The sequence below is a fragment of the Pleurodeles waltl genome, chromosome 12 (genome assembly GCF_031143425.1).
Source record: "Pleurodeles waltl isolate 20211129_DDA chromosome 12, aPleWal1.hap1.20221129, whole genome shotgun sequence".
Taxonomy (NCBI): domain Eukaryota; kingdom Metazoa; phylum Chordata; class Amphibia; order Caudata; family Salamandridae; genus Pleurodeles; species Pleurodeles waltl.
Genome location: NC_090451.1, coordinates 401,853,824 through 401,925,912, shown reverse-complemented (window position 1 = coordinate 401,925,912; position 72,089 = coordinate 401,853,824).

Below are 72,089 nucleotides of genomic sequence, written 5' to 3'. Positions count from 1 at the left end.
TCATTCAGGAAATAGAAGCCACAGAAAGGTTAGCACCTATAGTAATGGCCGGCAAGGCAAATGGAGAGGTCAGAAGATGTGTGTACATCATGGAACTCCACAAATTAATGTACAGGTTTGGAATCAAAATTGACCATAAACCCCTCAAAGAGGTTTTCTCAAAGAAGGGCATGAATTATGTCTCTAATCGAATCCACATGTGGGTAGTTGCACTTCAAGAATTTAAGTTTAATTTAACATATGTTCCAGAGGTGAGTAATTTACTGGCAGATTGCTTTTCAAGGATGTGTCGAACACATGAAGAGAATGGTTCAGGAAGCGAGGGCTACTTTGGGGGTGAAGATTATGAAGAAGAAATAAGCGTTTGCATGACCACTGATGGTACTGTAAAGGGCGAAGAATGTAGGAAGGAGCTTGGGGAAGATGTGGTGTTACAGAAGGTTATCAGGATGGTATTAGAAGGCTGGTGTAATAAGAGTGGGAGTGAAGAAGACATTCAAGGATATTGGCAAGTGAGAAATGAATTGGTCTTGGTAGATGGGATATTGATGAGAGGGGTTAAAGTGGTGGCCCCCATGTAGTCTGAGAAAAAAGTTGATAGACAGTGCTTACGTAAGCCACAAGGACATATCTAAATGCAAAGAAGAAGTCAGGAAAGGCTAATGGTGGCCCGCACTAGATTGGTGGTCAACATAGAGGTAAGGAATTGTATAGAATGTGGGCAGAGTGACGAAGTATTGAAGCGCAGGACACAATCCATGGCCATAAAGGAACAATCATCTGGTCCATGGGTGGACATAGCTTTGGACATCCTCAGGCTACTCAAAGTAACGTTATGTGCCACGTGTGCATGGGCAATTATTCTCAATGGCCATATATAAAAATAGTGAACTCTGTTGAGTCTCAGGTTGCAGTAAACGTTCTAGATGAGATGGTTGAGAGGGAGAGTTTTCCTTCCCCTGGACTCACATGCAATAGAGTACAACTTACCTCAGTGTTTTCTGAGAAATTTTTGAGAACAAGGGGCAGACAACATAAAATGGCTGCAATGTACAATCCTGAAACCAATGGCATATTGGAATACTTTATTAAAGTGTTGAAGGATTGTATACAACAATCTTTAGTGTGTGACATGGATTGGAAGTATGAATTGAGGAAGAAGGTGCATAAGTACCGTCTGACACCACATTCTTCCACTGGTGTCTCTCCTTTTCAACTGTTTAAAGGCAGAACACCCAACAGTGTGATGTGTCCTGCATTGGTGAATGAGAAGATCATGAGAGTAGATTGTAGAGTAGGTGATGTGAAAGGATCGAGAGAAACAGAACGTGTGAAGGTGCTGAAAAGGAAGGAGGATTACAATAAAAGGAAAGCAGTTGAGAAAGCCACAGTGCAAGTGGGATGTTATGATAAAATCAAGTCTTTAAGAAGAGAGAGAAAGATTTCTAAATTTGGTCAACCTTTCAGAGTGATAGAGGTATTCAGCAATGCAGTGAAGATGAGTGATCAGAGGATCTGGATTCTTAGCAAGGTGGGCAAGTATCACTCGGTGGAGGGTGAAGCTTTGTGTCCTCAGAATGTGAGATCATCTGAGGATCAATCTGTGAGACCACAACATACAAGGGTGAAGAAGTTGTGATTGCAAGATTATGTTTAAAGCTGGTGGATATTCTTATTCTTTTCCTGTCACTGTAACAAGTACCATATTGTAAATAAGTTTCATCTCCTTTTGATGTATACTTATTCCTTGGTGGGTTGATTTCCTTAGGGGTTAAGTTGGGTGGGGAGGTGATGTGCTGTTCTGGAATCACTAATAGGGTTCTGGAGTTGTGGGGTGTTGCTTAGAGATAAGAAGTCTCTGGTCAGTAGATGTGTAGCCGGGCTGACCACTGAAGTCAGTCGTGGATGGGATTAACCTTACTCTGTACCTAATATAGAATCTGCCTTCTACGACCCTCAAAAAGTTTGGTTTATTACTACAATTTGAGAGGAGCATACTGGAATCTGCATGGCAGCCAATAGGGAAAACAAAGTATATATAAATGTAAAGGAGCCAATATAACGCCTCCTCACTAGTTCATTTCATATCAATTGCATGAATTGTGGGAGACTGGGATGTAGCTGGCTTTTAGCAACTGCTGGCACTGCAAGAAGAATAATAGTGATTGTAAACATATGTATTTTGACTGCTCTTTTATTAAACATTTCTGTCAAAGGTCTGGCCGTCAATCATTAATTACTATAACAACAATGGACACAGCACTCTCTTGAACTAAAATTGTTGCTCCAACATTGTGATTCTTGGCGTTTCCTAGGGCAAATGATGATGTAATGTGTATAATTGCTGTGACAGCCCTCTTAGGTTTTACATTTCATTGGGAAAATTTGATGGGTTGTACGTGCCAAATGGTAGAATGCCATCTGACACTGAAATAGACCGGAGATCGCTAAAATTAATATCCAAAGAAATGCAGAGAATTCTCCATAGCAGCCAAAGACTATTATTTTGTAGGTTTGCGCCGTTTTGCGTAAAAAAGCGGCGCAAATGCGGCGCTAAAAAAAGTATAAATACGGGCCTATGTGTGTGAATATTCTGACTAACAGAGGTGTTGCACACTAGTTAAAGGCAAAAATGGAAAACTACCATCGACTGCATTGGTGATATCTTATAGTGCTTAATAAAGAGGCCAAGTGCTGTCAATCATTGAGACTCAAGTTAGGGCCTCTTTAATGCATGAAGTGTATGTGCAGTTTTATTAAATCAGATGTAATCTTTCGTAATTATTACATATTGCATTGTGCGTAATGTGCAAAACGTTTGCCATTTCGAATAACACAAAACTTTTTCGAGTGTTTGCTGACAGGACTCTGGTTGGAGTAGAAAAATGTCTCACTGAGAAGCATAATGCCCTTGAACTAGACCTTTCGTCGTTGTACAGGTTTCCTGCTGGTATGTCATGCGACTTTTCAGTGCAAGAGAAACCCATTCAGAAAAGTTACCAAAGATACCTGAATTATGTGTTGCACTACTATGCTGAAATTCACGCAATGTATTCATACTGTGTACAAACACAATCACAAATTTCACACATCCCTGTATAAAATACAGATAATGGGAAAATATGTTTTTGTTTTGGTGAATAGAATAGAATTCATTCATTCAACACAGTTTGCTAAATCACTTTGTCAAAAATACATATTTTTGAAGGCAGCATATTACGTTTTCATAAATACGATGGATATCAAGGTTTGATTTTTTAGACTACACCAGTGTTTGAGATATTTTTGGAAATCCATTTACTCTGTGTGGTGATAACAATAACTCATGTTATATGTAATATGGTTTAGAAGAAGAGGGACATCTTTTATAAGGCTCTCAAGATTCTTCATCTGGTCACATATAATCCCTCTTGAAATCATCATAAGTGGCCATTTTTTCGTGGAATTTGTTTTCTTTTATTAGTGCTGAATGTGCTAAATATATATCATGCAAAACATATGATTGAAACTGTCACCAATTTGGACTCCTTCTTCAGACATAAAGCCTTTGTTTGCGATGTTAGCTGTATATTTTATGTTAGTTTTTAGCATATTTAGGAAGTCTCCCGCAATGCCAGAATTCTGCAGTACTCAGGTTACATCGAATTTTCCCATTACCAACTTTGCAGCGACAATTATCGTGAATAAAGCACCCAAAAACGTGGTTATTTTCCATTGTTATCAGAGAATCCTTAATGGGGGGTGGGTCATTACAATGCACCATTTCTATTACTGCATTGATAAACATCGTAGGACTTTGTATGAGTCCCCAGGGGCATTGAATTGTGGCCAAGATCAACCAACATTCACGGAGGTCAGCGCTGTATGGAAATCAGCGGTGCTGCACAAATAAAATAAGCATTAGCAAACCGAATGAGTTTCGCCTATGTGAATTATTTTGACTTTGTCAATGTTCTTTTTCACATATTGCAGAGCAGTTGAGCTGCTGTGTAATATAACCTAAAGTTAAGGAAGAGCCATGACACAGACAATTGGCAAAACCTGTTGGCTTTGTCAAGCTTGATTTAAAAGTCCTTTTGAGTTTATCTTGCTTTCTGTGTAAATATATGAGTGTTTGCACTCCTCCCACTCCACTGCACCCTAGTGGTGTAACACAAAATAATGGGGCTCTACAGCAGAAAGTGACGAGGGCCCCCAGAGTTTCCCATCTATCACAGATATTCATTGCCTTGGGCTGAATGGCCTTGAAGTGTTGAGGGCCCTCTGGAAGGTTGCCACCCCGACACTGCTAGGGCTTCCTTTACACATGTAATGCACCCTTTTACATAGAGTGCAGGGAAGCTGAGAGGCCACAGGGATTTCACACAACACTTGAGCTAAACATGTTTTTTTTGCTGCTGATTGCTTCCCTTTGCCATGCAATATGTATTGTTGGAGCGTAGCTCTTATAATAAAAATTAACATAAGAATGTTTGTGAACTAATGCATAATAATGCCGCATAGAAAATATTGCTGTGGTTTACTAAACATGCGTTTGAAATGTGTCCACGGGGAGTGGCTGCCAAATATACAGGGATTAATAAAATTGACTAATAATGAATTATTGATGCACTAATGTCTGATTTTGTATTAGTATTAAGGGTTATATGTTAAGGTTTTGCTAATTAATTCACTTGGCCTTAGTTAGCATGAGTCGGGACCTAGCTGCCTGGTTGCATATTAAATGTGTTTTTCTAACGTACAATGTGCTGACTTGCTAAAGGACATGTAGTCATATTTTTCCAGAAGCTAAAAGATGAGTGTAACTGTAGTAGATCCGTTCTCATGAAACTTGACTGGCTCAAGGAAACATTCTTGCTGAATGCAACAGTGTAAACTTGCAACAGGTACAAGGTCGCCTAAACCGGTATAGACAATGGAACTACTGACTAGGGATGCGAGAGAACCATGAGAATATGAAATCATACCGGACATTCTACCCGTTGGAGACGTCAATCACAAGAACCAATGAACTATGTGAGAACTGTTATGAGGTGACAATTTTGATAGGATGAGCAGTAAACTATTGGATGGAGATAATGGTGTGCCAAACCTTCCCAATTGGAAATTAGGTAACTGTACAACAGAAAAGGGATAAAACCCTTTGTCACGAGGAGCCATTGGAGATGCCATTGCGAACTATCCTTTCTATTACCAAGACACTTTGTCACTCTGCCTAAAGACTTTGTTGTTTGACTCTTCAACCCATTCTCACCCTTATCTTGCCCGTTCTATACTTCTCCTCCTTATGAGGCAAGTGTCCCTTCTTACCTTGTCTTGCTGAACTTTGCTGTGTTTACTGGCTGGTGGCGAATCAACTGATGTCCTGAGGACCAAGCCTGACTCTGTATGCTGACCCATTACGGAGGGTAACTATATGATGATGAAATTGTAATTGTCCGTTTGCCTTTCCTTTCTAGGTACCAACTGCTTCTTTTGACAGAGACCTTAGTTAGATGTTTTCAAAATTTGTGTTATCAAAATTGTTTTGCATGAAGCCCAACATGCCAATGCTAATTTGAGATTAGTTAAGGGGTTCATTAAATGGACGCAAATAAACAAATGACTGAATCTTTGCATTGTTGAACAACGCGCTAATAATACTCTGCTAAAGTTAATCCATGTTGACATCATGCTATGTTCTAATATTCATAATCTTTGCTTTGATGAAATTTAATTTGAGTTGCCATATTATGACAATGTTGTTGTGCTTCTTGGTTTTGAGACTAATAAACTTGCTAGTAGCGTGTGATCAATAGGGAATAAACATCACAAACTTGCTAAAACCTGGTGTGGTTATTCATGGCTGAAAGGTCATGGTGGTGTCCGAGTATTATTAATGTCATTAATTAATTTGATTGAATTACTAATGTGATTATTGACAGGATTATTGATTATTAATTGACATGTTGACTAGTTATCTCGTCTTAAGGAGACTTTAATCAGGGTCAAAAGATTAATCAGCCTAAAACGAGTCCCAGAGTGAATAAATTATCTAGATTGGGACACGTTAGCAATTCTGGTAGCAGAGGACGGTCCAGGCCCTTTGGGGCCCTAGGACGAGGGACCATTGTTTAAAAGTGTTTTCGAAATAATGCAGTTTGGAGGTATGATGTGCCCCTAAGTCCAAAATAACTTTCCCGGAATCTCTGAGCTTGCCTAAGTGAGTTGGGTATGTTCTCAGCGTTCTAGTGATAGTATGTGTGGTGTAGAATTTGCGCTTGCTCAGCTTCTGGATATCGCAGGTGATTTGTGAGGTTTGTGTGAATTTAGTTCAGGTAACGTTGTAGTAGGAGTGGGCGTACTCTGCAGTATGAGAGTAGGGAAGTCGGCGAACTTCTTGTGAGTGTGGCGCTTTGTTCTAAAAAATTGTCCACGTGGTTTTTGGTGATGTACGGACCCGTCGTGGTCTAAGACTCCGGAGTATAGTCAGAAGTGTATGAGACAATTGGTTTATGTTGTAATTTGTGCGGTTTAGTAGGTCAATCGGGCGTGATTGACAAGTCGGGTTTGAGTCGAATGTGTGAGTGAAACCTTCGATGGAGATTTGGCAAGTTCTAAAGTGCACTTGAACGAACCATTTACAAGTCGAGAGTAGGATTTGCGGATCGAATTCTGCTTGCGAGTGTGGGATCTGAGAAGGAGAGAGTAGCAGCCGAGGCTTCAAGTGAAATCTCTGTAAAGTTCTCAAGCGAATGTGTTACCCTTCCTGTAGTAAACCGGCAAATTTGAGTTTATTGTTAAGGTACTCGCAATATATTGCATTTCTTTTGTGTGGATTTAAAGTGAGGAAGACAAGCCGCAAGACTTTGTCAGCCGCAGTGTGTGTGAGTGTGACTTCATTGGAGCCGCGCTGGGATAGGTCAGTTGCTAAGAGGGGTTGCGCACGGATTGGCAGCCGTCCATGAGAGGCAAATGGTTAAGAAGGTAGGCGAAGAGTGTTCTGTGAATTTAAGTCACTTCCTGATTAGATTCTAAACAAAATAAAAGATGCGAAAATGACGTTTTTCAAGTCTCTAAAGAGTGCTTTGAGGGGAGATACATATATTACCGCAAGTGTGGGGGAGCCTACGCCGCCAGAGGATATTCCAGCTTATACCGTAATGGAGGAGAAGGGAGTTGCGCCATGTCTTTGGCTAAAGCAGTGGTGCAAAATGACAGAAAAGGAGGGATGTTTGGCGTTTCTGGAGTACGGGACGTTTAATATAAGGATTTTGGAAAATTTGCAGAGGGTGTTAATTGAGCAAAAACCACCTCCCTGACCAGCTCAATTTGAGGCATTAGCGCTTTGGGATTTAATGGCCATAAGACAGAGGCAGCAGAAATTTGTGAGGAGAATGAGAAAAGCAGAAAAGACTCTAGCGGAGGTTAGATGGGATAGCTAGACTAAGATGTGGAGAAGGGGAATAGTAGACGGAATTAGGATGTTTCCGGCAATAACTCAAGAAGCCGAAACACAGGGAAAGAAGGCCACTTGTAAAACTGACAAGGGCTCTAGTAAGCCAAAGGAGATTCCGAAGTCTTGGGCACATGCAGATGATTCAGACGATGATGAGTTTCTTAATCAGTTGTTACATGATCGACCGCCACCTTATGCCATGAATGATAATGGACCGAGTACTAGTGTGGGTCCTGAAGATCCAACACAAAATAAGGGAATCATGAATACAGTACAGACAAGCAATACAGTTACGATACAGAATGGTGTCAGTGTATCCACTGCATCAGACACGCAGATGCAGTTGCAGCCACCACCAATTTAGAGACTCTACCCTGATGTACCAGTACTAGAGACAACTACGAATTTGATGGTGCCGCCTGATCCGGTATACACGAGATCAAAGTAAGTGCAGATTGAGCCAACTCAACAATTGCTGCCCAGCCGCAGCAACATGTTGTTCTGAATTACACTTCGGTCACAGGACCGCAGTCAGCTGCTACAGCACCCATGATGAATCAAGCTATGGGAGTTAATGCTCCACAGGGTTTGGGAACCGGACAGACACCAGCTGCTATATCATTGCCAATCACTGTTGGCCCGCCAGTACAATTGTATGCGCAAGCAAAGCCTAACGTATGCGACCAAGGGGTAATGACTTAAGAGGCGATAAGAGGAGGGTTCGCAGGAAGCTCCCAAGTGATGACGTAAGGAGAGCAGATGGCTGAAAGGTCTAGATCCTTGTTGGACTTCAGTCCAATTGGGGTTCCTTTAGAGACAATGAGGCAAGCAGGGTTGGGTACACTAACCCCACAGGTAATGAATGCAAATACGTCCCAGACACCAATGATGCAGTCTGGAAATGTCTCGATGCAAAGCTTAACAGCGCAACAGTTGAATGAGTGGTTAGATAAACTCAACACTCCGCAGACTACCTCAGTGACTACAGAGCGATCAGAAAGAGAGGAATATCTGAATTTTGTGAGGCTGGGTGTGGAAGCCACAGAGTTAGTAGAAGGAACGATGGGGGTAAACAGATTAGAGTCATACACTGAAGGAGAATTAAGGTTTCTGTGCCCCAAAAATAACCAAAGAAGTGAGCAGGGTGCATCAGAGGTTGGCAAACTTAGCGGACAAGTACAGCATAGACTTAGACAATACTAAACATTTGAAGAGGAGTTATAGGTTAGACTTTGAACCTAAAGATTTGGATCACATGAGGGTCACTGGAATGAAGGCACACATCAAAGAGATATTGCAGAGTGCTCAAATTTGTGGAGTATTAGCGAAGTGGGAAGGCAGATGGGCAAAGAAGAGAGATAAAGAGAAAAGTGACTTCCCGGAACCCAAGCAAGTGAAAGCTGCACCAAACACGGGAACAATAAATATGTTACCAAATAGAGAAACAGCTGGAGGGGTTCTAGTCCATGTACCGTGGTCTAGAGATGACATTCTGTCATTCACAAATGACTATCCCTGGTTGAGGGAGAAGCCAATAGAGTGGTATCAGCAGATGGACAGGTTTGTGTAGCGTGCGAAATGTCTTTGGGAAGACTTGAATACATTGTTTGAGATTATAGTCCCAGCTGACTTACAGCTTGAGTGCAAGAGGGGTGCGGATGGGCCAACAGAGGAGCCGACAAGGGACAAGGCTACTGGAGCACCGTCTCCTGATGTGATGAGGTATTACCATAAGGTGATTGAGTTTTTGAAGCAGAAGGTGTCGCCGAAAGTTACTGATTGGCAGAAGATTGATTGGATCTCACAGGAAGGCAAAGAGTCGATACATGCTTACTATGAGAGTTTGTTGAAGTCATTCAAGCATTATACTGTAGTGGCGCTGAGGTCATAGAACCGAAAGACATGAATCACCTTGTATTCAGATTTGTTGAAGGGTTGAGGACAGAGATTAGCCAGATGATTAAGAATCATTTGATCTGTTGGCAAGCGAAGCCGATTGATGAGGTGTTGCAGTATGCGAAATACTGTAGCAATGAGATTGAATTGAAGCAGAAAAAGCTGAAAGAGAAGGTGATGGTGATGCAAATTAGAGCAGTTCAAGCAGGGATGCAGGGAAATGGAATACAGCAGATGGTACAGCAGCAATAGCAAGGGAACAGAATGTTCCAACTGCAAACAAGAGGTAGTGGTCGGGGAAGTTTTGTGAACCGTGGTCCAGATTTGAATACCGTCGTGGTTCAAAATGATATGCAAGGGATGAAAAAGATGTTACCATGCCATGTGTGTGGGGGCGTGGGACACTGGAAGTGGGAGTGCCCAATGATGGTGCAGGATGGTGTTGTTCAACAAAGTAATGATGTCGGTACATTTCAAAATGTAAGGGGTCCAAGAATGAGGGGTCCAAATCCAAACTTTCAAAATAATATGGTTCAGATGCAGGGTCTCCAGCCCATGCAGCAAATACAAATGCCACGTGTTCAACCAGCACAGATGCAGCAGGTACAGCAGCAGATTCCCATGGTACCTAGACAGCAAATGCAGTTACCATTAGCTCCAATGGGACAGCCACAGGTGATGCTTCCTCAACAGGTCACAGGCCAAACAATGAGTCAAAATACCACAGTACAACAGTTCCCATTGCGTGGTGAGGATGGAATAAACTATGAATGGTCAGATGATTGTTCAGATAGTGAGGATTGCAGGCTTGCAGCGTCCCTAGAAGTAGATCAGAGGGGACCTTACGTGCAAGGGAAGGTGATGGGTCACAAGGTTTCATTCCCGGTTGATACAGGAGCTACACGCTCAACAGTCAGAAGTGCAGAGATTCCGAAATTGCCACTTTCGGGGCATACCATAAGGGTGGTAGGAGTAGCAAATCAGCTCCTGACAAATCCGATTACAGATCCGGTCCAAGTTGAGATTGGTACCTTCCAGGGATTACATAGGTTTGTAGTCTGTGACTCGAGTCCCGTATCCCTACTGGGAAGAGACTTAGGCCCATATTTATACTTTTTTAGCGCCGCATTTGCGCCGCTTTTTGACGCAAAAGCGGCGCAAACTTACAAAATCCAATTGTATTTTGTTAGTTTGCGCTGTTTTTGCGTCAAAAAGTGGCACAAATGCAGCGCTAAAAAAGTATAAATATGGGCCTTACTGTGTAAGACGAGGTGTTTGATCACTTGTTCCTATGAAGGGATTGAAGTGCAGACAAACAGTGATGATGAATGGGAGGATGATCAAATCTCAGAACCAGAAACAGAGAATGTAGATGAGGACTACCCTCTGATAAACTTCTTCCCGATGTTCACAATGACTGATTTGCCAACCGAATTGCAGGGAACAGTGACAGAGAAAGTCTGGGACTTGACAGGAAAAGAAGTGGGATTAATAAAAGGAGTAGAACCAGTCAAGGTAGAAGTGAAGCCAAATGCAGTGTTTCCCCAAGTACTGCAGTACCACGTGGCACAAGATGTCCTTATACAGGTGACGCAGATAATCGCAGAGTTTGTAAAACAAGGGGTCCTAAAAGAAGTGATGAGCAGCCTGTGTAATTCACCAATAATGGGCCTGAAAAAGCCTTGTGGGGAAGTTCGAATTGTCCAAGACCTGAGAAAAATGAACAAAATAGTGGTAAAATGTTGCCCCATTGTGCCAAATCCAGCCGTGATTATGTTTCAGGTTCCATGTGATGCAGAGTGGTTCACAGTTGAGGAACTGTCACAGGCATTCTTTTTGGTGCCTCTTCATGAGGACAGCCAATTTCTCTTCAGTTTCAAATTCTTGGACAAGGTTTACAGTTGGTGTCGAATTCCTCAAGGGTTTTCGGAATCTCCTTCCATCTTCAATCAGATATTGAAGAAGGACTTGGAATCATTAGAATTGCCTTTTAGTTTGACTCTAGTACAGTACATTGATGATTTGTTAATTGCGTCCAAAACGAAAGATGACTGCAGGTACGATGCTATTGCCTTACTGAATCATTTGGGAAAGAACAGACATAAAGGCGGTCATTCTGACTGCGGCGGTCGGCGGTCGCCGCCCGCCAAGCGGTTCCCGCCGAAAGACCGCTCCGCGGTCAAAAGACCGCGGCGGCCATTCCGGCTTTCCCGCTGGGCCGGCGGGTGACCGCCAGAAGACCGCCGGCCGGCCCAGCGGGACAGCCCCTTCAACAATGAAGCCGGCTCGGAATGGAGCCGGCGGAGTTGAAGGGGTGCGACGGGTGCAGTGGCACCCGTCGTGATTTTCACTGTGTGCACAGCAGACAGTGAAAATCTTTGTGGGGCCCTGTTAGGGGGCCCCTGCACTGCCCATGCCAGTGGCATGGGCAGAGCAGGGGCCCCCAGGGGCCCCACGGCACCCGTTCCCACCATCCTGGTTCTGGCGGTGGACATCGCCAGAAAGAGGCTGGCGGGAAGGCGCTCGAAATCCCCATGGCGGTGCTGCAAGCAGCGCCGCCATGGCGGATTCCCTGGGCCAGCGGGAAACTGGCGGGAAACCGCCGGCTCCCCTTTTCTGACCGCGGCTTTACCGCCGCGGTCAGAATCGCTCAGGAAGCACCGCCAGCCTGTTGGCGGTGCTTCCGCCGCACTCTGCCATGGCGGTCATGGACCGCCAAGGTCAGAATGACCCCCAAAGTGTCCCCAAAGAAGCCACAGTACTGTCAGAAAGAGGTGAAGTACTTAGGCCATCTAATTGAAAAGGGGTCAAGGAAAATATCCAAAGAAAGGGTGACAGCCATATTGCAGATGAATCCCCCGACAACCAAGAGGGACGTTAGGATGTTTTTGGGAATGGTGGGCTACTGTCGTCAGTGGATTCCCAATTTTTCGATTATCTCTAAACCTTTGGTGAGGTTGACTGTCAAAGAGATCCAGGATGGCCCGGGTGCCATAACCATGACTGAGAAAGAGATGAAGGCATTCATTGAACTGAGGGAAAGCATGTGCAGGGCACCAGCTTTAGGTATCCCTGATTACACAAAGCCTTTTGTACTGTTTTGTCATGAACATGATGCTTTTTCTTTGTCTGTGCTGACACAGGTCCATGGAGGTGCAAACCGCCCAGTAGCATATTTGTCAGCTACTTTGGACCCAGTCGCAGCAGCCTTACTGGGTTGTTTGCGTGCAGTTGCAGCAGTTGGTCAAAGCCTCACTCAGTGTGAAGGTATAGTGATGGGACATCCCTTAACAGTAATGGTCCCACATTCAGTTGAAATTCTGTTGACCCGAACAAAGACTCAGCATATGACGAAAGCTCGCCTGAATAAGTATGAAACAATTATACTGGGGTCACCTAATGTATCTTTGAAGAGGTGTACTGTGTTGAACCCAGCAACTTTGCTTCCTAATGAAAATGCAGATATTGATGATGCTGAGGAGGTAGAACATGATTGTCTTGAGGTAACACATCTGTGCACCAAACCGAGAACCAACATTAAAGATACCCAATTGGAAGAGAATGATTACATTATCTTTGTTGATGGTTCATGCCTGAGAGACTCAGTAGGAGTACTGAGAGCCAGATATTCTGTGTGTACAATTTCTGGTATCCTAGAAGCATCCTGGCTCGAAAGAGTATACTCTGCTCAAGTGGCTGAATTGGTTGCTCTTACAAGGGCATGCCATGCCACTGAAAATTTGAAAGTCACTATCTATATTGACAGCAGATACGGATTTGGAATTGTCCATGACTTTGGCCAGCTGTGGTCACAGAGGGGTTTCCTGACCTCTTCTGGTTCTCCAGTGAAAAACGGCAAAAGAATCAAGGAATTGTTGCATGCGAGTCAGTTACCTCTTGAAATTGCCGTGGTGAAATGCAATGCTCATGTTAAATCACAAGGCTTTGTGTCAATGGGAAATGGATATGCAGATCAAGTCACAAGGTTTTGTGCATTGAACTATATATCGTTTCAAGACCAGTGGGAATTGTTACCTGAAACTGAAAATGAAACATGCTCAGGTTATGCATTGAGGGTGGTTGACACACTGGAAGAGTTAAAATCATTGCAGGGAAGTGCCAGCAGAGAGGAGAAATGCTCTTGGCTCAAAATGCAATGTGTACAAAGACCTGATGATTTATGGGTTTCAGAGGAGGGGAAAATGGTTTTGCCAAACAGCCTTTTGTCACAATTTGCGAGGTTTTATCATGGTTAAGCACATGTTGGGAGAGACGCAATGATCAGGTTGTTCAAAACCGATTGGTTCAATCCAAGATTCAGACAAGCTCCAGAAGCTATCTGTCACAGGTGCTTCATCTGTCAGCAGATGAATGCGGGAAAAGGGACCGTGGTGAATTTGAGCCATATTGGGAGAGCAAGAGGTCCATTTAGCAGAATGCAGATGTATTTTATTGAGATGCCTGTGTGTGGAGGTCTGAGGTACGTGTTGTTGATTGTGTGTATTTTCAGTCACTGGATTGAAGCTTACCCTACACGTAGAAATGACAGTCTCACAGTAGCGGAGCTGCTGCTTAGGGAGTTGATACCACGTTTCGGGTTTCCGATCTCTTTAGAATCAGATAGGGGAAGACACTTCAACAATGAGGTGATTAAGCTCTTGTGTGCTGCACTGAACATTGAACAGAAGTTGCACTGTAGCTACCGCCCTGAAGCATCAGGACTAGTGGAGCAAATGAATGGTACCTTGAAGTCGAGAATGACAAAAATGTGTGCAGCTACAAATCTGAAGTGCTCAGATGCACTGCCCTTAGTGCTAATGTCAATGAGAAATACACCTGACAAGAAAACAGGACTGTCTCCTCATGAAATTCTCATGGGCCGAGCTATGAGGTTACCCGCAGTGCCTACAAATGCTCTTGTGAATATCATGGATGATATGGTGTTGGACTACTGCTGGGTCTGGCTGACGTGGTCTGCTCTTTTTCTCACCAGGTGGAAGCAACCACACTGCCACTGATAAATGATCCAGGTCACAACCTGAAATCCGGTGACTGGGTTATTGTCAAGAAACACGTGAGGAAGTCGTGTTTGGAGCCACGTTGGAAGGGGCTGTATCAAGTGACACTGACAACTACTACTGCTGTGAAATGTGCAGGACTTCCAAACTGGATCCATGCCAGTCACACAAAGAAGGTGACGTGTCCAACTGATGAGGAACTTGAGTTGTCGAGAATAACAGCTACAGAAAAGGAAGTCTCAGGGCCGGAGAGTAATCAAAGGGGAACTGAGACTGAAGGAGAGTCCGTTGAGGACGGCTTGGTCACTCAACCAGCAAACGAAATACAGAGGGGTGACGGTGAGCCTATCTCAACTGAGGTGCCAGGAGGACTGACCCAAAGTGAGGTTCTCCCAGAAGCAGACGGATACAGGTTTGAAGTTGAACCCCTGACGGACCCCGAAGGCGAAGGAGGTGAGGCAGAAGGAGGTCAAAGTGTTCTGGCTCCTCCTGAGCCGCTTGCAGATCCATCAAGAGATAACACTGTAGCACAAGAGGAGGGCACTGACCAACATCCTGAAAAGCCGAGTGGTAGGAAAACACTTAAAGGAGATAACAGGCCGGAACCACAAGCTGCAAAAGAGAAAGTGGTCATTAACGAAACAATAGAGGAAGAAGTCGACACAACAAGAAAAGAAGATCTCAGTGAAGGAGAGTTGCAGGGTGATCGCAAACTGAAAAGAAAGATAGTTGCAAATAGGAGGTACGCAGGTCCTGAATGGGCTTATGTGACATCAGCTGAGTGGCAACAAGAATTCTTAGCATTTTGTTTTGATCGTGAAATTCCAGGTCAATAGTATGGTACTTGAAGTTTCCAACAAATAAGAGACTGTGTTAAGCTGAAATTAAATAGAGAAAGAAACCTGAGAAAAGAGACTAATAAATAACCGGATGTGACACTGTTAACCTGAATTGACTCTGAATAACCGATTATGACAAGCTGCTAATCTGATTTGACAAAGGGTCCTGGGAGTGAGTGAAACACTGTAAATACTTGCTAAAGAAGACTTTGTTCGAAGAAAAAAAAAAAAAAAAACTTTAGATCTTCCTCAAGTTGATTGCTTGCTTTGTATTAATCTGCTCTCTGATTCTTTACCGATCATGAGTAACATTAGAGATAATGATAATAGGGGTAAGATTCGTAGTTGGTTGAGTGTTATTTTGGGTGTTGCGTGTGCAATAATATTTATAGGTGTGATTGTGGGAATGCCATTGGTGGATAAGAGTCCAATTAACAATGCTTCAACTCCTGAGACTGCTACATTAACACCATGGGAGAGGTTTGAGCAGGTTACAAAATATTTGCATGAGGGAACGAACACAAAAAGGGAACTATCTACTAATGTTTTCTATCGCCTGTTGAATGAGTATGTTGAAACAATGGATGTGAAGAACTGTTATGTGTGCACAAAAATTCCTTTGTCAGTACAAGAAGGGGTTACTTACCATCGTTTGCTGCTAACCTATGGGATAAGTTGTAGTTTGCTATTAACAAAGTTTAATCATTAAAAATATATTGAGTACTTCTATTCTAATCTAGATGTAGTGTTTTTCTTTTGTGCCTATAAATGAATATTTGAGCAAGATAGCTAGAGATATTAGTATAAAAATAGTTAGGGGTTTCTTTGAGCCCACATTGACATTTGGTACAGCTTATGCACATCGCAATAATCTAACGTGCTTATTAACGCCTGTAGAAAAGAGCTTTTTAGATCACACTGATGACAGAAGAAAAGCGTTAAAGGAAAAGCTAGAAAAGGGATTAGAAAAACGAACGTTTGCAAATGATTATGCTTGTAGTGCAATAAAGAAACAAAGCAAGTTAGCTATAGATGCATTACACGTAGGAAAGCTTTGTATATATAGGCCAAAATCTGATCATGACACTTTATTTGTAGGAACGAGTGAGTGCAGACATCTGTTTTTGTTTCAGAGTAAGTGACGTTCATGTTAAATGGACAGGATCCAGCGATCCCTGGGATCTATTACATATGTGGACTTAATGCTTATTACCGTCTTCCAAAGGGATGGTATGGGACATGTTATTTGGGAATAGTTTTCCCAAAGATTTACCAAATTGATGACTTAAAGAAGTTTCCTAAAATGTCTGAATTACACCATACTAGACAAAAGAGAGAGACAGCGGCTGCTGTTGTAGGTGATATATTTGGAGCCATAATTCCTTCAGTGGGGGTTATCTTAAACTCCATAAAGATTCAAAAGTTGTCTAGTATTGTGGATAACATGCTGACAAACTTCACAGGGGCTATACTCCTGATGGATACTGAACTTGCTGCGGAGGGGGCTATGACTCTTAAAAACCGGCTTGCTTTAGACATTCTTTTAGCGAAAAGTGGCGGAGTCTGTAGGATGCTTAATGAGCACCACTGTTGTCCATTCATTCCTGACAATAGCAATAAGATTAGGAGTATGCTTACTAACCTAACAAGAGATAGTACAGATTTGAAGGAGCTGAAGGAACCTGGAGTTTGGGAAAAGGTTGGAAAGGGACTTGCTAAAGTAGGAAGTTGGTTTGGTAGTATTTGGAATGGGATACTTGCAAAAATAATATGAGGGATATTGATTGTTCTAGCTTGTTTATTGGGACTATGGTTATCATGCAAAATTAGTAAAAGAATTAGAGAAAAATTGTCAAAACGCAAAAAGAGGAAAGAGGAGAAGAAAAAGGAGAAAATATTTGAAGAAATTCATGAAAAGTCAAAAAGGGGGAAGAAATTGAAATGCGTGAATTAAGAAAGTGAAAGGTTGTGAAGGGAAAGGTTTTTGTGTGATGACAGGTGTCATCAGAGTCTGGATTGTAGGAGCGTAGCTCTTATAATGAAAATTAACATAAGAATGTTTGTGAACTAATGCATAATAATGCCGCATAGAAAATATTGCTGTGTTTTACTAAATGTGCGTTTGAAATGTGCTCACGGGGAGTGGCCGTCAAATAAACGGGTATTAATAAAATTGATTATTAATGAATTATTGATGCACTAATGTATGATTTTTTATTGATATTAAGGGTTATATCTTAAGGTGTTGCTAATTAATTCACTAGGCCTTAGTTAGCATGAGTCGGGGCCTAGCTGCCCAGTTGCATATTAAATGCGTTTTTCTAACGTACAATGTGCTGACTTGCTGAAGGACATGTAGTCGTATTTTTCCAAAAGCTAGAAGATGAGTGTAACTGTAGTAGATCCGTTCTCATGAAACTCGACTGGCTCAAGGAAACATTCTTGCTGAATGCAACACTGTAAACTTGCAACAGGTACAAGGTCGCCTAAACCGGTATAGACAATGGAACTACTGACTGGGGATGCGAGAGGACCACGAGAATATGAAATCATACCGGACATTCTACCCGTTGAAGACGTCAATCACAAGAACCAATGAACTACGTGAGAACTGTTATAAGGTGACAATTTTGATAGGATGAGCAGTAAACTATTGGATGGAGATAATGGTGTATCAAACCTGCCCAATTGGAAATTAGGGGACTGTACAACAGAAAAGGGATAAAACCATTTGACACGAGGAGCCATTGGAGATGCCATTGCGAACTATTCTTGCTTTTACCCAAACACTTTGTCACTCTGCCTAAAGACTTTGTTGTTTGACTCTTCAACCCATTCTCACCCTTATCTTGCCCGTTCTATACTTCTCCTCCTTATGAGGGAAGTGTCCCTTCTTACCTTGTCTTGCTGAACTTTGCTGTGTTTACTGGCTGATGGCGAATCAACTGATGTCCTGAGGACGAAGACTGACTCTGTATGCTGACCCATTACGGAGGGTAACTATATGATGATGAAATTGTAATTGTCAGTTTGCCTTTCCTTTCTAGGTACCAACTGCTTCTTTTGACAGAGACCTTAGTTAGATGTTTTCAAAATTTGTGTTATCAAAATTGTTTTGCATGAAGCCCAACATGCCAATGCTAATTCGAGGTTAATTAAGGGGTTCATTAAACGTACGGAAATAGACAAATGACTGAATCTATGCCTTGTTGCACAACGTGCTAATAATACTCTGCTAAAGTTAAAACATGTTGACATCGTGCTATGTTCTAATATTCATAATCTTTGCTTTGATTAAATCTTATTCGAGTTGCCATATAATGACAATGTCGTTGTGTTTCTTGGTTTTGAGACTAATAAACTTGCTAGTAGCGTGTAATCAATAGGGAATAAACATCACAAACTTGCTAAAATCTGGTGTGGTTATTCATGACTGAAAGGTCATGGTGGTGTTCGAGTATTATGAATGTCATTGATTAATTTGATTGAATTACTAATGTGATTATTGACGGGATTATTGATTATTAATTGACATGTTGACTAGTTATCTCGTCTTAAGGAGACTTCAATCAGGGTCAAAAGATTCATCGGCCTAAAACGAGTCCCAGAGTGAATAAATTATCTAGATTGGGACGCGTTAGCAGTATCATATCAGTGTCCGAGAGTGGCAGGAGGGCAGAGCAGGGCATGGAAGAGAACGGAGTGCATGATGTCTGGGGTGCAGCCCTTGAAAGTGGTGAACAAGAAGCACTGCTAGAACATCACTCCGAGGGTATCTGGAGCCAGACCACAGGTGAAACCTCTTCCAGAGGTAAAAGCCCTAGGGTGGTGACCCTGTTTCCTTTTCTGTTTTGTGGCTGAGCAATATTTAGGCTGATCCAGGAAATCCAAATAGGAGCTTTCCTTGCCCCTCTCTGATTCACCTTCTCTCTCATGTGTTCGCAGGTGAAAAAAGGAATCCTAGGTCTTATCCTGGTCCTTTCCGAGGCTACCCGTCCCAAAGTCTCAGACTAAACCACTGAGGAAAGAGACCTCAAAGCAGCTAAGAACTGTTCTCTTCTGCCCTGACTTGTAAATATGCTATTCTTTTTAAATGCTACTGCACAGAAGAGCAATTGGAGCATTACTGGCCTCCTCTGTAGGAGAAAGGAAAAACCTTCTCCGAAGACTGCGAACCAAGAGACAAATGGTTAATGTGGGGCCAAATAATCTGATTTTATTCATGCAAAATATATATTTTTTTAATTGAAATTACATTTTTGCTGGGAAATTCCCATCCCATCCCCTTATTTGTTCATTTGGTAATCACCCATTGTTTTAGTTAAAGTCTACTGTTAGAAATTGGGTTTCTGGTTGCCAGGATATGCACCCTGTACAAGCAATAACCACCGCTTTATTCAGGGTAAGTCACATAAACACTTTAAATTAACCTGTGCTCACCCTCTGGTAGCTTGGCACAGAGCAGGCAGGCTTAACTTAAAAGTCAACATGTAAATTATTTGTGCAACACACCCAGTAAAACAATGAAAACATTTCAAAAAGACTCCACACAGGATTCGAAAGATAGAGATTATTTACCTGAGTAATATAAAGTAAAAACAAAAAAAAACCAATTAGTAGAAGTCAAGATATTAATTTTTAAAGGTTAATTGCAAAAATCATGCTTAGAAATCAATAGCAGTCAAAAGGTTACCTGAGGGCATGGCAGACCAGTGTAAATTTAAAGTTCTGGACAACTGCAATGGAGGATAGGCTGGCTACAGGACCCAGATAGGTCCCGCTGACAAAGTACCTTTGCTGGAGCAAACGTCAATATTGAATCGAGGAGGTTCGTTGATCCCGTGGACAGAGGCAAGCATTGGCACCAATCTGATGGCAATCCTTACAGCACAGCAGTCTTTACTCCAGCAGAGTTCTTACCACGTGCAATAGTGAATTGATTTTAGGGGGTCAGTGACCCAGTAGTTATACCCAAAAGTGCCTTTGATGTAGGGGATGACTTCAAAAGAACTCTCTGAGGTGCACAAGGATCCCTTTCAACCCAAACCTGTCAGCCAGCCTCTTTGTTGGGGGTAATCAGTCTTTTTTGTTGGGACAGGCCACTACCATTTGAAGTGTAAGGGTGAGCCCCTCCCATCGTTCCTGCCCAGGAAGACCCATTAGTATGCAGATAAAAGCATATGCAGTTAAGTGTCCTGTGCTGTGCCTGTCTGGAGGGAATGCACAGATGAAGCTATCTTCCAGCCCATCCCAGATCTGTGTTGAAGACAGGGTGTCAGGCACACAGAGCAGTGAGAGCAGAAACATGCCCACTTTCTAAAAGTGGTATTTCTAATATAGTAATAATACATTTGACTTTACCAGTTAAGAGGATTTATCATTATTATTCCAATGATATGAAACATGTTGTAGCAACTCCTTTCTGATCAGAAATTACACCTTAAAGATATATTAAGAAATTCCCAATGCTGGCCTATGAGAGGGGTAGGCGTCAATGCAGTGAAAAAGGACTTTGGGAGTTTTTCACTACCAGGACATGTAAAACATAAAGGTCCTGCATTTTACTTACATAGCACCCTACCCTATGGGCTGCCTAGCACTTACCATAGAGGTGATTTATTTGTAATAAAAGGGGAGTTTAACGCTTGGAAAGAAGTTTTGATTGGCAAGTGGAAGTGCAGTGAAACTGCACCCAGAGGCTCAGCAGTGGCAGACCTGAGACATGTTTAAAGACTACGGAAGTGGGTGCCACAATCAGTGTTGTAGGCCCAATATTAGACTTTAATTTACAGGCCCTGGGTAAATGGTATACCACTATACAAGGGATTTACAACTAAATTAAATGTGCCAGTTTTGTACACACCAGTGTTACCATATTTAGGGGGAAACACAAGCACTTTAGCTCTGGTCAGCAGTGGTAAAGTGCTCGCATTCCCAAGGTCAACAAAAAGATATAGCAAAAACAGGAGGTAAAAGGCAAAAATCTGGTGCAAGACCACCCTAAGGATGCCAGGTCTAACACCTAAAAGCGGGTTTTGCAGTAATAAAGCAAAAACTGCAATGGAAACTTCCCTTCATTGGACAATTCTCTTGATGAACAACATTGGATTCTGTTGTTCAAAGTCTCTGATTGTTGCCCCTATGCATTTTAGAACTTTCCAAAATGTCGGCTTTATTACCCAGAAAGCCTCTTCTTTTTTTATCTCTCCTTTCCCCTCAAAATAGTCATATTCCTTTATTTCTACACTCTTTTTCTTCTTTCATCAAGTTGCCACTTTTATAATGTTTTATAATTAAAAGCTATAACACTGCAATGAAGTTGCTCTGCAGCAACCAAGTGCTTCCATGAAGCACTCAATAAATAAAGCCTAGAGTACTGCATATACTCGTCACATTTTGGGCCATACGTGCCACAATGGTTTGCAAATTTTAATAATTGTCATTTAATTTCTACAGTATTGTTCTTACAAATAACCCCAGATCATCTGTTAACATAACTGGATTATGCCATAAATCGTCATGATTTATTTTAGGTTGTGTTAGTGATTTATAATTGATGGGTAGCGTTGGGATTACTGAAATGAATGTTAATATAAGAGAATAGGACATTAGCCATATTATTATGCTCGCATATGATGTTGGAACGCTCACACCTTATCATGTTGTTTATCCATTTTCCCAGACGTGGTGTGATTTTTTCCAGACTGTGCAAAAACAGTAGCCGTCTCACAATGCTACTAGTCACCGATGATGCAGTAGGAGCAGTCTGACTCTGACAAACATTAGCAGCTCATACCACCCTGTGACTTTCCTGCAGGGAAAATAATAGAGAAATTTCATTCAGGTTCGATAATTAGTGGTTTACACAAAGGCAAGCGCAATTTATATGTGTTCAGTCACCGAGAGCATTTTGTATGGTGTCAGCTTCTCAGGGTTACAAAGACAAATTATACAGAATCTACCTTCTTAACTGTGAGACAGCGTTTACATGTTCGACAGGTGTTTAATCCCTGTAAGCGAAGTCCGCGTGCTGCAGGCACTGAACTGCATGCGGTGTCTTCTGGAACTGTGGGCTGGTGTGGTGTTCTCGGTACAACTTAAAGTAGACCTTGAAAGCAAAAGAGGCATGATAGCTACAGACATGTTACCGCATACCGCAATGAATGGCTTGTGTTCCACACACGGGTTGTCGTGCACCAGTGATATGGTGCCTTGACATCAGAAATCAAAATACCGTATTTCTGGCTAGTGAAGTGTAACTTTCATAGTTTCGCACTCTTACAAAATATTGCATTTCCTTTCTTGATTATTAATAATTCTGATACCAAAGTTTTTTTTTTTAAATCTATAACATTCTGACTTGTATTTTTAATTACGCTTTTCCCAAGTCAGGCACTTATAAAGTGCCACGGTTTTCAGTGCGGAAATTCAACCAGATAAATACTGATATTGCAGATGTACAATGGCTATAGCATTACCATATCATTTTGAGCTGTACTGCTCAGGATGAGGCATGACTGGGAAGCAAAGATTTGCACGCTTCATATATTCCTTCTTTTCCTTCTTTACAGTGAGTTTTCTGAATTCACATTTCGCTAGATATTTCCCGGTGAAATGTCTATGCGGAAAATTACCCAAATTTGTATTGCTGATTCAGGCGGATACTCCTTTTCCTGCCCTAATCTGGATTACAACAGTTCTCACAAAAATAAAATTATATTAAATATATTTATTATATAGTTTTACTATTATAATTTAACAATTATAAATATTACCTTTTGCTCCTACTACTCAAACATATAAAGGGTTCTTTACAAAAACATTTTTGAGGACGTACATTAGTTCTCCTATAGAACTTCTTGAAGTGCACTGAAATGGTCTTCATTGACCTCCATCTGGAGATCTCCTTGTATGCTCTCCTATCTCCTGTGCAAGGAGTTCTCCATCACAAGTGCACAGAATTGCCCACGCAGAGATCTCCGTTTCATGTTTAAATGTTGGCTGTCAAGAGAGGGTTGGTAGGAAAATAAGTATTACCATTACTCAATGGGCGGAGTTCAGGGAACATTAAGGGTTGATTTGGGGGCAGATGCCATTACTAAAGCACACACACAAAAGGGTAGGATAATTGATATTCCCAAAAATTACACCTACATCTATTCAGCAGTTCTACTCACAAAACAGGCACATAACTACTCCAGCTAAGACCCAAAGTAAACCAAACACCGCACCTTGGTAATCACTGTAACGGATGGACACTCTTATAGAAACCAATGAAGGCAAAGAATACAACTAAAACCACATAGGGCAAAATGGGAAAGTAAAAGGAAAAGTATTTTAAAATTATATTCAATTTAGCATAGATTTATTATTAATATTCATTATACTAACTTTGGCTATAACTAACAGAGAATATATATTGTAAAAATGCTGTCATCACATTCAGCACACAGGCTGCTGCAAGGGGGTGGGGTGAACGGTCAGGACTCCATCATACTTATCAACAGATGAAATTCGCTACAATATCAACTAAAGGCGCATATCCTGTTGCCATACAAAAAACAAGACTTAGACCATTATACATTTGTTTAGTCGTCTCAGTGTATATCTTTGTTGCCTTTCCCTTATTCAGAAGAATACTTGTGTGTGGAGGAGATAGGGAATTTGTAGGCAGGAAACCAACACATTTGGCATGTCCAAGAAAGCAGTATTTGCTTTATGCCACTTCTCACCTTATGTGGTCTTGACATGGATTCAGACTGGGAGCAGAAACGTATTTCACTTACAGCCAGCTCCCAAGCCATTGCTGCACTTGTCAAAATACTGGCTGCACTTCATTTCTTAACACTGGATCATGCTGCTTCTGACAGGTTATGAGATTCATCACCAGCTGAGTGCCTCGGTTTATTGCCATGCCTTAGTCATTGGCAAAAGGGTAAAAGTGACAAGAGAATGTTATTTCATTGTCCCTTTATTCTGGTATTAGGTACAAGTGATTCACATGTGTGGCGCTTCAGCCACCCTACAATGGGGAACAACATTACAGCAGCAGACACATCTGGCTTTGTTGGGTGCACACACAACAGCTGCACATTGCAGCAGTCACCTCTTACATGTCAGATAGTTGCTAGGGATTTTGTCGACATATGGCTGCTGTATAAGTCTAACTCACTCACACAGACACTGCTTGTATACCTAGGGAATCGTACCGCAAATAAGTGACTCAGAATTCCACCTCATCACAATGTACACCCCTAGGGTAATTATTGAATGCAGGTGTGTATAGGTTTGCAGCCTCTCCAGTGAAACAACATTGAAAAATAATCGCTCAACTTTATTACAGGCCATGCCAGATATGCCCTCTCTTAAAACCTCCTCACCCTCTTCTGATGACTACATAGCCTCAAAAGAGGTACAATAGGGCACACATTTCTATGTTAGCCTTCACTGAGAGCACCTTTGGTATACGCAAGTCGCACTTCAGTTGTCTTTTTTTTGCCTTCATTTGACTTATAAACATCCAAGATGTACTCCAAGTTATCTCTCTACTAGCATTACCCAATGACCCAAGGAGATCGGGGATTTCCCAGCTGGGGAAAAAAAGAGGGCCGACTTTCGGGTACCATTTAACCGTCACCTTGTCTTCCCCTAAGTGGCTCTAATCATCAGACCCTGTTGGATTTGTCCAAACGTCTCCTGCTAACCATCTTGTCAAAGGAGCCCATAATTTCTCCACTTTTTTAGTATGAGATCAGCTTATATCAATCTTGTGCATTTAAATCACTGAATTCAGCCATACCGCCTTTGAGGGTCTGACGGGATTAACTATTGTTTGCATATTTCTCTTCTACCCAATAAAACCAGGTGAAACAGCAAGTTCTTATCACTCTTGTGAGAAACTCTTGTATCTGGAGTCCTCCCACATACGATTGCCTCTATATGAGTGTAGAAAACATCATTTAACACTTTCCCAACCTCTCCCTGAAACTCCTGTATGCTGGGGCAGAACACAAACAGATGGAGGTTACTCTTTAGCATGGAAGTATATGTTTGCGCTGCTTGTTAGAGTGGTTTTGAGTGCGCGGTTTGTCCAATTGATCCGATTGTTGTATTCGAGGCCTACGGCTCAGCTGAGACTGAATGGCTGCGTCTCCGATCCCTTCAGAGTGGCTCATGGGACGCATCAGGGATGCCCTTTGTCTCCGCTGCTTTTTGCGATTGCGATGGAGCCGTTTGCAGCGTATTTGCAACAGCATCACAATCCTAGAGGACTGCCGTTTCGGCAGCGACCCATACTGATCTCCATGTATGCGGACGACATTGCGTTATATGTGCGTGACCCGCGCTTGATTCTAGATGTCCTGCTTGATGAGATTGGCCGTTTCAGTTCCTTTTCGGGCATCGTGATTAACTGGTCCAAGTCGGTAGTACTGACCCTTTCTGAGGGGTTGCGGAGATTCCCCTCACGGTATCCTATTGAGTGGACGGATGGTCAGGTGCGCTACCTGGGGGTGTGGTTGAGTCGTGATGTGGAGACACGATGGTAGGCCAATTATGGTAGAGCTATATCATGGCTGGAAGACAAGGTCGAGGTGTGGCGCTCATTGCGGCTGTTCCATCATAGGTCATATTGCCGTTGCTAAGATGGTAGTGCTGCCTAGTTTCTTGTACCTGTTTGTGAATATCCCTATTGTTCTTACTGTGAGCTTTTTGAGACGCCTACTCTCGACTTTGATACGGTTGATTTGGTCTGGGCAGGCAGACAGCCTAGAATTTCCGGGGAGAAACTGACGTTACCTTTTGAGCTGGGAGGTCTGGCCGCCCCTGACCTGGAACTCTACTATCATTGTGCGCAAGCTCATTTTGCGTATTACTGGTTACACCCAGTCCGTTACTTACCGCACTTGGCGCCTGAAAGTGATAAAGTGTGGCCGGACGGCCTGCCTCGTATTATCAGGAATCCCTCTCTATCTAGGCCGCGTGATGTTGACCCTGTGGCCTGTACTGCTAGATCATGGCTGACTCTACAGCGCTGTGATGGCGCACGTGAACCTTTTGCTCCCTCGTTACCTGTTCTGGCTGTGGCGGATGAGAGTATGTATCATGATGCGAGGCTGCGTGCCTTCTTGCAGGACTCTTAGCTGACTGCCCTAGGTGATTGGTTTGTGGAGGGGCGATTGATCTCCCCGGAGGCTGCGCTTGGGGATGAGCGTGATAGCTCATTGAATAGGCTGTATGTATTGCGGATATACGCGATGCTAGGTGCTCACTTCTCCGGTCTCCCTGTGACTCCATCGGGTACTGGAGGTGGTGTGCGTGGCAGGGTCTCCTCGCGGACTCATCACTAAGCTCTATAACTGTTTGATGGGCCAGCGGGGTGGTGATGCTGAGACGGCTAAATGGCAGGCTGATCTTGGCGAGTCCATCTCAGAGGAAGCGTGCAAGAACTACTGTTCGCAGATGAGAGCGCTGTCCCCTAACTATAGGCTGCGGCTCATTCATTTCAAATTTCTGCATCGCTCGTATTACACCCCTCGGGGGCTGCACGCCATGGGGCTGCGCGAGGATTTCTGCCTGGATCCCCCTCCGACCCCTGTCCATATTGCATCTACAACAAAGCCAGCCCAACCATCGCCCCCATACTCCGCGACATAATCAACTCATCCTTCGACTCCGCCACCTACCCAGACCCCTGGAAGCACACTGAAATCACCGCTCTCCTAAAAAAAAACAAAGCCGACCCGGAGATCCTCTCCAACTATCGCCCCATCTCCCTCCTCCCTTTCCCCGCCAAGGTTGCCAAGAAACTACAGTAGTCAACACCCGCCTATCCCACTACCTCGAAGAAAACAACACTCTTGACCCCTCACAATCCAGGTTCCGCAAGAACCACAGCACGGAAACCGCCCTCATCGCATGCACTGACGACATTAGGATCAAAGTCGACAAAGGCGAGACAGTCGCACTCATCCTCCTAGACCTCTCCGCAGCCTTTGACACTGTCTGCCACCACACACTCCGCACACGCCTCCACAACATAGGAATTCACCACAAAGCCTTAGACTGGCTCACCCCCTTCCTAACTGACCAGACCCAGAGAGTCCGCCTCCCACCTTTCCACTCCACCACCACAAAGATCATCTGCGGAGTCCCCCAAGGGTCCTCTCTCTGCCCCACACTCTTCAACATTTACATGATCCCCCTAGCCAACATCCTCCGATCACATAGAATCACTATCCTCTCCTACGCAGATCACACCCAACTCATCCTCTCCCTCACCCGCAACCCCACCACCGCCAAAACCAACCTACACACAGCTCTCCTCGACACCGCCAACTGGATGACAACAAACCACCTCAAGCTTAACTCCAACAAAACCGAGATCATCATCTTCGGCCCCAACAAAACCGTATGGGATGACTCCTGGTGGCCCACCACCCTAGGACCAGCACCCACCCCAGCAAACCACGCACGCAACCTCGGCATCATCCTGGACCCCTCCTTCTCCATGACACAGCAAATCAATGCTCTAACCTCCTCCTGCTTCCACACACTCTGCACTCTAAAAAAATCCTTAAAATGGATTCCCCCAGAGACCAGGATGGCAGTCACCCATGCACTCATCAGCAGCAGACTAGACTACGGTAATGCTCTCTACGCCGGCACCACACTCAAACTCACACGCAAACTCCAGAGAATCCAGAACACAGCCGCACACCTCGTCCTTGGCCTCCCCCACCACGAACAAATCTCACCACACCTCAAAACCCTTCACTGGCTCCCCATAAACAAGAGAATCACATTCAAGATCCTCATCCACGCACAAAAATCCCTCCACAACACCGGCCCTACATACCTCAATGAAAGAGAGAACTTCCACACTCCCAACCGCAACCTCCGATCAGCCAACCTCGCCCTAGCCACAGTCCCCCGCATCCAACGCACCACCACAGGAGGCAGGTCCTTCTCCTACCTCGCCCCCAAAACCTGGAACTCCCTCCCCACCAACCTCCCCAAAACCAAAGACCTCCTGCTCTTCAGAAAGAACCTCAAAACATGGTTGTTCGAACAGTGACCCTTCTGCCCCCCCAAGCGCCTTGAGACCCTCACAGGTGAGTACTGCGCTTTATAATTTTTTTTGATTGATTGATTGATTGCGAGAGATGCCGGGCCCCCAATGCTGACTTTTTGCACCTTGCATGGTATTGTGGGGACCTTTGCAATTACTGGGTGGAGGTCATGTGCATGATTGAGGAGATGACTGGCTTGGTTTTGCCCTTCTCACTGAAGTTGGCTCTCCTTGGAATGGTAGATGTTGTTCCGTCGGCTAATAGAAGACTTGTGGGTCTGCTGCTTTTGTTGGCTAAGTGCAGGGTAGCGATGTGCTGAGGACGTGGAAGGTCTCCTCGTGGGTCAGAGTGGCTGCGAGATACCGCTTTTTGCCAGGAGCAACTAATGATTTTCTGTGAATTGGTCCCTGAGGGCTCTCGGCCTCGGGACATTTGGGCTCCACTACACTCCTTTTTGGAATCTTCTCAGTGTGGGTGATGATGCAATTTTTTCTAGCCACGGGCAGGGCTGCTTCGTTATCCATTTTTTCTTTTTCCTCTGCCGCATGACTGCTCTGAGTTTATGGAAGTCTGCGCTCTCCCCCTGTTCTCTCTCTTTAACTATTGTTTTTCTTGTTCTGTTGGCTGTGCACTGCCTTTTAGCCCACTGAATGTGAACAGTTTTTCTGCTGGTCTTCTGTCTCTTACAGGCTTATGTTACTTGGTATCAAGGCTAATGCTATTAGAGGTATCTTTTGTGAAGAATCTTTCAGGTTATTTTTGGAGAATTGTAGCATTGACGCTTGAGCTGTATACTGCAAGAGACTTGCATTGTATCTTTTTGTGTTTCTATATATTGGGCTGTTTTGTTGTATATGTTGCTATTTCTGACTAAGCAAATAAATAAAATAAATAAATTAAAATAAAACAGATGGAGGTTGTCTCCTTTCAGTAAGCCACATTTCTTGCAGTTTATGTTCTCTGCTCCCCAAGATTTTGCCAACTTTTTGGGTGACCAAAAAACCCTTGTCGCGTGGGCTCTCATTATTCTAAATGTAACTACTGGATTTCTAGGTAGCAGGATCTATAACGGTGTGGGGGACTGAGTCTGACCCACGTGTAAAGAACTCTGTCACCCTAAATCCGGTTTTTGCTCCGGCTAACTAACAGTGCCTCATTTCTCCCATGTGGAAGGAATGATTTGGCAGCCGAGCGCATGACATCTTTGGAACTTCTCAGGGAAGTCGTGGTTACTCAGATCCAAATCAACTCTCTTATTTCCAATATGATCTCATATACAAATGACAAAGACAGTATAAGTTTTATATAATGTTTTTTAATAAAACAACTGTATTTTAGATATTAAGGCGTGAGCCGCAATAACCAGAAAGATACAACACAGTAGGATTGTAATAGTCACCAGGAGAGTAAAACATAAAAACAAAGCTATCATATTGTATAACAGTTTCTACTCTCCCTCTGCTTGTTCTATTTAGAGCACAGCATGTTAAGCTTCTAGCTTGCCTATTAGAATCACTGTGGAGACATCAGCCCTCATACCTGAGCAAAGACCTGTGATCTTGGTTCAGCATCTGCAACGAGGCAGTCAGCGTCTAGTTGTGGTTCCCTGGTCGGAATCTCCCTCTTGCGTGTATTGGGACAAGGAAGTGATTTTATAACTAACATGTCATCGTGATCACAAAATGTCCCTACGCAGGAATGCCAAGTCTAAACTCTTACCACGTCTATCGGCAATGTACCAGACTGCATCCTTGACTGAAGCACAGAGTAAATATGTTATGGAGAACTCCAGTGCTGAAGTAGGCAAAACAGTGTGATATGAATAAAAAAACAACACCGTAGAACTGGCTATTTGAAAAATAACAGTACGAAGCCTAATAAAAAGCATGTAGAGCAAAGTGCACAGAGGCTCTAAGCTGTCAGCAAATGAATAAAATATATTCAGGGCAAAGTGCACAAAGGCCTAAAGCCTGAAGCTAAAGCGCAATGAATACGTAAAACTAACCACACTACACCCTGTGAAGGGAAAAAGGGTTATTTTTTCTAAGATATGCTGGCTTTGCCACACTGTACAAAGTCCGAAAAGATACTTGCCATATTTGCTCAATCTTTGTGTTCAGAATGGTATTGCCCCATAAAACCACAGGGAGATTGAAATCTCCATCTACAATATCCAGAGGGAGCCCATACCAGATTGCCACCTCCTTCTTCCTGTGGGGCCCATTGATCAGCGACACGTCCAGCTCATTTGTTTCAGTTTCTTTATCTCCCAAAGAACACACCCAACTTTATAACCGATAAAACTTAAATTTAGATACCTCACTCAACTTTCTTCACTGAAAATCTTCCCAAACACACTATTTCCCATTCATGAGAAACTGACCCTATTCAGTAACACCTGCCTCTCAGAGAGGTATTGCCAATCTATTGTTAAGACATTCTGGTGTACCAGGAGAATCCCACACTGTCGCATATCTGCTATAATAAGATAGTCTTGTCTCTTGCCTGATCTGAGCCGCTGCCTGTAGGACCTACAATCTCACCTTTTTAAAGAATGTTGAATCACCAACTTGTACATAAATTCTGAATCCCCACCACCCTCCTTCTTTAACTTGGCCTCCCAAACCTGGGCCTTGCCAGCACCCTCCCTGTCAGCCAATAGAGCCTCTACATTTTTTATTGGAAAGTCCAAGCACATAGTTGAAAACCCGGAAGTGCTATACCACCACGTTTCCTCCTCAGCTTCTTCCTTGCTATCCTAACCCCCTTAGATGCCCAAATGAATGAATCCAATTTACCAGGCAGTTTTTGAAACCAGGTGTTCTTGAAGTGCAGCGGGATCATACTAAATAGAAAGGTGAATTTTGGGAGGATAGGCATTTTGATCAGGTTAGCTTTTCCAAACAATGTGAAAGGTAAATGGAACCAATTTAATGTCAGTGTGTTTGTCTCTTTCATGGTCCTATTAAAATGTAATTCAGATTTTGTCCCCAAGGAGCTGCAGTGCTGAATTCCCAATTATTTCAATTCCCCTTTTAACAGATTATGTCCTCCCTCCATATTCCATGCCATGATTTCCGTCTTGGACATATTCACTTCATAACCTGATCCTAGCCCACATGCTGTTTTTACTTAGTCCAAGCTGACTGAACTAAATTTAAGATCACTTGTATAAACCATCACATCATCAGCATACAATGTTATCTTCTTCCCCAAACCCCCACAAATAAAAGGTTTATTATTTGTTCTTTCCTGATCTTTTATGCAAATTATTCTACATGGAGATTGAACAGTAGCGGGGAAAGAGGGCACCCTGCCTTATCCGTCTTGCTATCTTAAAGCTTGCCATTAAGTTTCAGTTCAGCAGAATTCTAGCCAAGGCGTATTGTATATTTCCCATTTTACCCTACAACATTTTTCTCCCACATTAAAATAAGATGTAAGGACCTCCAGGTTTTGCTAATTTACCCTATCAAAGACCTAAGGGGTCTTGTTTGCAACTTCCAAGTCTATAGTTCCAATCAATTATTACATTAATTCATGCATAAATCTCTCTTTTAGAAACCCTTTCTGATCTTTTACCATCAGACTTCCTACAACATTACTCTACCTCTTTGCCAAAATACTTGCAAACAGTTTATAGTAATTATTTAACAAAGAGATAGTCCTATACGACTTACACAGAAGTGGGTATTTGTCTGGTTTCAAAATCAATGTTATCACTGCCTCTTCCCATGATTTGACGAAGAAGCACCTTCTTGAAAGATTCCCACAAAAAGCTGATTCAGAACTGGGCTAGTTATCTCATCCAAAATCTGATAAAGGTAATTTGGCAGCTCATCAGGACAAGACGCCCTTCTCCTTTTACTCCTACCAACTCTCTGCAGTACCTCTTTCAGGGTAAAAGGCTCATTTAAACCCTCTTTCTCCTCCTCTGACATTCTTCACAATTCCAGTCCATCCAGCCAGCTGTTTACTTGCACCTTTGTTATCCTTGACTCCTCTTCAAAAAAGTCTAAAAAGGTCTGCTGCACGTCCCCCATTTTCCTCCAGTCTTTTCCCAGTCGCCTTCCATCTAACTTCTCTCACCTCATTACTTGCTAAGTCTGTGTAAATCTTCCAGGCTAGTAACTTCCCAAAGCTTTTGCCATAGTCAAAATGAGCCATCTTACTTGCCTCCCATCTAGCTCTTATCCTGGATGGGAGGCATCTACGACAACTCCAATAAGGGTTTTTCGCTCCTGGATCTCCTTTACCAAAGTCTCGTTACTCTCTCCCTGGTCCTGGTTGAGCTCCAAGTCTTCTTTCTAGGAACACCAACTCTTGCTCTGCCTCCATAACTACCCTCCTTCTTTCTCTATTGTTCTGGGCTGCAATGCTAATCACTTCCCCTCTTATGAAGGCCTTAGAGGAGTCCCACACTATATGTAGGTTTGTAAAGTTAATGTTGTTCTAAAAAACTTCACCACTTTAGCTGTTAAAGTGTCTACCGCTTCCGGATCCTTCAGTAATGACCGGTTTAGAGTCCATCTTCGTGACCTTTTCGTAGTTTTAAGCCTCAGCTCTAACACCACTTCTGCATGGTCAGACAGGTGGTCAGACAGATGTTGGACCATCTGTACACCAGCCCTTAAAGCGTGATCCACCAGAAAAAGTTTATCCTTGACCAATGCCTATATTTCTTGTTGTGGAAAGTATATCTCTCTTCCTCACCCCACCTCTCTCTTCAAATATCAACCAGCCTCAGCTGTCTCATTAAAGATCTAATATATACCTCATATTTGGGGCAGGAACGTGATATATTGCATGACCTATCTAGTAGATTATTCAATACTACATTAAAATTGCATGACATTATTTTTAGATTGCATGCACCTAACAACTCAAGACATAGGCCCTCATTACGAGGCTGGTGGTCATGAGACCGCCAGCCTCGTCGTGGTGGTCCTACCGTCGCAAAGCCGGCGGTAAGGACTGTCACATTAAGAGTTGTGAGGCTTGGCAGAAGCCAAGCCTCCACAACTCTGCCAGGTCTGCCAGTGCAGTCGCACCGCTGTGGCAGGCGTCGACCACCTCCAACCCGGCAGCAGGCCTCAGCCTGCAGTCCGGATTACAAGGCTGCAAAGTGACAGACTTTCCGGTCACCCCACCAAAAAAACCCTGGCGGTCACGCACCTGGCAACAGGAATCTTCATTCCTGTTGCGGCACACACATACACCCATGTCTGCACACAGGCACACACACCCTCACCTGTCCACACACTCACACACACCCCCTTCACCCTTTCACACATGCATGCATACACATACACACCCATTCAGCATACGCATACATGCACTCAGACACACTCCCACTAAATCCCATTCATCAACACAGACATCCCCATTCAAGCGCACATACATGCACGCATTCAGCACCTCCTCCTCAAACATGCACACATGCACCCAAACACATAGATGGACTCTGCCAAGCCGTATTATGGCGGAGTCCTGCTGGTGTGGTGGTGCCAGCGAAGGACCTGCCTCTGCAGCGCCGATCGCCAGCACAACTGTTGGCTCCTTTCCACCTCAATAATGGCGGAAAGCAGCCAGCACTCGTAAAATGGCGGTCTGCCGACTGCAGCAGTGGCAGTCATCTGGTGGGTTGGAGTTTGGCAGTCAGTGAAATTGATTTGACCACCAAAGTCCACATGAGGGCCATAGTTTCTGTAAGGGGTTTCTGTAAGGGGTCGGTCTCATCTATGCTGGGGCCATAATATTCTACTAATGTATAGAAACTGTATAGGATTTTGGCCTTTGCAACAACCCATCTTCCCTTTCTGTCAGCCTTGTAGTCCAATATAGACACTTCCACCTTCCTCTTATTGAGAATGACCACTCCTTTTGTAGGACCTGCCTGGTCCGTACAAGCAAATAGTTGCACCCATCTCTATACCTTAAAGATGTCTAAACATTTATTTCTTGTGAGATGTGATTCCTGTAAAATAATTATTTGGACTAGTGCATCCCTTAAATATTGTAAAAGGTTTTCCAAACAATGTGAAAGGTAAATGGAACCAATTTAATGTCAGTGTGTTTGTCTCTTTCATGGTCCTATTAAAATGTAATTCAGATTTTGTCCCCAAGGAGCTGCAGTGCTGAATTCCCAATTATTTCAATTCCCCTTTTAACAGATTATGTCCTCCCTCCATATTCCATGGCATGATTTCCGTCTTGGACATATTCACTTCATAACCTGATCCTAGCCCACATGCTGTTTTTACTTAGTCCAAGCTGACTGAACTAAATTTAAGATCACTTGTATAAACCATCACATCATCAGCATACAATGTTATCTTCTTCCCCAAACCCCCACAAATAAAAGGTTTATTATTTGTTCTTTCCTGATCTTTTATGCAAATTATTCTACATGGAGATTGAACAGTAGCGGGGAAAGAGGGCACCCTGCCTTATCCGTCTTGCTATCTTAAAGCTTGCCATTAAGTTTCAGTTCAGCAGAATTCTAGCCAAGGCGTATTGTATATTTCCCATTTTACCCTACAACATTTTTCTCCCACATTAAAATAAGATGTAAGGACCTCCAGGTTTTGCTAATTTACCCTATCAAAGACCTAAGGGGTCTTGTTTGCAACTTCCAAGTCTATAGTTCCAATCAATTATTACATTAATTCATGCATAAATCTCTCTTTTAGAAACCCTTTCTGATCTTTTACCATCAGACTTCCTACAACATTACTCTACCTCTTTGCCAAAATACTTGCAAACAGTTTATAGTAATTATTTAACAAAGAGATAGTCCTATACGACTTACACAGAAGTGGGTATTTGTCTGGTTTCAAAATCAATGTTATCACTGCCTCTTCCCATGATTTGACGAAGAAGCACCTTCTTGAAAGATTCCCACAAAAAGCTGATTCAGAACTGGGCTAGTTATCTCATCCAAAATCTGATAAAGGTAATTTGGCAGCTCATCAGGACAAGACGCCCTTCTCCTTTTACTCCTACCAACTCTCTGCAGTACCTCTTTCAGGGTAAAAGGCTCATTTAAACCCTCTTTCTCCTCCTCTGACATTCTTCACAATTCCAGTCCATCCAGCCAGCTGTTTACTTGCACCTTTGTTATCCTTGACTCCTCTTCAAAAAAGTCTAAAAAGGTCTGCTGCACGTCCCCCATTTTCCTCCAGTCTTTTCCCAGTCGCCTTCCATCTAACTTCTCTCACCTCATTACTTGCTAAGTCTGTGTAAATCTTCCAGGCTAGTAACTTCCCAAAGCTTTTGCCATAGTCAAAATGAGCCATCTTACTTGCCTCCCATCTAGCTCTTATCCTGGATGGGAGGCATCTACGACAACTCCAATAAGGGTTTTTCGCTCCTGGATCTCCTTTACCAAAGTCTCGTTACTCTCTCCCTGGTCCTGGTTGAGCTCCAAGTCTTCTTTCTAGGAACACCAACTCTTGCTCTGCCTCCATAACTACCCTCCTTCTTTCTCTATTGTTCTGGGCTGCAATGCTAATCACTTCCCCTCTTATGAAGGCCTTAGAGGAGTCCCACACTATATGTAGGTTTGTAAAGTTAATGTTGTTCTAAAAAACTTCACCACTTTAGCTGTTAAAGTGTCTACCGCTTCCGGATCCTTCAGTAATGACCGGTTTAGAGTCCATCTTCGTGACCTTTTCGTAGTTTTAAGCCTCAGCTCTAACACCACTTCTGCATGGTCAGACAGGTGGTCAGACAGATGTTGGACCATCTGTACACCAGCCCTTAAAGCGTGATCCACCAGAAAAAGTTTATCCTTGACCAATGCCTATATTTCTTGTTGTGGAAAGTATATCTCTCTTCCTCACCCCACCTCTCTCTTCAAATATCAACCAGCCTCAGCTGTCTCATTAAAGATCTAATATATACCTCATATTTGGGGCAGGAACGTGATATATTGCATGACCTATCTAGTAGATTATTCAATACTACATTAAAATTGCATGACATTATTTTTAGATTGCATGCACCTAACAACTCAAGACATAGGCCCTCATTACGAGGCTGGTGGTCATGAGACCGCCAGCCTCGTCGTGGTGGTCCTACCGTCGCAAAGCCGGCGGTAAGGACTGTCACATTAAGAGTTGTGAGGCTTGGCAGAAGCCAAGCCTCCACAACTCTGCCAGGTCTGCCAGTGCAGTCGCACCGCTGTGGCAGGCGTCGACCACCTCCAACCCGGCAGCAGGCCTCAGCCTGCAGTCCGGATTACAAGGCTGCAAAGTGACAGACTTTCCGGTCACCCCACCAAAAAACCCTGGCGGTCACGCACCTGGCAACAGGAATCTTCATTCCTGTTGCGGCACACACATACACCCATGTCTGCACACAGGCACACACACCCTCACCTGTCCACACACTCACACACACCCCCTTCACCCTTTCACACATGCATGCATACACATACACACCCATTCAGCATACGCATACATGCACTCAGACACACTCCCACTAAATCCCATTCATCAACACAGACATCCCCATTCACGCGCACATACATGCACGCATTCAGCACCTCCTCCTCAAACATGCACACATGCACCCAAACACATAGATGGACTCTGCCAAGCCGTATTATGGCGGAGTCCTGCTGGTGTGGTGGTGCCAGCGAAGGACCTGCCTCTGCAGCGCCGATCGCCAGCACAACTGTTGGCTCCTTTCCACCTCAATAATGGCGGAAAGCAGCCAGCACTCGTAAAATGGCGGTCTGCCGACTGCAGCAGTGGCAGTCATCTGGTGGGTTGGAGTTTGGCAGTCAGTGAAATTGATTTGACCACCAAAGTCCACATGAGGGCCATAGTTTCTGTAAGGGGTTTCTGTAAGGGGTCGGTCTCATCTATGCTGGGGCCATAATATTCTACTAATGTATAGAAACTGTATAGGATTTTGGCCTTTGCAACAACCCATCTTCCCTTTCTGTCAGCCTTGTAGTCCAATATAGACACTTCCACCTTCCTCTTATTGAGAATGACCACTCCTTTTGTAGGACCTGCCTGGTCCGTACAAGCAAATAGTTGCACCCATCTCTATACCTTAAAGATGTCTAAACATTTATTTCTTGTGAGATGTGATTCCTGTAAAATAATTATTTGGACTAGTGCATCCCTTAAATATTGTAAAAGGTTTTCTCTCCTAGACCTCACTCTGAAGCCATTAACATTCCATGATAAAACTTGTACTTCTTTGGTATTATCCCCAATACTAGATCTACCTATAGTCCCAAGCTGCCTTTTACACTCACTTGGAGCCTTTTGTACCTGGAGGACATTTTTTTTATTTTTTGTCCCTCAATATTCCCCACCTTGTGCATCCCCCTGCCACACTCCTCCAACCTCTCTCCCTGGAGAACCTCACCCATCTTCTGGCTGGTTACTACAGCCATTGGTGACCCCAGGACTACCAGGTTGCTATGAAAAGGGAAAATAAAAGAGAGAAATCTATAATAAGATATAGTGCTATCCTGAGAAATAGAGCGTGCCTTAAATAGGCATTCTCCACACTGGAAGAAAAAGCAAAAAATACAGAAGAACATATCAAAAGTGTAATGTGCGGAGCTCCCATCACTCAATCTCCATCTTACCTAGCCCTTAATTGTCCCAACAGATCATCCGCTTCTTCATAGTCTCAAAAATGATACGTCTTGTTATGGAATATTGCTTCCGTTGGGCTGACTGCCCCCAATTTCCTGAATTCCTTCATCCTTTTCCCCAGCTCCCACTGTCTGTTAGAAGTGGTCAGAGAGATGTCCGATCTAATTTAAAGGAAGAGGTCTTTCCATTTCAGAGAACCTGCTTTTAGAGCCTTAGTTAGGATTTCCTTCCTTGATGGAGTATGTGGAAAATTCACCAATATCTTACAAGGCTTGTTTTTATTTGCAATTTTCTGAAAAGGATCCCAGTGTAACCTTTGAATGTCCTTTGCGAGGGCCTCCCTTGCCCCCCCGACACTCACCAACTGGCTAATACCTCCACTACAAATGCTTTAATGTCTTCAGCTTCGCTTCCTTCCGGTACCTTCAAAATCCTTATGTTGTTTCTCCTTGCATTATTCTCTAATGTCTCTAGCTTCGGGTCCTCCTTGAGTTTTATATTCAATTTTACTACCTCTTGCATTTCCCAGGAGGTGCCTTCCTTTAATTCCATCACAGAATCCTCCAAGGCTCGTGTTCTCTGGGACAGTGCATCCAATGTATCTGCCAGCCCCTCACATGATTCCTGTTTCTGTTTCTCATTTGCTTAGGAGATAGCAAAGCCACTTCTAACTTCTTTTGCAAGTGAATGCAAAATTTGCTCCAATGGACTACCCTGCTCTACCCCATTCTCAACTTCAGCTGTCAATTCTATAGCTTCCTGGTTTCTCTCTACACCAACAACCTCAAACTGGTTTACCTCAGTACCTGAGTCGACCGAAGTAGGTGGCCTAGATGCTTGTAGCTCAAACTCCTTGTTCCTACTTTTTATCCTTATGGCCTCTCCCTCATGTGCCTCAGTAGTCTCCACTAGAGACTGGTACCTATTTGCGTCTCTCCCACCTCTAATCCTTCCATAATCCTTGTCTAGGATTGGGGCCTTAAATCTGACCTGGAGCACCCGGATTTTAATGAAGCTGAGGTAGGTGCTGAGATTATGGGGGTCACAATGAGCTCTGATGGCATCTCCTGTACATTAAAAAAGGACCTAACTGAGGGGGTGATCTTCAGTTGTCCTCCATGTGGATCCGATGTTGCTTTGGGCAATTTCTGGGAGGGGGTTTCTCCAAAGGGCCTTTATGGAATAAAAAAGCCTCCCATTGCCAGATGTTAGTGCTTTTACCTTCCTTTGCGGGCTCTGTTTTGAGTTTCCCTGAAGTGTACCCATATGTTGCTTTCGACCGCGGGCACTTGATCCTGGATTGTGGCAAGATCCTGGGTAATAGCAGGCTCCCCCACTGTCTTAACTCTGCTTCTCAGAGAGTATTTACTTACTCTCCCGATTTATTCCTCATTAACCAGTTCCTACCTTTCAGGCCACAGAGTTCACTGCTTTTCACAATCACTTTTGTGGTTAAATCTCCCCTTTCCAAAAAGGAGGGGTACACTGCAGCCATTTCCAACCGCTTCTCTGAGGTTGTCACTGTTCCTGACTCCACCGTGGGCTCCCGGGCAGAGCTCCTCATGCTGCCTCTGCCACAGCCACTCCTCCCCCTCAGCGTAACCCAGGAAGTGATTCTCCAGGTCTGCTTTACTTCCGGGACCCCTCATTTCCACAGCATTTTCTCAAGGGCCCCCACTGGTTCAACTCCTTTCTCCAACATTCTTGCTGCTCTCGGTTCTGCGTGCCAGAGCACAGTGTCTCACCTTTCCAACACCGCTCAAGGTAATTACAATATATTACATGTTCTGCTGCTTCCTTTGTCCCCTACAGTGTTGCCATCTCTCTCTGTTGTACTCACACTCCACGTAGCTTAGCACCTTGCCTGTCGCGGATTACAGCCTGACGTTAGCTGGCGATCATGTTCTCCCCGGAATCCTCCTGCAAATTAATTGTGATGGCTACATAGCCTCAAAAGAGGTACCATAGGGCACACATTCCTGTAAGCCTTCATTGAGAACACCTTTGATATACTCAATTCGCACTTCAATTGTCTTGATCCCATGGGGGTTACTCCAGTACTCCTAAGAAGTGTGCAAAAGATTAGCCTGTTGTGTGTCCACATTGTTGAAATAGGCTAACACATAGATGTGACCCTGAAATTCGGACATATTCAGCTACCTAGGATTTGACACAGAACAGAGGTTAGGCTCTTGAAGTAAGTGGCCAACTAGTGGCCTCATTTTTCACCTTAGCTGCTCGTTTGGTTGCTGCATTACAGTGAAAGACAGGGTTTTGTCACTGAGACACAGATCTTTTGCTTTACTATCAGGTCACAACCAAGCTCAAAAGTCTCAATTTAATATGAATCCACTAACACATTCCTCTCCCATTTATACAAAGAGTGCATGTTATGAATACATACATCATTGGCATACAATAACATTTTTGTTACATTTTTATTGCTGGTTGGTGAAAGACCTACAGTATAATAGCTTTGGGCACAAAAATGAGACTCTTATACATTAAGTTGTCATTATTCATTAAATATGCATGTTTTATGGATTAGTTTTGTCTTATTCTCTTGTGTGGTTAGTGGTAGATGCACCTGTTAGTCTTGCAAAGGCAGGTATACATGTGTAAGATAAGAGTAAAAAGCATCTGAGATTAAAATGACTTCGAATTGTCATGGTCTAAAATCAACCTTTTCTTTGATTAAGTTATTGCATTTTAAATAATTGTCAATAAAAGTGCCTCCAGTTATTAAAACAAGCCAGCACCACTTGATAGCAGTTTTTTATGCACAGGATCAAAGTGCTGGTGCTAGTAACATTTCTCATTGTGTTAGGAAAAAAGAAAACAGCTGATTATGTGCACTAGATTTTATTTGAGGTAGTTATAGAAACAATAAGTTGCTTTCTGATTTTTTTGTTTCCATGATTGTCTTATTTCCCCAAAATCAAATAGGCCACATTTTAATCGAAAGTATTGTAATCGAAGAGACCATGACATGTCAAGATCTCTGTGAGGTTGAACCTTGTTGTCAGCATGACATTTTTGCACTAAAAAGGAATCGTCTTCTGTTAATAGATTTTAGGTCCATTTCCCAATATGTACTTTCTGTTTTTTTTTAGTAGACACTTGAAGGATTTAAATACAGTTCCACTCTCCAGGGTACTGTTATTGTAGGCTCGCCCAGCATGGAGTTTACTGAATCTTGCCAGAGCTTATTGCCAAAGTGGCTCATATTTTCAAATTGTTTGTGAAGTAAGTGTTTAAAAGAATTTTCAGCAGATCTTTACAGCTGAAACATGCACCTTAATGATACTCCATCTGTGTAGATGTTGATGTATTAAGTTGAACTCCAAGTAAATTTGAGATTGGTTGGTCGATGGGGGAGATGAAACATGCTGCTGAATAGTAGACTCTCCATCTGGCGTAGTCAATTGTACATTTTCCATGGAAAAGCTTCAGCACCATAGCTTACTGATAGTGAAACTTTGGTTAGATTACTTTCAGAAGTGGTGCAATTGTGGGACCATCAAGATTCTTGGGGAATCTTTGGAAGGTGAATCTTAGTGTGGCTGCTTTGTTTTTCATGGATTGCAAGTGTGGCCTTTTTAATGGAATTCTATCCCAGGCACAAGTAGGTCTGCAGAGCAGTAATGGCTTCTTCTCCCAGGTTCAAAGTAAGTACACTGCTCTGTTTGCCTCCAAATGTTGTCACTTTAATTTTGTCATGGTTCATCTCTTGATTATTGTTTGTGCAATATGAACTTAAGGTATACTGAAGAACAGGTTTGGTGAGGTCTAGGGCTGTGTCACCAGCTAACTGGATGGCATATCCCATGCAGTAATGTAACAAAAGTTGAGGGCCCCCCCTGCAGAGTACATGGAGGGCCCCCCTCCCGACTGACTCAGGAGCTCTCCGGCCAGGGTTCTGTGCTGAGGGAGCCCCTAGGAGCTTGCCCTGCACCACAGGGGCTGTGGGGGCCTTTGTTACATCACTGACACCATGCATCTATTTTGCTTGGGGGACAAGCTCTTTGTGTGTATAATTTTTTTTTAAAATATTCTTCACATACAAATTAAATAGAAGTGGTACTAATACTCAGCTATATTTTAATACTTTATTTAAGTAGAGTGTGTTTGTCACAGCTTTGTTGTCTCCCAGTTTAACCTGAATCAAGTAATTTGAAAGTAAGATCATTATTGGCTTCAATAATGTTGCTGTGAGTCCCCACTTTAAGAGTTTTGCCTCTAGTAGATTTCTATTTGTGGTTACCTGGAACCTGTTTCCACTTCCTATTGTCTTGTAAGTTGAAAGGGCTAGTGTCTGTTTGGAACCAGAGGACCAAGGTGCTTTCTGTTGTCCATTTGATTAGGTCTTCCAACAAAAAAGATATAAAATATTTTTAGTCAATTTCCGGTAGAGGAATTAATCTGTGGTTGGAGTGTATATGTTGGCTTTTTTTGTGGATTTGATGGAAATGCGAACCTCGCCAAGAGACTGGTACGTTGATAGAAATGTATCACCTCTCAAACAAAGGCTAAAACACTTCTATTCAGTTAATTGATTGTGTCTTAAATACTGGTGCTGGTTTTCCAATTGGTCCTGGTACTACATCTTCTCTGCTCTGATTAATTGCATGTAATACTCACTCTGGGGTTGCACAGCAAATGATAGATGTGTCATCATTATAGTTTGGACTGTTTGAAAGTACCTAAAAGATGTTCTGCAGTAGTAAGTTTCCATTCTGTTTTCATTTTTGACTCATCCGACACATAACGTTTTTTTAAAAATGAACATCATTTTAGAGCGTTCATGTCCAGAATGCATTGACAATTTGAAATCTTGTTAACATAAACCAAGAAATCTTTTGATTTAAGGGATTGACTGGATATGGGTAGAGAAGTCTACTGCCTATCTTTATCTGCGTGTTCTACTTCCCCAATTACCCCTTTACAATACAGCTGGAGTTTTCTTACTTCTTGAACTAGGTTTTCACCTATATTTTTGACAAATGTAATTTTCTTGTTTTTTTTGTACATTTCTGTTTTTTGGCAAAGCTCCTCTGAAAAACAGGAGTTTTTACGATTTCATCTAATGCTTGCTGTATGTTCACTGTATGTGGTTAATTTGAATATAATTTTATTGGTGACAGCTTCTCATGCTGTACGATTAATACATTCCTCCTCTCCCATGATGCTCTTGTTGAAATTAAACATGTTGGATGGTGTACCGGATAACCCATTTTCCAGTTTCCTTTCCACCTGGTGTGCCCCTTTAACTATTTTAGGTTTTTTGACTCTTTCAGGAAAGAGGAAAGAGAGTCATTCCTTTGTGTCGCTGCTGATTGCTGGCACACGTTCAGCGTTTGTGGTGAGGAGGGAGAGGAGCCTAACCTAGGCTCGTGCTCCTGCTTCCACTCCTGCTCTGGGTCCGGTGCCCCGGGCAATCTACCCCGGCTGTACTGGTGCTCCTTAGATAAAGGGCACTGCCTGCATCTGTGGAGCCTAAATGGACGGAGGCAGACGAGGACGAAGGCGAAAGCGGATGGGAGCAGCCGGGCATTTGAACCTATCCCGAATCCCCGAACCTGCACCTGAACCCACACCGGCGGCTATAAGTGGCGGATGGAGGCGGTTGGACTCCCGAGCCCCGTGTGGTCCCGCAGTGTTTTCGGAGTGACCAGAGGCGGCTGGAAGCGGTGGACTAGCGGCGGCGTGGCAGCTGAGTGAAACGGAGTCATGGACACGACACTGAGGAGCAGGAAAAAAAAAGGTACGACACCAGCAAGCTGGGCGCTCTGGTTCCTGAGTGCTTCTACTTAAATTGCTTAGTGGTCCATGCTCGAGGCGACCCTACCGGGGCAATTTAATTTGACAAAGCACCTGTGCTCTCGCCTCCACTCCTGCTACCTGCTACCCGTACCTGTACTTCATGGCCAATCTTGACATAAGCATCATGAGCAACCAATGCACTGTTAATAACTGACATTCTACGTTGTCACTTAGGAATTGTTATTCACATTCAAGCCCTAGATCCAACAGTAGTCCTCCCTTGAAGGAAATTGGTGCTGCTCCGGGTCCTTGTTCTTGATCTCTTCCCAATCTTGATACATCGCCACACTGCCACACCATCCACCATATAGCCACACCGCTATACTGCTATACTGCCATACTGCGAATGCAGCAGTGTGGTGTAGGCAAGGTCGGGTGAGTCCAGGCCACCACAGAAGCAGCCCAGCCAAGTTTGGGTGCCGCTTGTGTCAGCGAAACTGTCCCACTCGCCATACTATGAACTAACTAAAAAGCCGCCAAAACATAAAAACCTCAAACTATAAACTAATACAAATCCTCATAATCTACCAAATGCCCAAGAGTCACTGAGATAAATAGCAGTTTCTCCATTGGGCCCAGCAGGATCCAGGAACAGACCAAGGAACTCTGCATGTGCTCGTGCCCCTCAACAGCTGAGGTGAGGCAGCGCATCCACAAATCCAAGGGTTATTTAAAGTCCTGGAAGAAGCCCCAGATCGTCTTAGTGGGACCCATTGGCTGCCACAGCAGGCCTAGACCTCTAGCGACCCTAACAGGAGCCAGCAGTAAATTTGGGCAGCATTTGAGGAGGACCACGCATACTCGTGCCCCCCAAACCCTGAGGTGTGGCGGCACGTCTATCAGACATGAAAGAAGCTAAAAAGGAAATCTTAAGGAAAACTATACAGACGGCGAAGATGCGATCTGGAAAAAAAAAAATGAAGCGAAAACATCAATCCTTGATTTCCCCTATAACCCCTTTCTTTCAAAGATTAAAAAAATCGGTGAACATCCCCTACAAAATTTACTTCCCGAAGGACCCCGTGCGTTTCCTTACCAAAACGGCTCCATGATTCTACCCCATTCAATTTCCCCTACAAAAAGTTAAAGCAGCTTGCTATATGAGCAAAGTGATAAAAGCGAGCTCAATGAGGTGGGGCTGTCTTAAAAATTTGCCCTCTGTAATACTAAAATATCAACAGACGATAATCCAAAAGAAAATGTCTGGGGTTCAATTAGTGACCTAGATTTACTGACCCTCCGGTAATCACTGCCGTCCCCCGTTACTCCCAACTTTCCATCTCTGGAAAATCAAACTGACTTTCTACAAATAGGTATTCAACCTACTTTTGAGGTGAATGTAATTGTTAAATGTTAGAAATGGGGTCTTTGGTTGACAGTCAGGTTACCCCCTGTTCAAGCAAGGACCCTCACTCTAGTCAGGGTAAAAGAGAATCACCCTCAGCTAACCCATGCTTACCCCCTTGGTAGCTTGGCACAGCAGTAGGCTTAACTTCAGAGCGCTAGGTGTAAAGTATTTGTATCAACACACACAGTAACTTAATGAAAAACACTACAAAATGACACAACACCAGTTTAGAAACATAGGAAATATTTATCTAAACAAAACAAGACCAAAACGACAAAAATCCAACATACACAAGTCAAGTTATGAATTTTTAAAGATTAAACTAAAAAATAGTGCTTAGAAACAAAAATGCTTCAATGAGATATTAACACGGCGTTGTGACGGAGTCGTTCCCAACAAGCCGACACCAGCGGCGCCGGACACGGAGTCGTGTAGACCCCCAAGTACAGTACCTTTGGTGAAGAGTGAAAACAAGCCGAGGCGCGAAGTCGGGAATCGCGGCGTCTGTGCGAAACATTGAATCCGTGCACTTCAAGCGGCGTCGGTCACGACGTGGTGCGGCGACTTCCACGGAGTCGCGAACTTCAGCGGGGCTGCTGCGGCGTCGGGCCTGCGAAGAGCGTCGCGTTCCAGCGAAGGTCACGGCGTCGGGTGCAGGCGGCGTTACCAGGATTCAGCAGCGGCTTCGGTCCGGAGTCGTCCGAAGTCGATTTCCTTGGATTTCCACCAGCTTTCCTTTCAAGGGCCCAGGGACTGGATAGGGCACCACTTGTCAGAGCAGGAGTCTCTCCAGAGACTCCAGGTGCTGGCAGAGAGAAGTCTTTGCTGTCCCTGAGACTTCAAACAACAGGAGGCAAGCTCTAACTCAAGCCCTTGGAGATTTCTTCACAAGATGGAAGGCACACAAAGTCCAGTCTTTGCCCTCTTACTCTGGCAGAAGCAGCACTGCAGGAAAGCTCCACAAAGCGCAGTCACAGGCAGGGCAGCACTTCTTCCTCAGCTATCAGCTCTTCTCCAGGAAGAGGTTCCTCTTGGTTCCAGAAGTGTTTCTAAAGTCTGTAGATTTGGGTGCCCTTCTTATACCCATTTTAGTCTTTGAAGTCACCTTTCTTCAAAGGGGACTCACACCTACTTGTGAAATCCTGCCTTGTCCAGGCAAGGCCTCAGACACACACCAGGGGGTTGGAGCCGGCATTGTCAGAGGCAGGCACAGTCCTTTCAGATGAGAGTGACCACTCCATCCCTCCCTCCTAGCAGAGATGGCTAATCAGGAAATGCAGGTTACACCCCAGCTCCCTTTGTGTCACTGTCTGGTGTGAGGTGAAAAACAACCCAACTGTCAAACTGACCCAGACAGGGAATCCACAAACAAGGCAGAGTCGCAGAATGGTTTAAGCAAGAAAATGCTCACTTTCTAAAAGTGGCATTTTCAAACGCACAATCTTAAAATCAACTTTACTAAAAGATGTATTTTTTAATTGTGAGTTCAGGGACCCCAAACTCCACATGTCCATCTACTCTCTAGGGGAATCTACACTGTAATCATATTTAAAGGTAGCCCCCATATTATCCTATGAGAGAGACAGGCCTTGCAAGAGTGAAAAACGAAGTTGGCAGTATTGCACTGTCAGGTCATATAAACCACATTACTATATGTCCTACCTTATCCATACACTGCACCCTGCCCTTGGGGCTACCTAGGCCTACGTTAGATGTGCCTTACATGTAAGAAAAGGGAAGATTTAGGCCTGGCAAGTGGGTACACTTGCCAAGTCGAATTTACAGTGTAAAAATACACTTACAGACACTGCAGTGGCAGGTCTGAGACATGATTACAGGGTTACTTGTGTGGGTGGCGCAACCAGTGCTGCAGGCCTACTAGTAGCATTTGATTTACAGGCCCTGGCACTTCTAGTGCACCACACTAGGGACTTACTAGTAAATCAAATATGCCAATCATGGATAAACCAATTACATACAATTTACACGGAGAGCATATGCACTTTAGCACTGGTTAGCAGTGGTAAAGTGCTCAGAGTTGAAAAGCCAACAGCAACAGGTCAGAAAAAAATAGGAGGCAGGAGGCAAAAAGACTGGGGATGACCCTGCATAAGCAAAAGTCCAACATTAAAGGAGCCAAGAACGCCACACTAAGTCTACCTGCCTTGAGGCCACAAGAGGCCAGTAAAGTGTGGAAAGGGAATCACCCTCTAGAAACTACTCACACCTTGGAGGATTTCAATAATCCAGAATCACCAAAATTAAATCTTTCTCGTCTACAAGTGGATCTGAGTTCCACCACACACACCTCTAACGGGCCCTTCCTCCAAGATATGGGGGACAATCCAAAAGAAGAGCAAGCTGCAATCTCAGGAACTCAATTGGATACATCAGCCCTTGAAGACAGATCCCCAAATTCCTCTGCCATATTAAAAGCAAAAATAATTGAACTCGAAACTAAGGAGGAAAAATATGAGAACTTATTGCCTTCACAAAATACTCACAATCAACTGGAGCAAAACGCTGTATGGGATATCTTTTTTAAAACCTCACAACTAACGCTGGATGTCCTGTCCTATCAGCCCTCTAAAATGGACATCCAGGTGGACTTACTGAACGCAATGGGTAAATTAGTATCAGGGATTGACCAGAAATTGGCAAACTTAAACAATCTGGTAAAGTGAGCTCAAAACCTTGCAGAAATGAAAATAACTGATTGCACTTGTGAGCCCATAATCAACAAGTTGGCCACACTCCCAGAAGCGCTACATTCAATGATAACAAACCTCAAAGACAACCTTAATATGAAAAGAGGGAGGGAAATTTTAAACAAAAATCTCCTAGGCACAGGGAGGAAGCTGGTTACAAAAAAAATAATATGGGCAACAGAGCCAATTGCTGCCCTGAGGAAATGACTGACAAGGAAATAGAATCCCCTGAAAAACCAGGATGCGGTCAGGAAGGAGCACCAAAACAAATGCATGCTCAATCTCCTGAGATGGAGAAAGGATGTCAGCCTGAGATTCAAATAAATACACTTCCTCCCCACCCCAAATCTGTGGGGCATCTGCTATGCTTAGATAAGCCACCTACAAAAAGACAAAAGAAAAAACAATGAAAAGCTTGGAACACAATAGGGGGTGTCTCAATGGGCCCTCACGCTACAAAGATAAGCCCCTCTTCAAATCTGGACATACGTAATGGTATGTCAATGCCCTATGACCCTATTAGAAACAAAAAGAGTTTCCCAACGGCAAATAAACTGTTCCCATTTTTCAACTCTCAAATGAGGGGCCCTACTCTCCAAAACCATAGGGGGCAAAACAAACCATACTCCAATGAGGAGATAATAAAAAGCAAGGACCAACGAGTTTCACCAATTCCAAATGTTACAGGTCAAACCAAGCAGGAATCACAGAACATCAAATTACATCAACGGGAGGTGAAAGCTGAATCAAGTCTTAGGGGGTTATTCTAACTTTGGAGGAGGTGTTAATCTGTCCCAAAAGTGACGGAAAAGTGACGGATTTACCACCAGCTGTATTACGAGTCCATTATATCCTATGGAACTCGTAATACGGCTGGTGGTATATCCGTCACTTTACCGTCACTTTTGGGACGGATTAACACTCCTCCAAATTTAGAATAACCCCCTTAAGTCCTGCAACTAACAGGAGGTCATTTGATGAAGAGGGTATAACAATTACTTGCCAATTCTGAATATGCTGAGCTTCAAGGGGCTCAAACAGGGGCCCAAACGGCTCAGCATCAGCTAAAAAAAAAGGAAGAGTGCCCAGACCACTTTCGGAGGGAGAGTCCCCAATAGATCAGCTGCAAGGCAAATTGTTGCAAATTCAGGATGGTCAGATAGAGACTCTCAATCACAGACAGAGGTAACAGAACACAAAGGGACAGTCAAAATGGAAGAACAGGAGGACTCTATAAGAAGTCCCAATTATGTTGCATCTACAGACTGCAAACAATTCTGAAACCACAATATCAATCTAGGGGCTTATATGATATTTTAAGTAGAGTAAATATATTAAAATTGTTATAAGCTATTCCAGCTCTAAAAGATATCACGTCTACTGATATTGTTTCTATAGAATTTCTACCGGTGGTCAGAAATAATGAAGGAAGATTAAACTAATCAACCCTGGTAACTTGGAAGACATCACAAGTGGCCAGAAGAGTTCTCAAAGAAAAAATCTCCTTAAAATGGGGAATTAAATTCAGTATACTCAAACAAACAGGTTATCCTAACCCTCTAGAGGATCAAATCAATATGCTGAACCTAACAAATTCAAAAGAGTTAAATAAGCCTTTTTCAGTTTTTTTATCTGCAATTGGAAAAAATGATGATCACTCCACAGGGCTCAAAGCATCTATCATGCACCCTTTATCGCAGCTAGATTTGGGTTGGACGTCAAAAGTAATCCGTTTAGAAAATCGTCAGTGACTTTCGAACAGCCAGGCTCACTATGGGTTGATAACTCTACATGATAAACCCCTCCAAGTTTTCTCTCGGAATATAAATAGGGTTAGATCAAATACTCAACAAAAAGATCTGACAAGCTTATTAAAAAAAATCAAATTATCTGTCTGCAGGAGACTTGGGCTACCAATCCTTTCACAATTGATGGATTTATGTGGTTTTTCTCCCCAGGAATCGGGGAGGAAAAGGTTTGGCCATCCAAAGGGGGGATTAGCAATCTTTATTTCAGCAGGGTTAAATATATCATGCACACGACTATATGAGGAAAACAAAGAGTTTCTGCTAGTAAAGTTAGACGGATGGAATAAAGAACACTCAAGCCCACTCTTGCTAATAAATGTCTACATCCATCCAGATAGAAGATCTAAGAAACATATATTCTCCAAACTGATAGACACAATATTAACTGCCCATCAGGATTTAGAATCCCTGGAGTTTCTAATAGATGGGGACTTCAACTTGAAACTACTAAATCCCTTTGAAAGGGATGTCCAAACCATCTTGCAAGATCAACTGTGGGCAGTGCCACAGCAGTCCCTGGGGTCAACAGAGCGAGGTTAAGCCGGCACAATGGCACTTTTCTTAGGAAAATATCTTGAGGTCCTTGGGCTCAGACTCCTAAATGGGAGGTTTCCACAAGATACTCCGCCGGCAACCACCTGCTATGTCACTGGAACTCAGGCAACAATTGATTACACTGTGGCCTCCTTATTTTTACTTACTCTAATTACTAAGTTTCATATCATAAAATTTGATAAGAGTGACCATGGTCAACAATGCTTGGAGATTGGATGTGGCTTTCCCATATTTAATCCTGCACCAACTGCACCAAGGTATGTCACTACAACGAATCTACAAAAAACCTTGATGAACTGAAAAATAAATGCAATCCATTGGAGAACGGTCTATGGCGATAATTGACCATTGTTATAAAGATACAACCAGGGCCTCAACAATTATCTGGTTGACATTCCTAGACAGATTTGCAGTTGGTCTCCTCACAGATAGATCACACAAGAATTACCAAAATCAGGGGCAAGCGAAAACAAACAAGAATATAAAAATTTCAGTAAGCATGATCAAATTAAGAAGACAATGAAACAGACTCCTAAGATTATGTAAGACAAATCCAACCGACTGCTGTATTAAGGCTGACCTGGTCTCGACTTACAACAACTGCATTGAACTAGGAAGTATTTCAAAATCTTGGAGGGGGGCTATAACCCACCCACTATTTAAAGGAGGTAGTAAATCTCATTTGAGAATTATTGAATGATTACCTTAAAGGATGTAGAGGCCAAATATTATGCTGGGCTACTACTGGAGCATGTTCGCAGGTGGGCAACAGAGAACATCATTTTTCCCCCCTCAATCAGACAGGCTTTGCAGAGGACCCTGGAATGGCCACAAACATTCTAACTCTCTCCATTGTCATTGACAAATGCAAACAAATAACAAAACAACCTTTGCATTTGTGCTTTGTAGATTTCAAATCAGCTTTTGATTTGGTACAGCGATGTCTTCTATAGGAGAAATTAGCCTCCAGGGGAATACCGGAGAATCTGCTAAAAGCTATTCAACAATTAAACACAGATTTATGGATTAGAGTTAAGATAGGGGATGGATCCTTCCTTTCAAGAGAAATTGAGACAAAACAAGGGCTGAAACAGGGTTGCGTGCTGGCACAGTCTCGTTTTAATCTTTTTCTGAAGCTAAATAAGCTGAATGCGCATGCTCCTGAGGATGGTGACATGCTTTTTTCCAATGTAGTACTTCTGAGTCAAACCAAAGTAGGACTACATCGGCCCATCGTAAAGTTATCAGAATATGCTGGAAATTAATCAGAAAAAAAAGTGATGGAAAGTAGTAATAAAATCTCCAGAGTTAAAAAATGGCACACACAAAGGGGAGTATTGGAACAAGTAAATCAGTATAGATACCTGGGCGTACTATTTGACAAATGGGGGTCTTTTCTCCCTCAGAAGCAGGAACTATACAGAAAAGGAAATGTTCTACTGCTTGCTTTTCTCACCTTGAGGAAGCTGCTTAATGGCCCTAGCTACCTTCCCTTGCTGCAAGTCATTGCAGCTAAACTAAATTCGAATTTAGGATACAGTAGTGAAGCCCTGCATGGAAAAGATGTCACCATCCTAAATAGAATCAATGGAAAAAAATGTAGGTCTTTATTCCAGTTACTAGGGCATACCTCCCAAGCACAAATTTGGCTGGAGTTTGGATACTTAAACTAGTGTATAGCTAGGCAATCCAGTTACATCAAAACATGGAAACATTTAGAGTTAACAAAAGGAAATCCGCTTTGCCAAGCACTCCGGAAGGAGATCAGTTCAAATCCTAAAGAAATATCAAGACAGTACTTAGATCAGGCATTAGAAGACTTGGAAGTATGGGAATTATGGAACTCAAATCTCTCCTACTATGCGTTGAAAAAAATCGTAAACCGAACAGTGGAGAAAAGATCAGTATTATTATGGATAAGAGCCTCTTAGCTACCAGATCACACTCTTGGATGGTAATAAATAAGTACAAACTCCTAAAATATCAGCCATATCTGGAGGCTGGGTAGTCAAAAGCGGCCAAGGATCTTTTCATTAAACATCAATTTCGCATTATTCCTGGTGGTGACGATTTATCCCCACTGAAATCCACTGTAACAATTCCTCAGTGTAGGCTGTACGGCTGTGGACTGGAAGATATAACTCACCTGATCTGTAACGACCTACGAAATGAGTGTAAGATTCTAATAAAGGCAACATTCAACCAAAAAGGAATACAGTCCTGTAGACAAGCAGTGATTGCGTACTTTAAACCTTCTGACTTTGTCTTGAACACCAGATTTACAAAGTTATACATCTGATATCTAAAAAATTACTACAAGTTCATAATTAGTATCAATATAAATAGGTACCTGCTGGCTTATAGGCCCGTACAGTAGCTACAAAATTATTTTTTGCTCTTATTTTTAGATAAATTATTAGAACCTAAAATATACTTGTATAGTATCTTTGGAACACATGTATAATGATGAGGGGTTCTGGAAAATGATGTATTTTACAACAAAACCCATGAGGGTACGACAATAATATACTCACCTCTAAATAGGAGGTTACTATCAGCAATAAACATATAACAACATTATCTTTCTTATGTAATATATACACTAGGAAATTCATGGTTAGATATGCTGGACTACATGTAAACACGAAAAATACATTTTAGACTAGAATGGAAAGTTTTCATCCGTTTTTTAACTGTAAGGGAGGGAAAGCATCTTTGAAAAAAAAAAATGAATTACGTTTATTAGGCAATCCAGTTACATCAGTTTATTTATGCAGTTAAATAAACCTGAACCTGACTCTTTCATTTGGACCCACAGCATTAATACATGTGATTAAGTACTCTTGTAGGTGTGATGTTTAAGGAAAATTGTCACTTTTCAGGCAGTGTACAATCTTAAAGGCAGGAAAGCTCCTCACTAACTCCAGAGATGGAATTTGAGTAACAGTTCTCCTATTGGAGCCTCTTTGTCTTCCAGTTGTTCTATTTCATCAGCATTGGTTGGCAATAACATTGAATTGAAATCTCCCATCAATATTATCCCAATTGTTTTCCACAATGCCATGCATGTTAAGAAAGCTACTATGCTTGTTGTAATGTGCCTTTTGCTATTTCTGCCTGGTGGAACAGAGAACTTCAGCACAAAGAGATGGGGGGAAATTTAACAGACTCTTAGGTACTTTAATTTGTATTATTGAAAGCCTTTGACATCAGGTGTCTATTATTTGGAGGTTCGTGTGTAGTCTTATTATCACAAAAGTCACCAAGCCCCATGCAGGTCTACCTCTAGAAGCTGTTTTTACAGATGGACCTTTAATGATATGAAACCTGTGAATCTTAGATTTTCTGTTTTTTAAGCCTCCTGGAGACATAACACATCAAAGGTTGAAATGAACGTTTGTGCTTCCTCCTTCTCTTTTAAATATAGCCATCTTGTGATGTTCCAGGAACATATTTTTTATTGATTAAGTTTGCTGTAACTTCCTTGGTATGTATATGATTTCTCTCATTTTCTAGGAACAATGATGGTTCTAACATGACAACGAAAATTACAGCTTTCCTGTAATGCTGCTGAAAGTCATGACCAATCTTGGTTATTTGAATGTGCTTGTTTCATTTTATAATGTTCAGACCCAGATTCTGTTTTGTTTTTCTCCAGTTTGGTGTTTTTGTTATTTGGCGTTAGAGTCCTGCTTTAATTTGTAAATTTTTCCAGCTATTGTTTTGGAAAATGTTACAGGGTAAATGGGTTTGCTTCTTCTTGCAATTGTTTTCTGTTCTATTGGTGTAATGGTTTGTCATCTCATTACATGATTCATTTTGCTCTGTTTGGTTACCAAGTTGGTTGAATATAGTTGGGTTATGCTCCATTGTCTGTACTTCATTTTTGATTCCCCAATCTGCAAATATTTGTATGTGGGCTCATATGCAGTGTAACTCTTCTTGATTGTGCATTCTTAACTTTGTTGTTTCATGTATTTCTCCAAGCCAAGGTGGTAAAAAAGCCACATTACGGGGGTATGCATATGAGTCATTTGAAATGTTACCCTAATTTAAGGAGTCTAGGGGGCCTTTAGACCTATATTGTGGTGTTATCAGTAAGGTTGGGTGGATAGCTGCCAAATGTATTGCTTCTTTTTTTGTGGACATTTACCTGTTTTGATGGCGATAGTCCATTTAAAGCCAGTTTTCTCCTTATGGTATTGTTCAGACTATCTTTGGTTTCTAGTTTTTGTGGTAATTGGTCTTTCGTGTAGTTGTTACGTATTTCATTCATCTTTACTGTTGTTGGTAATTGGGATTCAAGTTGATCATTTTGCTACTTCCCTATATTTCCCTTTGGACTGATTTATGGTGGCCTCTTTAGAGTTGGTGGAGCTACCACATAAAGGAGCTGGTTCCCAAAAGGTGGAGCTTTCTGGAATGTTATCCAGTGTTTTATTGGGTCATACTGAGTTGCTCTAGTCACGTGGTGATCAGTATGTTCTTGCTTTTATTTGTCCTCATTGTAGTTTGTAGTGGACTAAGTGGGTCTACTGAGACTTTAGTCATGTTATTTTTGTCCTTTTCACTATCTGCAATTATTGCTTGATTAGTTGAGTCAGGGTTTGGGTTGATCCAGGGTTTTTTCTTTGTTTTTGAAGCAAGCGTAGTATTCCTGTTCCACGGAGCTGAGATGCACAGTGTTTTTAGAATAAGAGTTTCCACCTCTTCCTTAGCTGAAGTATTTATGTTCCCATTAGCTGCTTGACTTTGTATTTTATTTTTTCACATTGTATTTTTTTTTTCTTTGTCCTTTTCTCAGTTCGCTTCTCTTTATAGTTTCTTTGGCTTTTTCAGATTTATTTTTTATATGTGTGGTACAAATAATCATTCTTATTTCTTGATCATTCAAAAATAACACAGCTTTCCTCTGTTTGCATCTGATTCCTGTGTTATCTTTTTCTCCTTTTTTAAGTGCCAATATTTTGTGTGTTGTTATTTTTAATTTTTGTTAAGTGTGACTAAAAAAGTTGATGTGTTGCTCTTTATCATTTACATATAGTTATACATATACTATTATATAATTTCATTTGTGTGGGTAGATTTTGGTATACTTTAATGATTTGTGAATGTGTAGGAAAATGAACTTGTATTAGCTTCTCCAAAGTTAATTTTTTCCAAAATCATCAACCATTGTCTGTAAAACATTTGGTGCATTTAAAAGACTGTTGAGTATCAAGTCATGGGAGCATGTTGTGCTAGTATGTGTTTCTGTACGCAATTTACTAATGTATGCAGCTTATTCATTTTGTAGTCGATATTGGTCAATTTGTTGTTTACGTGGAACATAATATTTGTTTGTTTTTCCATTATAGCTGACTCTTTGGATAAGGCTGTTATTAAAAAATGTAGACCTGCTGTCTTTTTGAACCAAGTAGTACTTTCATTTGTTTAGTTCTGGTTAGTAGTATAGTAGCGTTGTTCTGTGCCATTCTTCTCCCAGGTCTCACTTATTTCTTTGTGCAAGACTGTAATAAATGTTCGTCAAGGATTTTATAATGACTCAGCCCCTGGGGCTTTTTTATTTGTTCTATTCTGATCAGCCAGTTGGCTCTGGTGTTTAAGTTCTAACTGACCCTTGTTTTGCCTCTATATGGGGGATTACTGAGTCACTGGTAAATGCCAAATCACATTGAGTTGTAAATGTAGTGTTGCTTTGTTGTGGATTTTGTATGAGTGCTTCAAAGCAATTTACCTTGGAAGTAGTTCCTATGTGCCTAGTGTTTCGCACTTGTTATTAGAAAATGACAAGTTTTTTTAAGGTTTTGAGATCCAAGTTTTTTGTTTTTGTTTTTTTTAATCTAGTCACATTTGCAGATTCACAGGTTGTATTTCCTTGCCTTGTATTGATCACAGAGACTCTTTCCACAATTTGTGATTGTTCCTTTGTTGCTTGGTAGTACTATTGTTTTGATTCATTTTATTACTTTTTTTGATCTGAAAGTGTTTGCTCTTTTCTGAGTGTCTACCATTTTCAATGTTTTCCCTGGCTTAGCTTGTTTCTCTGATTGAGAGGTTAGAAGCATTTGATTTGTGATTGTTGCTAATGGTTAGCTGGGGGATACTGGTACTTAGTTCAGGCACTCCATTGCTATGTCTATTCAGTAAATATCAGAGGGTACCCCAGCCCTTCCTTCCCTCAATTTTATTTTAATTGCTTACTTTCCTTGTCAGCCCGAGTTTGCAGGCTGTGTGTGTGCAGACCAATACCCCTAGTTTTGCTTAATTGTGGTTGGCACAATCGCTGTTTTTTTGTCTCTCCTTGACACTTTAAAAAACACCTCAAAATTATCCTCCGCTGACCCTCTTGACTGCTTTGGTTTGGCACTGTCTTATTATCAGTCAATTTCACCTGAAAACAGCAAAGCGAGGATTGCTTGCTACATTTATTGTATGACAGTTAAGCTCACCTGTTGCATTCTATGTTCTCTTTTTCAGCTTTGGAAGCTAAAATGTTTAATGTTGAAGCGCTGTTTGGGTGTTTGGAGATGCTGCTTCATCGCTGCAATGCTGTCTTCATATTGAGTCCTGTATCTCAAATATTTCTACGCTCAGTATCAGCTCCACATGTAAGAACAGGCAAACGTCTGGTGCTTCCTCACCCCGGGACGCAATTGCAGCCACCAGCCAGGCGCAGTGAAGCCCCATCCATGTCACCCTTCTCATTGGCTCCACAATGAGGCAGGTGATGGCCCATAGGTCAGCAGGCTTGACACAGTTAGAAAATTCTGTTTCATTCGGCAGGCTGGGGAGGAATAAGCACACCAGCCACTGCAAAACAGAACACCAGAGACAGGGCCCAAGCCAAGGGAGTCAGATGATCTGGCTGGTTGGTTGTGCCCAGGAACAGTAGAGGCAAAAGGGAATTGAGGTAAAGCCTGGTCCCACTGCTTGACCACAATAGCTGGAAGTCCCAGAGAAAGCAGCAAAGAGGCACAGAGGTCAAGCGCTCAGTTTCCAGTGCCTAGGGCTCAGTGTTTACTGCTCAAGAGGAGCTAATGTAGCATGCAATGATGTCACATGAATAAAATAAATGACATCCAAACATCCCATATGTAAGGTATGTAGATAAACTTTGATTACATAAACACACACTTTATTTACACATACGTGACCTTATAAATGTATTTGTAACATTTGTCTAATTCCATGTTCATGCAATATGGCTGCCTATAATTGTTCACATTTCCCTTTTCATTTATAATTAGTGGATTTTGCCTCTATACCAGTGCCCACATTTACCAACATTTCATGTAATGCAAAGAAGCAAGCCACCTTGCTGCGCTGTGTGAAAGGGAGAGGGCAGGAATTCCTGCACAAACTACTGCCTAGAGCCAGCACAGGCACCCTTGCAGCATGGTACAAGGGTCCCTGCATTGTATGCAGCATTTGTTTGTGAAGGAAGGGGCACCCTCTTACACAAAAACAATCCTCAAAGGCATTTTCCTCTTTCTAAGTGTGCTGGATAATTCAGCACACTCAAAAAGAAGAAGCAACAATGAGAAATAAAGATATTTCTCCTTGTTGCACTGCTGGAGGGGAGGCAAACAATTCTGATGCATTCCCAATCTACCAGTGTTGGTAAATTCGGGAATGTGTCAGAATGCTTGGGTGGATGCAGGACACACATGTTCCACCTATGGCACACCTCCCTGGCTGCAGAGTATTGCAAGGCAGAGTTTTTCACTTGCTTGTGTTCCTCAAGGTTTATTAATTCATGCAGGGCCATGCAAGGAGGCCCTGCGCAGCTTGATAAATCTCATTTAGATTTTGCGTAGCCTTTGCATCCCCATGCTTGGCCCTAGGTGATGCAAAACATTGATAAATATGGGCCTGGGTTTCTACACCTTAGTTGTGCTGGCAGATCACTCCCAAGTGCACACGGGGAACTCTGCAGTTGAGTGGATTTCTTAGGCATTTTTATCCGAAAATACTTATAGAAAAAGACACTGGGCCATTCCCGAACTATTCATGGACCACAACTCAATCTTCCACTGTTAGATCTGGTATTCTTTGCATGATTTCCCCTAAATTCTTTGCCTCTGACAACCTGTTTGCTGATTTCATTTTTGCTGGCTTTTGGACTCTGGGCACTTTATCACTGCTGAACAGTGCTAAAGTGCATGTGCTCTTCCCCTAAAACATGTTACCTTCGGCATATCCACAATTGGCATATTTCATTTACTTATAAGTCCCTATTACAGTGCACTACATGTGCCCAGGTCGTATATATTGAATGCTACTATTGGCCTGGCAGTTCAGACTGGACTGTTCCCATATGGAGCAGATTCAAAACTGATTTACATATAGCTGGGTCAAACTGGGTCAAACGGGGGTGGCATGGTGGTCAAATAAACGATTAATTGAGATGCAGCTGAGCGATTTGCCAGTGGCTGAGATTAAGCATTTTATCCATCACCTTGTTGATTTTGCATTTGCTTCCCTAACAGCACAGGGTATGCCCAGACATGGGTCCTGGACTCGCTGTACCATTGGATTTCAGCTAGCCTGGCTTATGAGGGTTGATGCCCTGAAACCAGTCTTAGGATGCTTGTCTTCGGGCTGGATTGTTCCCATGGAAAGCAGGGTGAAGTCAAGACTGAGTACTTTTAGCTGGGACCAAACTGGGGTGGTGATATGGGCAAATAAATGATGGATTGGGTTGCGCCCTGAGCGTTTGCAGGTGGTTGAGAATAATTTGAGTATTCCATCCATCACCTTGTTGATTTTACTATTGGACCTCCAGCACTGACTGTGCCATCCACTTAGGTAGCCCTTTAAACATGACTCAGGTCCGCCATTGCAGAGTGTGTGTGTGTGTGTTTGCGTGTGCAATTTTAACTTGTCCTGTTAACCTGAAAAGTTAACCCTCTTGCCAGTCCCATACCCTCGTTTTTTAATACACGTCACTCCTAAGGTAGGCCCTGGACAGTCTCAAGGGCAGGGTGCAGTGTATTCAAAAAGTTGGATGTGTACTTTTACATTTTACATGTCCATGGAGTGATTTTTCACTATTCAAGACCTATCTCGTCCATAGGTTACAGTCGGGATTGTCTTATTACATTGTTTTAAGTGTAATTTCCATTGGGAAGAGATTGGGCCCCTAACTTTGGTGTCCCTGGAACCACAATTTAAAATCACAACTTTTGGTGAAGTAGGATTTTAAATTGTAATACTGAAAATGCCACCTTTAGAACGTTGACATTCTCTTTTTTTTAAATAATCTAGTGCCTTCTGCCTGACTTTAAATACATATCAGGATGGGTGACAGCTGGGCTCTTTTGCATTCCATCCCGACAGCCACACACAAAGGGAGCTTGTGACTGAGTGGTCATCTGCATGTTGATGGCTCATTGTAGAATGGGAGGGAGTTGCTGACACTTACATGTGAATGGGTTGGGTCCTGAGCCCTCGCAGAGGGCTGCATAGCCCCCTGTAGTCTGTCTGGAACCAGGGCAGTAAGGGCAGGGACTTTGTGCACTTCACAGGCCTCTCTTGAAGTCTCCCCCACTTCAAAGGCACAACTAGGTATGAGAACTGGATTTCTGACCATAACAAAATCAGTACACTTCTGGACCTGAGGACATTCTGCCAGGAAGAAGGACTGTTGTGCTGCTAAAGGGACTGGTACTCTGCTGGAACTCTGCTGGACGTTTCTGGACTTTGCTGTGCCTGCCCTCCTACCCACTGCCCTCCATGCCTAGGAGTGAGGAGGACTCAACCTGCATCTCTACATTCCCAGAACCAAAGTGACTCCAAGGGCTTGCTGGCTTGCCTTTAGCTCTGAAGTCTCAGAATCATCAAGGACTTCACTTACCTCTGCTACAGCTGCTGGACTCTGCCAACTGTGAGACCTGCTATGCTAAAAAGTGCCAGTTGCATCCTGGGCCCTTGGAAGTGGGTTTCCCTGCACTGATTCAACAGAATCCACTCATCACTGTCACTGCAGTGATCAGAACTGCTGCATCTCGCCTCTACGTTGATGCATCACCGCAGCCACCTACGATGAGGAAATCACAACACTGATTGTGTGGCTCAAGATTGATGCATTGCTATCAACCCGACACATCACATTGCCGGCTGCACAGCCCCACAATGATGCATCATCCTATTCGGAAAGGGTTAGAGGCTGTATGACTACTCGAGGATCAACAACTGAGCGGCTCGATGATGATGCATCTCTGCTCCTGAACTGACATATCACCATTGCATTCCCTCCTCTGCTCCTCACATCAGATCATCAGCATCAACGCAACCTCCTATACAAATTACTGTCAGCAGGACAAGGCTGGCCCCTTTAGCTGGCTCGTGCTCCACTATGGTCAGCCTGAACATTGGTTTTCCCCGTGTCTAGTGCAACCAGATTGCCCCGATTGGCGCTTTAAGCTTCTGAACACTGTATTTGCAGATATTCTTTGAAAATTGATACCTGAATTTCTACTTGTTGGACTTTTGTCATTTTGGTCTTGTTTTGCTCATAAATATATAATCTATTTTTCTAACATGCAGTGGGCACTTTTTCATGTGTTTTTACTGTGTTACTGTTTCAAGTGTTGTACAACTACTTTACCCATTGCCTCTTAAGTTAAGTTTGTCTGCTCTGTGCCAAGCTACTAGAGGGTGAGCACAGGTTAATTTATGGTGTGTAACTGACTTACTCTGGCTAGGATTGTGGTCCCTACTTGGACTGAGTGCAAACCTCTGCCTATTAGAGACCCAATTTGTAACATCCACAATCCCGCTGCTTCTTTTGTCTTACATTGCCTTGGAATGACTAAGGATAGTGCAGAGTGTGCCCGCAGTTTCTTCCGAGAACAAACTTGAGATCACTAATTGTGATTCCTCCAAAAGTGTCCTCCTTTCTACAGGGCACAGGCAATTAGCTGAGTAAGACATTGCAAAACCAAACATGGCAGCACATTTGCATGTTCTACAGTGCAGTGGGTGTTCACCCCAATAAGCCAGAGATTACTTCAAGCTCTGGGAATACATCCAGTACTGGGAACATCTGTAAGCAAAGGATGTGCTATGGTATCATCCCAGCTATGTATACAAACATCCCAGGCTATCCCTGCTGCACAGCTGGGTCTTGAATACAGCCTTGTTGACCTTAAATTGTTAGTTGGAGGCACAGGAGTAGAAGCAATGAAATAATGTACTATCATAAAATGTACAGCATATATGGTTTGAAAGTGTAGTCCTACCATGTCTCATGTTGAATGTATTTTTAAGTCCATGTTATCTGTAATCTATGTTGCTCTGTAAAACGTTTTGCTAAATGAACACCATCATTTTAGTACATAAGTTTATGTTTTTTTTATTTTTTATCATACAACAATAAGAAAATTGGAGTAATTTTGGCCATTCCCTGTTACTCTTAATGTGGAGTTCTGGCCAAATTCTACCAATCACTGGCACAATGGAAGTTTTCTCCCACAATGCTCCACTGGCATTCATGAGCATTCTTGGTCAGAGGAATGTAGATCGAGTAGACTTGAATAGATTTTCTCCTTGCATGGCAGTAAAATGAACCTGAATGGTTGCGCGCTCTTGGGCAATGTATGGTGCCATTCACATTGATTTTCAGCGCTGCTTGTGCTGCCTGCATTACATTGCCGCACGAGCAGTGCAAGCTGTAATTCTGTGGAATCTCGAGGAGTTTTTCTGTAACCTTGAATAATTCTGCAGAGTGAAACTCCACAGGTTCTGCCAACTCCTAACAGCAGTATGCTGGTACACATGAGCTTTCTAAATAGAAAGCATCTGTGTTTAAAAAAATGGTAAGGTCACCATTGTCAAGACGTCTTATTTTAAAGATGAGTGACTAAAATTATGAAATGTACTTAACCAATATGTTGTAGGATTTGTACATGATACTAGGTACAGATTTGAGACAGTTTAAACCCCTTGGCTGCAAAGCCTTTTCCCCCTGGAATGCTAAGCTATTTATTTGGTATTTATGGCACTTCACACTTACACCTTCATAACTTGTCTTCCATATAATGTATCCATGCTAGATTTGTGACCTTTTCTGCAACATCCTAGGAATTTTAAAGGTACACAGAGTTTCTGGATTCTCCTACAGGGTACTGAGAAAATTGCCAAAACACCGCAATTTATGCTGTGAAAATTTGGAAAAAAGTGCTGTGGACAATTTTTTTCTTAAAAATGGCATCAATTAAAGGTTTGCTGTGCTTGGACTTCCATCTTCCTGGCGTCCAGGAACAAGCATAGTTGTATAATTTTTTTTTTTTTTACCACAGTGGGAACCGGTGCCAAACCAATGGATGGTCCTATATATTTTTGAAAGGTAGAAACAATTCTAAATTCAGCAAGGGTTCAGTTGTGTGGCTACCTCAATGCTTTGCTAAAGACACTAACTGTTGAAATTAAAAACAAAATTAAAATGAGTTGGAAAAAACAGCCATTTATTGCAACTTTTTCAGCTGTAACTGTGTCACAATGGTCTATTTACAAAAGCAATATACCGTTATGTCTGCTAGATACTTCTGTTCACAGCAATATATAGGGTTTGTAAATTTCCTTAAGACATAGGATACCTAGAGCCAATGACTGAGATGCATCTTACAATGATTTTTCATTGTGTAACAAAGATACAGCAAATCATATAATAAAACATAAAAAATTGAAAAATTGACATGAAGGAAAAATATGTATTTCTGAAATGTAAACAAGATACCAAGTTTAGGACTAGTAGTCTACACCTCTGAATTTGGGGTCACCCATACTATCATGTGATTCAAAGAGCATTTTGCAAAATGTATTTTTTCTTGTATATTGTCTTACAGTTGGAAGTCACAAAGACAGAGAAATCCAAATGATAATGGTAAATGTTCTACTATTCTGTGTTCCCACATGTCTCCCAATAGAAATGGTACCTCACTTGTGTGGCTAGACCTAGCACCTTGTAGGAAAGTAGCCTCTTTCTAGCATGGTTACCCCCACTTTTGGCCTGTTTGTGAGTGTGTGTCAGTGTGTTTTTACGTGTCACTGGGATCCTGCTAGCCAGGACCCCAGTGCTCACAGATAAAAACCTATATGTCAGTGTGTTTTGCCTGTCTCACTGTGATACTGCAAGCCAGGACCCCAGTGCTCATAGTTTGTGGCTTAATATGTATGCCTATGTAGTGCATAACTTGGTCACTAAGGCTCTGCTAACCAGAACCTCAGTGCTTATGCTCTCTCTGCTTTTAAATTTGTCACTGTCGGCCAGTGACTTCATTTACCAATTTCAATTGGCACACTGGACCACCCTTATAAGTCCCTGGTATATGGTACCGAGTTATCCAGGGCATTAGGGTTCCAGGAGATCCATATGGGCTGCAGCATTTCTTTTGCCACCCATAGGGAGCTCAGACAAACCCTTACACAGGACTGCCATGGCAGCCTGCGTGAAATAACGCACACGTTATGTCACAGCCATTTTCACTACACTTAAGTAACTATATGTCACCTAAATGTCTAACCTTCACTTGCTGAAGGTTAGGTGCAAAGTTACTAAGTGTGAGGGCACCCTTCCACTAGCAAAGGCACCCCCACACAGTTCAGGGCCATTTCCCCGGACTTTGTGAGTGCGGGAACACCATTACACGCGCGCACTACATATAGGTCAATAACTATATGTAGCTTCACAATGGCAACTCCGAATATGGCTATGTAACATGTCTAGATCATGGAATTGTCCCCCATTCCAAATCTGGTAATAGGGAGGCAATTACATGCATCCTGGGGCTCCACTATGGACCCCCAGTACTGCCAAACCAGCTCTCCGGGGTTTTCTCTGCAGCTACAGTTGCTGCCACCCCAAAGACAGGGTTCTGCCCTCCTCAGGTATGAGCAGCTCAGTCCCAGGAAGGCAGAACAATGTATTTCCTTTGGGAGGGGGGTGTTACTCCCTCTCCCTTTGGAAATAGGTGTTATAGGCTTGGGAGGGTAGCCTCCCAGAGCCTCTGAAAATGCGTTGAAGGGCACAGATGGTGCCTTCCTTGCATAAGCCAGTCTACACCGGTCTAGGGAACCCCAGTCCCTGCTCTGGCGTGAAACTGGACAAAGGAAAGGGGAATGACCACTCCCCTGTCCATCACCTCCCCGGGGGGGGTGCCCAGAGCTCCTTCAGTGTGTCTCAGACCTCTGCCATCAGGTTTTCAGAGCTGTGGGGACATTCTGGAGGCCTCTGAGTGGCTAGTGCCAGCTGGTGATCTCGGAGGTGCATACCTGGGTAGGTAGCCAATCCTCCTCTCAGGGCTCTTTAGGGCCCCTCCTGTGGGCTGCACTTCAGATTTTGACTTGCAAGAATCCACCATGGCTCCTCTGCACTTCTCTCTTTGACTTCTTCTAAGGATCGACTGCTGACTGCTCCAGGACGCCTGCAAAACTGCAACAAAGTAGGCAGAAGACTACCAGTGACATTGTAGCACCTAATCCTGCTGGCTTTCTGGACTGTTTCCTGGTGGTGCATGCTCTGACGGCTGTCTGCTTTCACCCTGCACTGGAGGCCACGAAGAAATCTCCCATGGGTTGACGGAGTCTTCCCCCTGCTCCAGCAGGCAACAAACTACAGCCTCACCTGTACTTTGGGTCCCCTCTCATCCTGACGATCATGGTCCCTGGAACACAGGTGGTAGACCCAAGTGACCCCGACTGTCCAGAGGTCCAACTGTCTGAATTTGGAGGAGGTAAGTCCTTGTCTCCCCTCTCCAGACAGTATCACAGTGCACCGTGTGATCTGCAGCTACAAGGGCTTCTGTGCACATTTTCAAAAAATCCTACATGCACAGCTGAGCCTAGGTCCCCAGCACTCCGTCCTATGATGCTCAGCTCCCAGAGTTGACCTCCGGCATCGTGGGACCTCTTAAGGTAGTGTTGAGGCAGCACCCTTTTTTTTCAACCGCGACTCTTGCATGTAGCAAGGCTTGTTTGCAGTACTTTGCCAAGGAAACCACCCTGCATCTGCCAGCACGTTGTGGGACATCTGCACAAAGCAGAACCTCCTACCTCACTCCGTTGGTGCAGAACCAGCATCTTCTTCCAACCGGAGGCAGCCATTTTGCACCTTCATCCGGGGTTTAGTGGGCTCCTGCCCCGGACACTTCAGCGACTCTTGGACGTGGTCTCCCTCCTTTACAGGTCTTCAGGTCCAGGAATCCATATTCAGTGCTTTGCAGTCTTGTGTGGTCCTTGCAAAATCCTCTATCACGACTTTAGTGTGTTTTGGGGGAAATAGTAGTACTTTACTCCTGCTTTCCTGGGTCCTGGGGTGGGGTCTCCTCTATACCCTTGGTGTTTTCTGATACTCCCAGCGACTCTCTACACACTACACTTGCCTAGGGGTGCATTTGTGGTTTGCATTCCACTTACTTAGTATATTGTTTGTGTTGCCCCTAGGCCTATTGCATTCTATTGTGTTCTACAGTGTTTGCACTATTTTCTGACTGTTTTACTTACCTGATTTGGTTATTTGTGTATATTTTGTGTATGTTACTTACGGCCCAAGGGAGTAAATTCACTGAGATATTTTTGGCAAATTGTCACTAAAATAAAGTACCTTTATTTTTAGTAACTCTGGGTATTGTCTTTCTTATGGTATTGTACCTATATGATATAATGGTTTTGCAGGAGCTTTGCATGTCTCCTAGTTCAGCCTTGGCTGCTCTGCTATAGCTACCTCTATCAGCCTAAGCTGCTAGAACACTTCTACACTCTACTAATAAGGGATAAATGCACCTGGTATAAGGTTTGAGTACCATTGGTGCTCATAACAAACCAGGCCAGCCTCCTACACACCTAAAACTGAAAATACCCCAAATCCCAACCTGCAGACATCATATTTTACTCGGTGGGATTCAATCTTTGTAGGTAGGTGTGGACTTTGGGCCCTAGCTCAGCCACCACTTAGGGAAACCAACCAAACCCACATATTTCTGAAACGTGGACACCAGGGTTTTCCAACTTATTGTTTTACCCTGAAGTCATTGCAAACCTCAAACTTTGTTTAAAACATACTTTTTCCTCACATTTCCATGAGGGAAAGCTCTGGAATTTACAGGGAGCCACACATTTCCTACCATTCAGCATTCCCCTATGTCTCCTGATGAAAGTGGTACCCCAGGTGTGTGAGTAGGGCTAGTGCCCACAACAGAAAAGAACCCAAAACTCAATGTGGAGACAATAGCTTCTCCTATCAAAAAAATGGCCAGATTTGGCAATGGGGACAGGTGTAGTATTTGGTCTCAGGCTTGATGATCATCCGAAGGAATCCTGCAAAATCCAGACATTTTGAAAACTCAACAGCTGGGGGAGTCCCAAGCAATGTTTTCTTAGCCACAATGCCCTGCAAAACTCAAAGTTTGCCGAAAATCACTATTTTTCCTTGCATTTCTGTGACATAAACTCCTGAAATGCACAGGATTCCATCCTGATAAAAATATAATCCCAATTGTGTGGCTGGTGTCGAGACGGGGCCACTCACCTGAAAGGCAGGATGTCTGCATGGGCAATGGTATGCCTCCGACCTCCTGGAACACTTCTTGGCACTTCCTGGTGGACACAGAAACCCCGGCAGGTATCTCAAAAGGAAAGGGGGGGTGGAAGAGAAAGAGACAAAACACTGCCACGTCTTGCCGGCCAGCCAGGCACCCTGTATCTTCGGGGGGCAGGTTGTTGTTGACAGAGTGATAGAGTTAGAGCACTCAACTTCCTTGAAACTGAATCTCTCTTTCTGATATGGGCATGGGAACGGTAGAAGAACACCGGAATGCTCCAGCACTTCTCTTGGATAATAATACCTGTTGGCACAATTACTAACACTGTATCACCAAAACCCCGAACTGAGTACCATAACAATAAGTACTGCGACACTAGGGCTGGCGTCACAGAGATTCACTGTTACACACTACAATTAAAACTGTGGTTGCACTTATGATGCACAAGAAAGACAAACAAGGGCAATAATTATATCACATATAACTTTCCTGCATGCATAGGGTTAAACTAAAAGGAACAAAAACAATCCAAGAAATACAAATGTCCACTCTGGGTTTAAACAGTTAGGGTGGTACAGTTTGGTTTGGTTTCACTGTGTGTGTGAAAAACCCTTCAAAAGCAAATTCCTCAAACCGGAAACACAGGCATGTTGACAGAATTTCAATCTAAGAGTTAAGCTATTAGAGAAAGAAAAGTCACGTAAATGCTCTTTTAAAATTGCACGGTCACTTTTTGTAGTACTTGATCTCAAGCATATTTCATGAAGCACATTTAGTCAAGTAACTACAATAATAATGTAGAATGTTCAGAAATGCATGTTTCTCTTCAAGATAAGCACTCTGCCAAAACACGAGGACTGAAATACACCAGCTGTTCTAGGGAAGCACAGCGATCAAAGAACAAACTCCTTGGAGAATACTAGTCACTTAGCTGCAGTCTTTTCCAGAGTGCTGGAGGAATGCCTGGTGTCAGCTGGTACAGGAGTGAAGAAAAGAATTGCCTCAAAAGTCCTGAATATGAGGATGACAGCAGGGGCTGGACTGCCAAATCAGATGCTGAGATCAGGAAGCAAAACAAAGCCAAGCAGGGAGGCATGCTTCACTCTGCTATTTATAGCCAATCAGGAAAGCAGTTGAGTTTCCACATGTGGATGAGTCACCTCACCCAATTAGAAGCCCATATCTACACCTGCTCACATTAGCAAACAAGCATTGGTAAAACAAGCATTGATAAAACCAATTGTGTAACACAGCACATTATGTTTACTTAGAAACATGAAGGTTTAACCAAGATCAGAGATATGATTTAACCCTAAGCCCTCATGACAGGTAATGCAGGAGCCACCTTGGGGATTCCTGACAGCTGGGCCAGGTACCTGCAACAGGCATGGATCAAATCAGGGTCAATATGTGTCTCTACACTAAGCCAGCAAGTTGCGCCAAGCCTTTTGTTTATTTCACGCCATGTTGAAATCCCTGGTGTCTAGTGGGCTTTCTATCACCCCACGGGGCAGATTGGGGTAAAATTCCCAAATTCACCCCGGGCAGTAAGAAAGGCTCATTTGGGGTCCGCCGGCTCAGCCAGATGGAGTTGCCGCCACCACTTTTCTATTGTGCTAAAATACCTCCCTGGGGTCTAGAGGGTATTCTGCACCCCCGGGGTGAACACATCTTATCTGCCTCCAGGGGAACAGAAAGACTATTGGCTTGGCAGTGCCTGAGGTGGGATGCCTCACTCCTTTCTATTATAAAATAGACCTCCCTGGTGTTTACTGGGCTTTTTGCCCTGCTGTGTAGTGGCAAATTAGAGGTAAACACCTCCTATCTGTCCCCTGGGAGGGACAGAAAAAATGTTGGAATATTTGTTGGGGTGGGGGCTTGGCAGGACGCCTGGGGAACTGCAATCACACATTTTTACTATGCCAAAAGAAATTGCTAGAGTCTAGTGGACTTCCTGCTCCTCCTTGGTGGTGGATTGGTGATGATGGCCTCCTATCTGCCCCCGGATGAGGGTAGAAAGGCTGCTACATTAATTGATAGAGTGAAGGCTTGGCCCAGTGGCTGGGTGGGCTCCCTCAGCTGGTCCTCCACCTGTTTTTACTGCGGCAAAAAAAAAAAAACCTGTACCTAGTGGACTTTCTACCCCAGGTGATTGGAGGTAATAATCTCCTTGCTGCCTCAGGGGCAGAAAGTCTTTTTAGGCAAGGGGAGGGGGAAGCACAGGCTTGTGTCTAGTGGGTGGATCCCTGCTTGGGGATCATACTCCTGTGGTGATCACACTAGGTGGAGATATCATTGAAAAGGAGAGATTCTCCCCTTTCCAATTCTATCCCCATACATCTTGGTGTTTGTGGGCTTAGTATTGCCTCCATGCACCAATGCAGTGAAAGTGAAATGAGCCAAGTGCCTCATTTCACTTTCACTTTCATTGTAATGATGCCAGCATACTATACACGCAGATCACCCTTACAGAGCAAAGAAACAACCTTAGTTTGCTGAGGAAGCTCTTCCCCAGCGGCCTGAGCTAAAATAGAAAAAGAAAATCCCTCTGATACTCGCACTATAGGGATTACCTGTCTCTAGTAGCAGGACATTCTGTACACATCATTAGACCCTTTGAGGTGGCTCTGGAGGGGGTGCCCAACATGTCCTCAGCATCCAAGAGGTTAAACATTTCTCAACTATAGTGACATTGTTAAGCCCACAAAATGATCAACATAACATTATGTATATACAATTTTCAGTTAGAAGTATCAGCCAATGCATGTCCAGAAAATAACCATGCATGCTTTACCCAACCCTTATCATCTCTTGAGGATTGAATCATATCTGAAGATGAAGTAAGATGCGCTTCAGCTGAATATTCAATTCAATTCAATTCAATTCATTAAATCTTTATTTCAGCCACAAGGGCCATTAAAGCACATAGCAATACACACAATGAATACATAAATAAATATATGAAAATATAAAAATGCAATAGTTATAGTACATTTATAAAAGAATGCAACCTGAGTGTTCTTCCTGAGTATTTTCAATACATAATTGCTGAATCCCATCGTAGTGATGCAGATAAAAGGTTTGCTCTGAGAACCCAACTTGCCCCAAGATAACCAATGCTGAGTAAGTGTCTGATCTGAGAATTCAAAGAGCAACAAGGGACCTGGGAAATCCCAGCAATCTGCAGGCAGGAGTGAGCCATTTCCTGCGAGGTGTTGGGTAGGCACGACAGACCAATAAAACATGAGGGATATTTTTGATGGGGGCATTACAAGCTGGACAAGTGGTTGTCCCCTTAAATGACCAATAGCTGGTAAATGATTTTAATGACAAGGTTCCTACACAAAACTGGAAGTACACTTTCCTGTCTCTGGGGACCAGAATTACATCCCAGTAAGCCTTTGCACATGTCTTTCAAATGCACAAAGTCACGTGACAATGTGGAGTGGAATGCTACCCCCAGTTCCTCAGAGTCTACTACCCTCCAGTACTGTTTTTTAAGTTTAAGGTTGGGTTTTGATGGGAAGGAGGCAGTAGTTGAAGAGTACCAAAGCTCATTGAGCCCAAGCATATAAAATGACTCCTTGATGTATCTGAGCCAAGGAATGCTAAGACAGCAATCGGTTTCTAAAATGACCTGCAGGGCTGCAGTATAGGAGGCAAGCTCTGGAGTAGTCTAAAGCCACCACCAATACAAAAGAGGATGTAGGTAAGCCTTATAGCCTATACTCTTAACGCTCAAGTTCTTAAAGAGAGGGAAAATGTAGTGCTTGATTGGAGAGAAACAAGCTTTCTTAAGAAATTATTTTCAAGAGTTGACATTCTTGAGCTTTGGCCTGACCCCATAGTTTAGCACCATAAAGAGCAGAGCTAACAGCCTCAGTTTCATAAATCTGGAGTGCTTGGTGTATTGGCTTATTGTATGAAAGGTTAAAATCCTTGATTAAAAACCCTTTGGTTTGATTTATTTTCAACACCTGCTTCGCAATGTGAGGCTTCCAGGGCATATTCTTTGTTAACATTAAACCAAGATAGCTAAATGTGTTTACCTTCTCAAGTAGAGTATCTCCAAGTATAAACTTCCATTTGAAGGATCTATGAGGATTGAACATCATCAATTTAGTTTTAGAAGTATTAATTTTCAGACCCTGTGCGGAACAGAATTTCCTCAAAACATGTAAGGAGTTTCCGTATGCTGCTTGAAGTTTTAGATATCAAAAGGGTATCATCCGCAAATGGCGAGACTGGAATTTTGTGTGTGCCTAATGATGGGGTGTCTGCCTCCACCCTGAGTAAAAAAGTACTCCCCTTGACACCGGAACTGTGTCTGTGAGCTGCCCCATGTCGCTTGACCTAACATGTGCATAGTTGCCCTCATAAAGCCGTATTAATAGTGCAAGAATGTGCACGGGGAATGCCATCCCAGAAAGAACTTCCCACAGCTTGTTGCAAGGCACTAGGTCGAGCGTGGATTTCATATCAACAAAGCAACATACAAATTCTCCTTGCCAATAAAAACTGTCTTCCAATATAAAAGCAGAAAGCTGAAGGGATGTTCAATAATGGAAGTTTTCTAGCGTAAACCAGCTTGTAGTGGACTAAGTATATCACACTCAGACAACCAGTCTTGAATCTTCCCCAAAAGACAGTGGCAGAAGACTTTCTGCATGCTGTCCAATAGGCTAATTGACCTATAATTACAAGGTAGGGCTCTATCGCCCTTTTTGAAAACTGGGACTACAATGGCACCCTTCCATGACTCAGGGGTTAGTGCCCCTGCCACTACTGCATTTAATTTGATAGTAATGTATCTCAACCATACTTCAATATCAGTTAGAAACAGGTCTGCCGGAACTCCATCCGGACCAGACTCCCTCCTGTGCTTTAAAGTACCTAAAGAGTTTACTACATCCGAAAGAGTAAACAACAGCATCGGTGGAGGGCTAGGAGTTAGGTCGATAATGGTGCAAAGATCCTTATCATGTTTGTATACCATACTAAGATGATCAGCAAATTACATTCGACTAAATTGGTCTACCCACTCCGCTGGAGCAATGTCCATTGTAATGTTCAAGGCACTGTTCTCAGGGCCACACGCCGCCAAAGACCTACATTTGATACAATTCTTCTCAGGCAAAGCATCATTGAGTGCAGCCCACCACTTGTCTTGCCCACATTTATCTTTATAGACAGATAATTTATAAGACTTCCTTGCTGAACGAATAGTAACCACATTCTTAGATTTAATAGCTTGGATTAAAAGTTTGTATGATGTTCGACATTCTTTATTAAACCAGCGATGTTTACCCTTGGGCCTTCCACCACCAGAGTCAATCCCTGCTGTAAAATGTGCCGCAATACCCTTGAAGCATAAAGCATGAGATATTCTTATTTGCTCACTAGAAGTTGCGGAGCCGGC